Source organism: Microtus pennsylvanicus, chromosome 8 (genome assembly GCF_037038515.1).
Source record: "Microtus pennsylvanicus isolate mMicPen1 chromosome 8, mMicPen1.hap1, whole genome shotgun sequence".
Classification (NCBI taxonomy): Eukaryota; Metazoa; Chordata; class Mammalia; order Rodentia; family Cricetidae; genus Microtus; species Microtus pennsylvanicus.
The window spans coordinates 24157338-24223457 of record NC_134586.1 but is presented as its reverse complement, the minus strand read 5'-3'; the positions used below and the strand labels follow the sequence as shown (position 1 = coordinate 24223457).

At 48.6% G+C, this 66120-nt stretch overlaps 1 protein-coding gene across 1 annotated transcript; it reads right to left on the bottom strand.

The window, feature by feature from the left end:
• Positions 1-20589: 20589 nt before the first annotated feature.
• Positions 20590-54173, bottom strand: Clstn3 (calsyntenin 3). Its single transcript, XM_075982826.1, has 18 exons — positions 53476-54173; positions 51155-51277; positions 50564-50759; positions 49056-49264; positions 48673-48822; positions 48265-48450; positions 47568-47849; positions 46777-46889; positions 42314-42476; positions 41713-41766; positions 40813-40970; positions 40534-40682; positions 32619-32845; positions 31964-32134; positions 30879-31024; positions 30338-30473; positions 24177-24379; positions 20590-23842 (listed from the first exon to the last, which is right to left on the bottom strand). Exons 1-18 carry the CDS (start codon positions 53537-53539, stop codon positions 23702-23704), a joined length of 2871 nt encoding a protein of 956 aa, XP_075838941.1. The 5' UTR covers positions 53540-54173; the 3' UTR covers positions 20590-23701.
• Positions 54174-66120: the final 11947 nt, after the last annotated feature.

The following is a 66120-nucleotide window of genomic DNA, read 5'->3' as shown; positions in this document are numbered from 1 at the left end:
ATGCTGGAGGACCCTGTCATGACAGAATTAATAAAATCCTCATGCTTTTGCATTGGTTGTGGTGTATGAGATGGTCTCTGGGGGCGACTCCTTCTCGGTGTTTGGACGCCAGAGTCCAACAACTTATGTAATCCACTTAATAACCATTAATATTAAGCGGTCCCCATTTAACAGGTAAGGAAACTGAGACTCAGAAACCTTGAGACTTGCCCAGGGTTGTGATATGAGTTTTAAGAGCTGGGGTTTGAACCTAAGCCAGTGCCATCAAAGTTTATAAAGAGCCAAACAATGAGCACATCTGGATCCACCTCGTCTGTCCCAGCTCCTCTGCTGTGCTGTTGTTTCACAATAGAGCCGTGGGACCAGCATGGCCGAGTCCATTCAAAGTTCTTATGAGCTCTGAAGCCACAGTTTTGTATCATTTTCGTGGCATACAATTCTTTTGACTTTGAAGTAAAAGTGTTTTAAAATGTCAAAAAAAAAAATCTTAGCTTTTAGACTCTGCAAAAACAAGGAGCAGGCCAGGCCCTGCTTTGCTGACCTCTGACCTAGAAATTTCAGTTCCAGAGTTCATATTCTTTTTTCTTTTTCTTTTTTTTAAATTAGTGTTTTGCCTGTTTGTATGTCTGTGTGAGGGTGTTCAATCCTAGAGTTACAGACAGTTGTGAGCTGCCATAAGGGTACTGGGAATAGAACCCGGATCCTCTGGAAGAGCAATCAGTAATCTTAACCACCGAGCCATTTCTCCAGCCCCTTTTAAATGTGATCCCAGGCTGGCCTCAAACTCATGATCCTCCTGCCTCTGCCTCCTTTATTAAATCCTGCTGGCATGTACCACCACAACCTGCATCCATATTCTTACAGACTAGGCTATACACTTGCTTTGTGTTTGGCTTGTTTTCATTTTTGTGGCGGGGTCACACTGTGTAGCCCAGGCCAGCCTCACACTTACTGCAGTCCTCCTGCCTCAGCACCCTGTGTGCTAGGATCACGGGGCATGAGCTGCTATGTCTAGTTCTGGTGGGGAGGGGCATTATGATCATTCTCACAGGAAAACCAAGGTCCGGTCTTCACACAGGCACGTTTGGAAGGATCTGTCGGTTACAACTGCCAATCATTCCTTTCAGCCTTACTCATCCCTGACAGAGGCGATGAGGCAACAGAAGAAAGCTGTGTGTGTGGTAAGATGCAGCCGTTCCCAAAGCCAGGGCCCCCTGAACACACTCTGGGAACCGCAGTCTGCTTTAGTTGCTCAAAGTGGCAGTAAGAACAAAGTCCAGGGCATATCCAGTACCGCACACCATAGCACTGTTTTCCTGGGTCTGAGCTCTAGGGGAGAATTTGATTCACTGCCCTCCAGTTACAGTTGCATTAGCTGCAGTAACTGCTCTGGCTTTCATCGTGTTTTCTCATCTACAGCACAGGAGTGGAGCCTCTGCCTCCCAAGAGCTGGGATTAAAGGCGGCACCAGCACCGCCAGCCTTCAACTAATCTTAATAGGGTTCAGTATGTGTGCAAACAAGGAGGGTTTCTGGGGAGTAGCGTGGGACTCTGGGACTCTTTCCGTGTTGGCGGACAACAAGCTATCTTGAAGGGCAGGATAAGGACCCCAAACACACCTTCTCCCAGTGGGACAGGCCACTCCAGCATCCCAAAGCAACAAATTAGTTTTCACCTTTTCCTCAAGTGAAGAAAGTTATGCCTGATCTCAAAATATCCCCCAGATTCTCGAGGTGCTTCTTTTTTTTCCCCTACATATTGCTCTAACTATCAATACCTAAATAGCCTGTCCAGGATCCAAACCACAGGGTCACCATGCCTAACTATAAAAGTCAGAGCTAACCAGGCGGCGGTGGCGCACGCCTTTAATCCCAGCACTCGAGAGGCAGAGGCAGGCGGATCTCTGTGAGTTCAAGGCCAGCCTGGTCTACAAGAGCTAGTTCCAGGATAGGCTCCAAAACTATAGAGAAACTGTTTCTCACACACACACACAAAAAAAAAAAAGTCAGAGCTGTGGGAAGACTCTCTCTCTCTCTCTCTCTCTCTCTCTCTCACACACACACACACACACACACACACACACACGGATAATATAGTCAGTAAATATTTGCAGAATAGTAATACAAGAATGACTTTATTACTGTTGGGTTTTGAGCAATGATAATTATGTTCTGAGTGCAGAGAAAGAAAGCACAAAAGAAATGAGGTCAAGTTCAAATTTCAGTTTATTGTTGTTAAACCAAAGTCAGAGGATGTAGTTTTATTTCGTGGGACAAGCTTGCTGATACAATTCCAGCTTGGCACAGCTCCCCAGGGAACACTGAGGTCTCTGGAGCCAACACAGTTTTCCAGAACTTCAGACCTGTTGGAAGGAAAGGAAGTTCTCACACTTCTCCTAGATTATTTTCCCCCCGCTTTGAAAACCATGGCTTGCTGAATGTCAGCTCACCAGATAGCTGTCAGATAGCTCGCCCTCCTGTGGGAGACTTGGGCCAGTAGCACCGTGCCTCCTGACGGAAGGAGAACAACCAGTCCTTATCTGTTTCCCTTTATCTGCTGATCTTGGGCATCCGTAAAGCCTGTTGTCAACCAAGGGTGTGGCAAGTTCTCTAAAAACAGAGCTGTTCCCTATGATGCTACTCCCCAGTGATAGCCACTCCTCCTTAGGAATCGGCCTAGAGCAAGATGAACAACTTAGCTTTTCCTCCCAGAAGGTCCAAGACTGGGTGGAAACTTCAATTTGTTCAATTACTTCAAGGTTACTCTGTTCCTAAAGTGGACCTTCTGGTTCGTAGTTAATTCCTTATTACCCACTGTAATTCACAGGAAGTCATACAGAAAGATTGAATAAAGTGATAGAAACACCTCAGTAATATCTTGGTGTCATTTATAAAAAGGGCGGCTGGGCATGGTGGCTCACATGGGTAACCTCAGCATTTAGGAAACTGAAGCGGGAGGATTGCACAAGTTCTAGGCCAGCCAGACCTACAGAATGAAACCCTGGAGAGAAACAGGGGCATGGGGGAGGATGTAGTAGCATTTCGTTTGTATTTTAACAAATAAAGCTTCCCTGAAGATCAGAGAGTAAAACAGCCCCACTGGCCAGGTTTACAGACTAGGCAAGAATAACACACACCTTTAATCCCAGAAGCCACACTAGTTGCCATAGAAACCAGGTGGTGCGTGCCTTTGATCCCAGTGGTTCACGTCTTTAATCCCAGAATGAGAGAGGATTATAAAACACAGGAGACAGCTCTCAGTCACAGTCTCATTCTGAGATTCCTGGAGGCAGGATCTCCATTTTCGGATTGAGGTCGAGGTAAAAGCCAGTGGCTGACTGCTTTGCTTGTGGATCTTCAGGTTGAACCCCAATTTCTCTCTCTGAGTTTTTATTAATCGTGCTTCAGAGGGAGAGAATAAAATAAACAAATTTTTCCTATACATAGCTTTTAACATGTTTTTTTCATGTTTGTATTAAAACAGTGTGTGGAGCCATTGAGATGCCTCAGCAGTTAAAAACGCTTTCTACCAAGCCTCATGACCTCAGCTCAGTCCCTGGAACCCACATACAAAAGAAGAAAACCAACTCCTGGAAGCTGACCTCTGACCTCCACGCGAGTGCTGTGTAGTGCACATACACATGTATACATACAAAATCAACAATGCTTAAAAGTATAATAATATGTCACGGGTGATACCCAGCTTTATAGCTATCATATGGGCCACTCATCTGTTTTTTAATTTAGTGCATTAATTGTGCAAAGCAATGTACAGTTACATTGTTTTCCATGTGGACAATGTACCTTACATCCCCATACATGTACATAATATATTTTGATCATTCATTCTGATGTATGCTGTGATTGCCATTAGTGAATAAAGGAACTGCTTCGGACCTATAGCAGAGCTATAGGGGAACAGAGCTAGGTGGGGAAAATGCTGGGAGAAAGGAGGCAAAGTCAGGGAGGAGCCATGTAGTGCTGCTGGAGCCAGACGCAACTTTAGCCAGTAAGGCACAGTCACGTGGCCATACACAGATGAATAGAAATGTGTTAAATTAATATGTAAGCATCTTCCAATAAGAAGTTAGAGCTAATGGACCAAGCAGTAATTTAATTAATATGGTTTCTGTGTGATTGTTTCAGTTCTGGGCAGCCAGGACAAACAAGCAACGTCCTCCAACATCATTCCACTTGACTCTCCTGTCCACCATCTCCTCCCTCTGATCCCCTTCCTCTCCTCCAATAGTCCCCCTTCTCTCACATCTTTTTTATTTTTTTCACTCACGAATTAAAAGGGGCAACTTAGGTCAGAAAGCAAAATGATTCTTCATGCTGTGTACAAGATACACATTTAAAATAAACTCATTCCAAAATGGTTAAGATAATAGGAGTAGATAAAAGAAAGAACAACCAAACAAAAAGAAAGAATTACAAGATAAACATCAAAATAAATTCAGATATAAAAGCACTACATGAGGGAAAACACCTCATAATTCTAACATGTACAGCTCCCAGTGAAGACAATACTCTTTATAAACATCCAGACAGCAAAGGAGGGGCTGTATGTAACTCATGCACAGTTCTAGAGATCAGCTTCCATCACAATCTGAGATGGGCAGGTAGTGTGGGGCTAGGACTACTCACAATGGCTAAGCTGTAGAACAGCCTAGGTGTCCAACAGCAGAGGAATAGATAGAATGTGGCCAAGGACACCATCGAACAGTCTCAGCCATGAACTAGAATGAAGCTAGGCTGTTTGCAGGAAAATGGATGTGACCAAGACAGTCACGTTAAAGCAAATGAAGCCAGTCTCACAACAAAGACACAGATGTCTTATTTTATATAGTCAAATAAAATCATGTGTGTCTTTGTGAGTTTGTGTGTTTATATAAAAAGAAATTAGAAGTGAAAATGTCTAGAGACAAACAGGAGAGGAGAGGATCAGACAATGGAGGTGAAGGCACTATGGCAGAATTTGTTCAGCATATGTGAATTTTTATAGTTTATATTTTATTTATTTGGGTTTATGAGTCTATGTGATTCATCTACATGTATATCTGTGCATGCCTTGTGCCCACAGACACTAGAGGAGAGCATGAGGTCCCCTGGAACTGCAGTTACAGGTGGTTGTGAGGCACCGTGTGGGTATTAGGAATCAAACCTGGGTCCTCTAGAAGAGCTCCTAAGTCCTGAGCTGTCTCCCCAGCCCGGATTTTTTTAAATAAATAAATACTCATGTGTAATCAGTTTATAAAGTGTTTGCCACACAAGCGTGAGTACTTGACTTTAGATCACCAGCACCGTGCAGAAAGCTGGTCATGCCACTGCTCACCTGCAGACCCAGAACCGGGGAGGCAGAGACAGGAAGACCCTGGTGCTTGCTGGTCAGCCAGGAGCCAAACTGATGAGCTTGCCTCTAAACTCATATGTACACACATATACACACATGTTCATACACATATGTGTGCACCCAAATGCAAACGTACACATAAACATGAACATCTAGGCATACAACACATACTATAAATAATAGAAGATAGATAGATAGATAGATAGATAGATAGATAGATAGATAGATAGATAGATAGATAAAATAGAACCTCATTTACAGATGAAAAAAATAATAAAGGTTCACAGTGTGTGTCTGTAACCCTAGAACTCAGAAGGCTGAGATAGGAGGATTTTAAATCTCAAAACAGATTGGACTACAAAGTAAGACCTTGCCACACACACACACAAAAAGACCAAACCAACAACATTAAGTATACTTGGCTCTGAAATTGGTGTACAGTGAAAATAAATAGACATATCAAAAGTATGATCATTGAAGAAAATAATAAACCATTAAGAAAAAACTTAGTCATGCAGGGTAGTGATAGCATACTAATCCCAGCACTAACTAAAGAGGCAGAGGCAGGAAGATCTCTTGAGTTCGAGGCCAGTCTGACCTACAGAGTGAGTTCCAGGACAGTTAGGACTATCTCAAAAACAAAGCAAACAAACAACAAAGACCTGGCAAGAGAAAGGGGTTATAGCATGAAAAAGAGAAAATTATCACAGAAAAATTTTTAAAAAGCCTCTGTTTTTACATATGAGATGTCATACTTAGCTCAACTCTGTAGCCCAGGGTCGAGGAGCCTGGGAAAAGCACTCTGATGTCATCAGCAAGTGCTTCAGGACAAACATCTCCCAGGCAGACCAGAGAAGGTTGGACAAAGAGAATCTCCACTGCACGGAAATAGCTGCAAAGGCTGTGGGGACGGACAGCATTCAGATCACCTGTCTCCAGGCCACAGGTCACCACAGGGGTCACATGTAGAACACTGCAAGCAGAAACTAGGAAGGTTGAGCTGGGTGTCAGTCCTGAACAGGTACTGCCTGTCTCTACAGCAAGCAGACCAGAAGCGGTATTTGCTGACTAAAGGGATCGACTGTTAGCGGAACAGCCGGCTGATTGCTCAACACCTCCCCCCCCCCCCCATTCCTCACTATGGTCAAGAGACAGAACTACATTTCCCAGCCCTACTGTTAAAATGCCCATAGTATTAGGCTAGTGAGCCATAAGAAGAATGGTAAATGCTCTCCCAGGCCTTCCTTTTGCAATCCTCCCAAGTGCCGTCCTCCAACTCTAGTCCTTCCCAATTTGACGCAACCGTTCTTGTACAGCAACCTTTGGAAGCCTCAGATTGAGAGCAACAATGGGCTCTTTAATTCAAAATTGATCACCCCAAACACAATGGTGTCCCCAGAGGCTTGCCACAACCTAAACCACATTTTCTCATGTCTAAAGTCCCTTATCTGAAACTCTTGGACCAAGTGTAATTTAGTATTCAGGAATCGGGGAACTTCAATAAGGCAATACAGTGTATGTGTTATCTGAGTGTATATTAGTCATGCATCATCCCCAGGGAGGTTTGGAGCAGCGCCCTAAAACCAAAGATGCTAATGTTTCTTCAGCAACATGTGTGATCATTACTCTGAGGTTAGTCTCACCATGACAAACGGCCTCAAGAGCGGTTCAGGGAAGGCATTAACACACATGAATTTTGGCACCAAAATCGACAACATATTTAATAATTGTTTGCTTGAAACATATCTGGCTTTGGTTTCCAGAGCTCTGTGGACTTCCAAGTTGCAAATAAAAGGCCTCGTGTAGTATATAGAGTCAAAGCCCACAACCAACCTGGGAGAACGGAGGGAAATCTTGACAGGGTGTTGGGACATGCTGGTGACTATGAAACTAAACTCTACCAGGAGCATTCTCAGAGGTTGGTGTGGCTGGATGCTCACAAGCCCACCAGGAGCATTCTCAGAGGTTGGTGTGGCTGGATGCTCACAAGCCCACCAGGAGCATTCTCAGAGGTTGGTGTGGCCGGATGTTCACAAGCCCACCCGTTTATGAATGGCCGCGGGGTGAGGAGACGGAGCTCAGTTCCGTGCTAACATCACTGACAGTCTCTCCAACAGTCTGCCCTTCTGGTTTCTAGGATCAGGCCCCCCAGTGCTGCAGCCATTTCCTCTGAGTGGAAACATTCCCTTCTGACAGGAGGAGAGAAAAGGAGCCCACACATCTCACCAGGACCTGGAAGCTCAGACGTTAATTCACAGGCCGGGCCCCAGGTTAGATGAGGGGTACAACCGCTGAAGACAGACCCTTGCTGGTTGAAAGGCTGATAGGTTGTGCGGGGAGCTCCAGGGACACAGCCTTTATGAGCCTCATCCTGCTGGTGTGGGCTTTTTGGGGCTGCAGCTGCCTTGAGTCATCGTAAAGGAACTTCTAACAAACTCACTCCTGGAAGAAAGCCAGTAGACTCGCTGGATCACCCACCGTTGGAGACACCAGCAAAGTTGTTTCTTCTGTCTGTGGCCGGTGCTCTATTGGGGTGACTGGACATTTGTTTATGTCTCCCCACACAATAGACAGTGACCATAAAACCGAACTCCAATGAAAGGATTATCCCGCCAAGATCTCAGTGTGGCTTTTAGTCTTCCACTTTCCAGTTGCTGTGTCTGGGGAGACATAATAAATGCCTATTCACTTCCAAGAGGGAGAAAGCAAACGGATCAAAGAAAGATTCCACCCAGCCCTGCTTGGTGAATAATGAGTGTGAAGAGGCCACAGGAGCGTGAGGAACATGGCAGCTGCCCTGGGAGGAGACCCCTCCAGTCAGTCTTGAACATTTTACATAATTTAGATTATTCCGGCTGGTAGTGATGACAGGACTCTTATGGGAGATCTGCTGACTCTCTCTCCTTTCCAATTCAGAACCTTAACACCTCCATCAGTTAGAAACACGATGTGTGCCTGCAGTCCCAGAGTTCAGGAGGTGGAAGCAAGAGGACCAAGGGTTCAAGGTCATTCCCTATACACAGTGAATTAAAGCCCATACTACATGAGAAACTCTTAAGAAAAAAATACATTATTGTAGACCTGGCTATTTGTGTTTAACTTTATGTCATTGACAAGGTCACCTGTCGGTCACCACAGCCCTTGGCTTCATAATGGCAATGGTCATGTCCTGGTCAGAGGACACAGACATACACTAGCTCTGCCATGGACTCTACAGCAGCTCTGAGGGACCGTCTCAAAATGATGTGCTGGACTTCAGATGTATCTCTGAATCAGCTCTTCTCCGACTCTGAGATTTCCTTGGATCCCTTACATTTTCTCATGCAATAGCTGACACATGCTTTTACACACACACACACACACACATAATTATGAATATGTTAATGTGTATTATGTGTGGAAAAGACTTATTTCTGGTTAACTAGATTTTAAATGAATAATTAACTTACTGAAATTGTAAGTAGATAATCTGATTTCACTTAAGCCTCTAAATTCAACCTTGCTATTCTCTGTATAATTGTACTAAATATCATGCTTTCAAATCCCTTCTGCTTCTTCTTTTGTTGGGGACTGTGGACCCCCAAACCCTGAATTTCCTGTAAACAGCTTGTTTTTCTATGCTTGCAGCTGCTCTGAGCAAAACAACTTGTTTTCCTATGCTTCCAGCTCCTCTGAGCGTGAGACAGGGGAGTGGTTTCTGGTGGGCTTGCAGCTGAGAGTTGGGGCGTGGCCCTTGGTCAAGGAGACCCTATGTAAGCTGCCCTGGAACACAAAGTTGACATTCTTGACTCAAGGGGGCATTCTTGGCGGTCTTGTTTCAAGAATGACCCGTGTCCCTGTGTGTGCGTGTGCATGCTTGCACGCTTCAATCTCCAGCCCCTTGCCCAGCTCGTGAACCATCCAGTAGTGCAGGCAGTATGCTACAGGCGTAGAACTCTAGTACATGTAGTAGCACGGATGCTACATTCTTTGGTTGCGGTTTAGTTCACTTTGAACAGGTGTGATCCCTTTACCCACGAACCTCGTGTTTATTACCTCTCTCATTGCCATGACAACACTGACAGGGGCACTAAGGGAAAAGGATTTATTTGGGCTCATGGTTTTGAAGGGGACAGCTAAAATGGTGGAGAAAACATGACAGAGTTCATGCGGGCGGGGGATGCTGCCGGGACTTCGTCTTTGGTGGTCGGAGTTTGCAGTGCAGTTTATCACATCCAAGCGTGTTGGGGAGCAGAGGGCCCAGACCTGAGCAGAGACAGCCTATAATCCTCAACTCCACCCTTAAAGGTTCCAAAACAGCACCACCAGCTGGTGAGAGTTCGTGTGTAAATCCTAGCATTCCCACTTACAAGCTGGGCAAAACTTCCATAACTGCTTTAGACCATATTCACGAGTGTGATGCTTGCTGCCACAGCTGACAATCTGAGTTCAGCCACAGGGACCCACAAGTTGGACAGAAAGAATCAAGTCCTGTAAACTGTTCACTGGCCTCTACTCACACATCAGTTGTCGTGCATGTACACACACACACACACACACACACACACGTGCACACAGGTATGCATGCACACAACATAAATAGAAAAAATGTAGAAAATGTTTAAAGTTTTTTTTATTTCATTAAATGTCATTAGTCTTTGTTACTTTTCTATTTGCTGTAACAAAACATAGTCAAGGAAAGTTACAGTTTGGCTTCCAGTTGCAGAGGGTTAGGGTCCATGACGGCAGCAGCAACAGCTGAGAGCTCACATCCTGACCCATAAGCAGGAGGTACGCACACTGGGAATGGTGTCAGTCTGTTGAGGGCTGTGGACTCAGACCCTGAATTTCCTGTAAACAATTTGTCATGCTTGCTGCTGCTCTGAGAAAAACAACTTGTTTTCCTGTGTTTGCAGCTACTCTGAGCATGAGACCCTCAGGAGTTCCTGATGGCAGGGGAGTGGTTTCTGGTGGGTTTGGCTGGGGAGTGGCTATCAGTTAAGGAACCATATATAAGCAGCTCTGGTACACAATAAAGTAGGCATTCTTGTTTCAAGGATGGCCTGTGTCTCTGTCTGCATGTCTTTGTGTGTTTAAATCTCCAGGCCCTTGCCCGGCTTGAGAATGGCCCTGTAGTGCAGGCTCCGCACTACAGGCGTAGTACCATAGTACACATAGTAGTATGGATGGTACATAAGTCTTTTGAAACCTCAAAACCACCCCCTGTGACACACTTCTTTCAACAAGGCCACATCTCCACCAACTTGGGACTAACTACTCAAAAATATGAGCCTGTGGGGGCCGTTCTCATTCAAATAGCTAGAATACTATTTAGTACCTTGGACAGCATCAAATTGCTTTCAGCTAAAAATTAACCTAAAGCTAAAACATATTTCCAGTTAAAAATACAGAACTCAGTCAAGTGGTGCATGCTTGGGATCCCAGGACTCAAACAGAGGCAGAGGCAGGTGGATATCTGTGAGTTCAAAACCAACTACAGTAACATGGTGAGAACTTGTCTCAAAATGTAACATGAGGGGCCTGCTTGTTAGGGTTTCTGTCCCACCCGGTACCCCACAGCTGGCAAGTCCCAAAGAAAATCACACACAGGTCTACATAGGTTATAAACTGATTGGCCCTTAGCTCAGGCTTCGTATTAGCTCTTATAGCCTATATAGCACATTATTCTAGTCTATGTTAGCCACATGGCTTGGGTACCTTTCTCAGTGGGAAGCTCACATCCTGCTTCTTCAGTGGTCTGGGCAGGAATGGGGGGAATGGGCTTCCTCCTTCCCAGAATTCTGTTCTCATCGCCCACCTCTACTTCCTGTCTGGTTGACCAGCCTATACTTCCTGTCTGACCAATCAGCGTTTATTCAAAACATGATTGACAGGATACAGACAATTCTCCCACACCACTTCCCCCTCTTTTTTAAAAAAAAAAAAACAAAGGAAAATACCCATAGTCCATTTTTTTGGGAATGTGGGCATAGTATTCCAGGCTACTTCTGGCTGGTTGGGGGCACTGATAATCTTATCAGGACCTAAAGAAAATTTAGAATTATGATCAAGTCCTGACTGGAGTATTCTGTGAGTCTTGATCATCTCAGGCAGCATTTTGAGTCTGTTCTGGATATAGAACTCAGACATCTGGGCCATCTGTTCCGACCAGAGATTTCTCAGGTGGTCTTCCTTGAACAAACATGATCTTTCTTTCTTTCTTTCTTTCTTTTTGTTTTTTTTTTTTTTGAGAAAGGGTTTCTCTGTGGCTTTGGAGCCTATCCTGGAACTCACTTTGTAGACCAGGCTGGTCCTGAGTGCTGGGACTAAAGGCGTGCGCCACCATTGCCCGGCCAAACCTGATTTTTCTTAACTCAGAATCAATCCACAGCCTCTCGTTTCCTGTGGAAACAAAAGCAAAATCTCTTCTCCAAAGTAACATACCTTTTGACTTCAATTTTGAAGTCAAGTTATTTTCAAAATACCTATCTTGGATTAATTCAGCAACATTTATAATCAAGTATCTTTTAGCAGTTGTTGCTCCTTCCTCAGCACTAAAACAATTCAAAGAGAGCATAATAACATACAGTATCAAGATTCTCTGTATATTTTCCATCTTTATGTGACTTTCCTTTATCCTCTATTCCTTTTATTTTTACTTTTATTTTTTGAGACAAGTTCTCTGTATATCTTTGTCCTGGAATAACTCTGTAGAGCAGGCTGCCCTTGAACTCATAGAGATCTACCTGTCTCTGCCTCCCCAGTGCTGGGATTAAAGGTGTGTGAAACCATGCCTTGAACTCACAGAGATCTTTCTGTCTCTGCCTTTCAGGCATTGGGATTAAAGGTGTGTGTTACCACACCTGGAAGTCACAGAGGTTAATCTACTTCTGGCCCTTGAAGTCACAGAGGTCAATCTACCTCTGCCTCCCAAATGTTGGGATTAAAGGTGTGTGCCACCACACTCAACTACTCTCTCTTTTTTACTTTAAGATCTTTAAACTTTAGTCTGTATATATTGTTAACACACTGTAAACCATTTAGAGGTTTTCTTTGACTTTGAATCTTTCTTTTACTGTGTACCTCTCTTTTTGTGACCATGTGAGTCTTTATTTACCAAGCAATATAGGTAGGATTAAAGCCGTGGCTTTGACAGAATATATAGATCCAGCCCATTCCTTAGATTTCTGTGATTCTAGCCTCACTGTGGAGATACCGGCTGTAGCCACAACTCAATGGCATTCCAAGGTCCCTGCCAGCAAGCAAGCTGCCACATTCTGCTCACAGACCACATTCAAATGCTCCGTAATTAGATTGCCTGCCTGAAAGAGTCAGAGTTTGCCCTGGCAGGACAGCCCAGAAAGCCGGCATTTTAAAATGGCGCAGCTTTTTTCCTGCTATGGCTGAAAACTGAAAAGCATGCGGTCAGCTTTTTATCAACACTATTTAAGTGTTTGTTGGCAGGACCTCTTAAAAGAGCTGCAAGGGTTTGCAGCTAAAGCTAAGTCAGGAAGCCTCTCTTAGATAAGAGCACTTGCTTGCCTCTAGCAAGCAGAGAAGACCCGAGAAATTGTTGCTACCAAAAAAACATGCTTTACTCTATTCTTTCCCAAGCTTTCTCAAGCTTTCTGTGGGCGCCAAGTATTGGCGTATTTGGTCGGTATGATAAATAACCAGACCAGCTCAAGAACAACAGATATAATTTAATAATTGAAAAGGGAGGGAACTCACGCTACAAGAGTGGGAGGTCTGAAATTCAAAATGGTCCGGAGGGCACCATGTAGAGAGCACACACCTACCTACCCCAGCTTTTCCTACCTGGGCTCCAGGCGGCCACACCCTAACCAGATGTGATTGGTTGAGCTTCCCCATCATCAAAAAAGGAGCAATTTTCAGATTCAATAAAACCCTAATTAAAATACCCATAATACTCCCTACTGAAATAATTTTTAAAAAACCCTAAGTTCAGATGAAACTATAAAAAAAAAAATCCCAGATGGTCAAAGTAACCCTGAGCAAAGGGAACAATGGATGGATTACCATTCCATATTTCAAAATATATTATAGAGCTTGAGAAATAGAACCATAACACTGGCACAAGAAAAGTTATATGTAACAATGAGATGAAACAACAGACCCAAACGTGGGCACACATAACAACAGCCACCTGATAGTTGGCAAAGAAGCAAAAGCATGCTGAAGAAAAGACAGCAGCTACAACAAACGGTTCTTTCCTCCCCGCCACCGCCTCCCATTTCCCTCTCCTTCCCCCGATCAAGTCCCCCTCCCTCATCAGCCTGAAGAGCAATCAGGGTTCCCTGCCCTGTGGGAAGTCCAAGGACCACCCACCTCCATCCAGGTCTAGTAAGGTGAGCATCCAAACTGCCTAGGTTCCCACAAAGCCAGTACGTGCAGTAGGATCAAAAACCCATTGCCATTGTTCTTGAGTTCTCAGTAGTCCTCATTGTCCACTATGTTCAGCAAGTCCAGTTTTATCCCATGCTTTTTCAGACCCAGGCCAGCTGGTCTTGGTGAGTTCCCAATAGAACATCCCCATTGTCTCAGTGTGTGGGTGCACCCCTCGCGGTCCTGAGTTCCTTGCTCGTGCTCCCTCTCCTTCTGTCCTTGATTTGGACCTTGAGATTTCAGTCCGGTGCTCCAATGTGGGTCTCTGTCTCTGTCTCCTTTCATCGCCTGATGAAGGTTAATATTCAAGAGGATGCCTATATGTTTTTCTTTGGGTTCACCTTCTTATTTAGCTTCTCTAGGATCACGAATTATAGGCTCAATGTCCTTTATTTATGGCTAGAAACCAAATATGAGTGAGTACACCCTATGTTCCTCTTTTTGGGTCTGGCTTACCTCACTCAGGATAGTGCTTTCTATTTCCATCCATTTGTATGCAAAATTCCAGAAGTCCTTGTTTTTTACTGCTGAGTAGTACTCTAATATGTATATATTCCATACTTTCTTCATCCATTCTTCCATTGAAGGGCATCTAGGTTGTTTCCAGGTTCTGGCTATTACAAACAATGCTGCTATGAACATAGTTGAGCATATACTTTTGTTGTATGATAGGGCCTCTCCTGGGTATATTCCCAAGAGTGAACAAACGGAAACTGGATGTCCACACACAGAAGAATAAAACTACACGTGTGTCAATTTCCTGCATACACACACACAAAAATTAACCACAAGTGGATCAAAGGCCTCATAGCGAAACAAGAAACGCTAAAACTACTAGAACACATGAGTGTAGGAAATGCCTCTCTGAGCAGGACTCCATTTGCTCAGGAATTAAGGCCCAAAATTGTCAGGTGGGGCCTCATAAAACAAAAAAGCTCTGTACAGCTAAGAAGGCAGTGAGTTGAGTGAGGAGAAACCCACAGAGTGGAAGAGGATCATTGTCCGCTGTTGGGAGCTATTGGGGGCTCTGGACCCCCGAACCTGAATTCCCTGTGAGTGGCTTGTTTTTCCTATGCTCGCAGCTGCTCTGAGCAAAACAACTTGTTTTTCTCTGCTCTGAGCAGGCTGCAGCTGCTCTGAGCACGAGACCTTGACTGACAGGCTATGGATCTGCAGCTGAAAGATCCCGAGAGCTGGGACGTGGCCAGAGCCCTGTATAAGCTGCCCCTGAGCACAATAAACTTGGCATTTGTGTATCAGGGATGGCCTGTGTCCTCGTGTCTCTGTCTGTGTGTGCATGTGATTTTAAGTCTCCAGGCCAGTTCCCGGCTCGCCTAACTGGTCCTGTGGGGCAGGAGCTACAGGACCATGGGATTTTACAGTCAGCTCTACATCTGAGAGAGAATGAAAATGCAAAATATACGAAGAACTCAATACAAATAATCCAGAAACAAATGGCCCAACTGAAAACGGGGCTGTCGATCTGGACAGAGTTCTCAAAAGAAGAAAAACATAGCTAAAAATACTTCAAAAATATTCACAATCTTCAGCAAATTGAAACAACCTTGAGATTTCGTCTCACCCCAGTCGGAATGGGTAAGGTCATCAAAGCAACTGGCAGACAAGTGCTGGGGGAAGTATGGGGAAAAGGAACCCTAAGTCCTGTTGACAGAATGGCAAACCAGTGCAGCCACTGTGGAAAAGAGTATGGGGAATGCTCCAAAGCTAGAAATCTACCATTCAGCTTAAAAGTTAGCAGGGAAGTGACTAAGCTGTTGTTGACCTTTGATCTTTGCTTATCAGGTCAGCCATAAATATAGGCCAATGGGCTTAAATTTTTTAATCATTTGTCTTCAATAAAAATAATTAATTTACATTATGATTCAGCACAATAGCTTTCTCTAGGTGCTAGTACCATGTTCTTGGACTTCCCAGCCTCCAGAACTGTGAGTACAGTAAAATTCTATTGTTTATCCTCAGTCTGTGGTCTTCTGTTCCAACAGGTAATTGCCTCATATAAGCTTTAATAACAAATATAGTTCCATAAATTAAAGAAAAACACCTTTTTAAGGGAACCATTATATTTAGCTTACTAAAGAAGATGGAAATACCCTATAAGGATAATGTGGCAAGATTCTAAGGTGAGATCACTTCGATACATAGATTCGTGCTTGGAAAAGATACCACAGACACCCTTGCCATGAGTCAAGAGGCTTTCAGACAGAGGTGAAGGTTGGAGTCTCATGACAAACTCTACCTGCCAGAAAGTGGCTTAAACAGCAAGAATCTTTCTTTTTCTCACAATGCAATGGGTCCAGAAACACAATGATTTAGTAACAGTCCTTAGACCCCTAGGCCCTGCTACTTTACAATCCTCTGGCTTCTCCATCTTCCCAGCATTCCAAAATCATATCAATCCACATGAGAAAGGACAGCTCGGGCTGGAGAGTTACAGGACACTAGTCAGGTCTGGAATTTTCTTTGATACTATAGACCCTGAAAACCAAGTAATATTCAGATATTTGCTTCTGGCTAAGGGCTAGGTGTGGTGAATAAAAGAATTGATAGGTCCCAGGCTGAGATTCTGGAGCTGAAGGTGCAAACAAAGAACTATTATAGACAAAGAATAATGTGAGTTGTACAAGTCAGCAGCTCGGGTGGAGCGACCTGAAGGTCACCGTGGAGCAGGACGGTAGTGAAGAGCGAGATGAGGCCTTGAGTGAGAGCCTGATAAACCCTGAATAATGACAAGAATGACTTTCAAGAAGTAGGAGGGAGACAGGTGCCAAACCCTTGGAGAGAAATAGAAAAATAATGGGGGCGTGGCGGCAAACTGTGAGAAATAAGAATGAGAAAAGAATGTTCTAGTCAGGCAAGCCCAAGAATGACCTTGTTCAACTGGCAGGAGCAGAAAAAAGGACAACTCCTCAAAGCCCTCATACGTGTTCATACCAGTGTGGTATATGTATATGTTATATATGTATAATATATGGTTTTACATAGCTATATAATGGTCAGATGCTTATTTCCATTTCCAGCCTAAAATTATTGTTCATTTAAAAAAATAAATATATAAGAAAATAAACGTCAGCAGGGGAGGGAACTGGAAGGCCTGGAGCTCAGTGGCAGAGTACCACCCAGCACACACAGGCTCTGGGTTTTCTCTCTAACACCACAGATAGAAACACTGTCTATGCATTCATACACTGAAAATCCAGTCAGATAATATATATAAGTAACTGGAGACTTGGAGAAGTGATTAGATCATGGTATTGCGACTTCATGAATGGGATCGATGCCAATGATGGTCAGAGTTCATTGTCAGCGTAGAAAACCCCAGAATCACGTGGGAGGGAGGCCTCTAGGCTCATCTGTGGAGAATCGTCTTTATTACAACTGATGTGGGAAGACCCATCTCGGTGTGGACAAGACCATTTGGCTAGGGTTTTCTGGATTGCGTAAATGGACCAATGCAGCGGAGGATCAGCACTTGGGCGTTGGTTTACTGCCCTTTGCTCCTGCCTGTGAGAACAAGAAGTCTAGCCCCACAAGTTCCCGCTGCTGTAACCTGCCGTGATGGGATGTAACCGAAAATCGAGAGCCAAATAAACAATTTCTCTCTCAGTCGCCTTTGTCAGGGCATTTCCCCACAGCCATAAGGAAAAGGAACTGAAGCTATACACCTCTGGGAAATGATACAGCTGCTTGCCCTGACTCTTGCTGCTCCTTTCCATGTGAGAACAAAAGAATGAACTAGCTATAAACCAGGAAGAGAGCCCTCACCAGACACTGGATCTACCGGTGCCGGATCTTAGACAACCTAGCCTTCCAAACTGTGACCAATAAATGCTTACTTTATAAGTCTCTCAGACCGTGGTACTCTGTTATAACAGCCCAGCCCAAGTGTCTGCTTTCTGTTGACTTAGAATACCTGAGGTAATTATAAAGGAATTTTGCTTCCAGGGGCAGCGACCCACAGCCAAGCCCTGGGCTGAGCTCCTGGAGTTCAGCTGAACGGAGGGAGGCGGGATTGCATGAGCGAAGAGGGGGGCAGGGGTCAAGATCATCATAAGAAAAAACACAGAGACTGCTGACCTGAGCTGGTGGAAGCTTAGGGGCTCTGGACTGACAGCTGGGGAACCTGCATAGGACTGAATTAGACCCTCTGTGTGACAGCTATGCGGCTTGACACGTTGTGGAGTTGGGAGCCTGGCAATGGGACCAGGACTTATCCCGGGTGCATGAACTGACTTTTTGGAGCCCATTCCCTATGGTGGGATACCTTGCTCAGCTTTAATACAGGAAGCCAGGTCCTGCCTCAACTTGGCTTACCAGACTTTGTTGACTCTCCAAGGGAGGCCTAACCTTGGGTGGGAAGGGGCGAGTGGGGGGGTGCAGGAGAAGGGAAGGGAGGGGAAACTGGGGTTGGAATATAAAATGAAAAAATAAGTAAGTAAATAAAAGAGTCTTTGCTTCCAAAACATGACATGACAGAACCATAGTTTGTAGGCTAGGGGGCAATGACAGGGAGCACAAGGCAAAGCAAACTGCCCGCCTCATGTGGCAATGACAGGGAATGTAAGGCAAAGCAAACTGCCCACCTCACGGCCAGGAAACAAACAGGAAAAGGAAATGGACCAGACCCACAATCCCCCATGACCGTATGACCCTAGAGACCTATGAACCTCCCACATAGTCTCTCACTAATCAGGCTCCAGCTCCTTAAACTCCCATGACTTCTCACTCTGGAGGCAAAGCTTCTATCCAGAGGCCATAGAGACATTCAACATCCTAGCTCCAGCTCGGTGCTAGAAAACCCACTTGTCGCACTGGGCAGCAGCATAGCAAAGCTCAGGGCTACACACTGATGGGGCATTCTTATTTGGTGACTTCTTAGAACTTTCTTCTGGAGGAATTGTCGCTGATGTCCTCTGGATGAGTATGTCACGACTCACGCCAGCTGAGCGTCTTTTGCTTTCTCTGGTCTTGGGAGGGGGGCTGACACCACACTGCAGAACTCAGCAGACTTCCCTCCCATAATAGGCTTGCATGCCCTTGGCATTTTGCTCATCCACACCGGACTCTGTTGACTTATCAACAGACCTTAGCAAGTGCCTGAGATAATCTCTTGAAGGAGAAAGGGTGGGACCAAGGAAGCTTAGTCGGTAAGGACCATTGGGCCAGTAATTTAGGCAGAGCCAGCTCCACGGGGACAGGTGGCGTGAACAGCTCAGGTCCACCTTGGGCTTGGCACTCTGGAAGTACAGTCGCACTGTTGTCTAAAAGCTGTCGCCGCCGTGCCTTCTTTTGGACTGACTTTCCCTCTCCAGAGTGCAGCGGAAGGAGAGGAGATGCTTCACCGTGGCCTAGCAACAAATCGAGGTATTCTCCGATTGGCTATCAGACCTGTTAACAGCCTCTCCTCCAAGCCAGCCACATTGCAACCTACCACGGAAAAGGAAGGAAAATACCAACTGATGAAGGAAATAGGAGGAGCTGGAGGAATGGGGGTCATGTCTTAGAGCCTGAAAATTGAAAGAGAGGTTCCCTCATCCTTGTGGACTAGAAGGCACAGCCTGCAGACACAGGCTTCTTCCTATTTCTCTGACAGAGCCAGCTCCAGTATACCCCAGAGTCTCCATCCCCCTCCTTCTACCCACTGTCTCTAAATTTAGAGCTTTGTCGGTCCTCTTCTTGTAGCATGAGGGTATTTTAAGCACTCTCGGGATGATGTCGCAAGAGAGGCGATAACTCTAGCACCATGGAGGCAGATAAAACAGCTCCTCCTTGCTGCCTGCCAAGGGCTTACCCATCACCCTCACACCTACCTCCCTTCCCCATGCCTTCCTCTCTCTCAGGAGGCAGCTGGAGAGAGAGAGAGAGAGAGAGAGAGAGAGAGACAGAGAGAGAAAGAGAGAGAGAGAGAGAGAGAGAGAGAGAGAGAGAGAGAGAGAGAGAGAGAGAGAGATCTAAGGGATCCTCACACAACTCAGAGGAAATCCATATTGTGACTGGTTTGGAAGTTTTAATAAATCTACTTCAGAGAGTCCCTGAAAAACTGAAATCTGGAAGGAATCTGAGATCTTCCACAGCTCCTTGAAGAGGAGGAGCCAACTTATTCTTAACCCTTCCCAACAAAGCCCCCAAGGTGAGGGCTGATTGGCTGAGAAGCTCAAGGGTTCCGATAAGCCCCAAAGTGCAGTGTGAATCTAAGGCACGCCTCCACTGAACTTGCGTCCTCACGCCCTGATGACACCAAGGCAAGTTTCCAGGGCTCTGGTTTGGTAACGCTAAGAAAGACACACTTTGCTCTTGAACTAGTGGTTGACGCACCTGCCTCTACAGTGAGGCTTCCCAAGAACTCGGAGTTTCATCATGGAGTAAGCTAAGTAATTTTCACAGTCATGAGTGGACTTAGGAAGGAAAGAGCCTCCCACTGCAGGAGGAAAATTTGAGTGCAGCCAAGGAAAATGTGCTTGCTGTTTCTAATTAAATTGGAACTAGGTGAACTTGCCCAGCCAAACCTGAGATCCTGGGGCTTTGCCAGATTCTTTAAGGGAGGTTAGGGAGGTTAGGGAATATTACAGGAGAGCTTGAGCAAGAAATAAAGACCCACTTGGACTCTTGCCTGATGCCTTTTCCCTTTTTCCCTGAATCATTGAAGCTGGCATCTTGTCTAATTCTATTCTCTCTCTCTCTCTCTCTCTCTCTCTCTCTCTCTCTCTCTCTCTCTCACACACACACACACACACACACACACACACACACACACACACGAGAAGGGGAGAGCACATGAAAGAGAGAGGGGGTGGGGAGCCCTAGAGAAGTCAGGTAAGAAGGCAATCAAGAGATCAGGAACAAGAATCAGGATATGTAATGGTACAGAATTTACAAAGAATGACTGAAAGTGACAGCTCCAAGGCCCAAGTCACAGCATGAGGGACTCCAAAGCAAATAAAAATAATGGTAAGGCCTGGCTTCTGTCCTTCTGCCTGGGAAGCCTCAGTCTCTAAAATCCAGGGTGAGTGAGGACCAGGAAGTTGACGAGCAGAAAGTTGGGTGCACTAAGTCGGGACCATGGACTCAGACTCCTGTACTCTTTGGAGAGTTTAGATCTTTCAGTTCTCTCCAGCCTCTGGCCTTCACCTTGGCCTTCTGATGGGTGGCCGGAGCAGCTGGAAGTCTGTTTCCCACGGTGCTGTCACAGGTCCTAACAACACTTCAGGGCACCTTCTGGTCCACCTTCCAGCCCCTGGCTTCCCAGGCCAATGGGTCACAAGAGCAGCTCTCCTCCATTACCCCAGTAAGTCTTCTCTGAGTCTGAGGATCACCCACCATTTCGTGCATCATTTTCCGAGCCCCCGGTGTGCACCTGGCCCTACACGAGTTGTAGAGGATACAGGGAAAACACGTGCGACAGCCTCAGAGGACATGCTGTCATGGAGTTGTGACCACAGCGTATCCGAACACAGAAGAGTCTTAGAGGAGGCAACATTTGAATGGACTCTTTGATAATGAGAAGGGCTGTCAGGCAGGAAAGGGGGAAAGACATGACCGGCAGAAGGAGCAATTCATGCAAGAACACAGAGGCAAGAAAGAGCAGTGTAGCTCTAGGAAGTGCCAGTGCTTTGTGTGCCCAGCATTCAGGAGTGCAGGGGTGGTGGTGGCAAAGAAGCCAGAGAGGGAGAGGGGCTAAGAGGCTGCCAGGGCATCTGGGGTTGACTCAACCCATGACAGAAAGGAAGATTCCAAAGAAGGGAATGACATAGGCAGAACTGTGTGTTAGAAAGGCCACTAAGGCCCAGCATTAAAGGTGGACTGGAGTGGAGGAAGACGGAGGGGTTGGGCAGGAAGGAGGCTCCTGGGACCGACCGGGTCAGAGGTGAAGAGCACCAGTCAGCGTGGCAACAGCAGCAGCATGAAGAAGCAATGACAGGTTGTGTCACTCTGTGCACACGGGGATGGGTGAGAAAAAGGAATCTAGACTGTGTGCCAGCTTTCTGGATCAGGACACTGCCAGGGAAGGCTAGGGAGAGGTAACCATGACTGCGGTTTGCAGTTTGGGCAAAGGCAGAAGATGCCAGGCATTCATACCAATAGATAGATGGGAACACAAGAGAGGAAAAGGGCCTGGGTGAGAGACATACACATGGAGTCATCCACATACAGCTGAGGGCTGGAATTGTGAGCTAGGCCCAGGGCACCTGGTAGAAGCGGAACGGAGAATGGAGCATCAGTAGATGAGAAAACTTCAGCTCTACCCCATGATGCTACAAAGGACCATGTAGAACTAGGGAAAGGATAATGCTCTAGATTGCTCGCAGGCTCTTCAGAAAGGAACGACAGTGTGGTTCCCTAATATTGCCTGGGGCAGGAGTAGTACAGGAGGGACGGTGTCCGCAGCAGTGGGGATAGTACAGGGGGGACAGTACATGAGGGACAGTGTCCGCAGTGGCGGGGACAGTACAGGAGGAACAGTACAGGAGGGACGGTGTCCGCAGCAGTGGGACAGCAGTGTCCATAGCAGTGGGGACAGTACAGGAGGGACAGTATCTGCAGCGGCGGGGACAACAGTGTCTGCAGCAGCAGGGACAGTACAGGAGGGACGGTGTCCGCAGCAGTGGGACAGCAGTGACCATAGCAGTGGGGACAGTACAGGAGGGACAGTATCTGCAGCGGCGGGGACAGCAGTGTCTGCAGCAGCAGGGACAGAGAGAACCAGTGGCCCCAAAGATTGTGGACAAACCACAATCTGCCATCCTACCAGTTCTGTGTGAAGAGAGCTAAGGCCATTCAGCAGCCACCTCAGGGGATGAGGTCCCTGGGGCCTGAGTCACGGATTGGTCAGCAAAAATATCTGATCCTTTGTTGCAGACAGCAGAACTGCCGGGCCCTCCCTCAGACCTTCCAGCTGGGAGTCGTGTGCTTGGACTGGGATGTTGAACACGGAGGAGGGACTGGTGCACTGGGCATCTACCCACCCTTCTAGATCATTCTTTTCCAGGACACAGAGGGAAGAAGGCAGCGTGAGTCATGACCCCCCCCTTCCATCTTCCCTTCCCAGGGACCTGAAAACCTAGGGGTTCACACACCAAATGACAGCTAGAGCCAGCCCCACCCTATCACCTCAACCTGCTCAGAGACCGAAAATGACCCCTGAGATCAGAGAGTGCACAATCACACAGACTGGCCACATAGACAGCAGGCTAGGGCTTTTTTTTTTCTGGTTGTTTTATTTGAAAACCCTAGGGTGTGTCCCCACCTTTACCACACCCATCCCCTACCCTCACCCCTGGACATGACAATGCCACACACACACACACATACAAGGCTGTGAGCTGCACGCAGAAACACAGGAGTTGCGCTCACGACAACACTGAAAAAATATACACTATATATAATACACCCGGGGCCCCCACTCCTCCTCCTTCCCCACAACCTAGGCAGAAGCAGGCCATGGAGAAAGGGACAGGGACTGTAGGACCTTGGGACGGCTCAGGCAGGAGAGGAAAAGAGGACAAGAGGAGGAGACTGTGAAGAGGGAGGAGCAGGGATCCCCAGAGTGAAGTGGGAATAGAGGCGAGGGATCCTTAAAGGAAGCGGGAGGCCCAGTGTCAGGACAGAGTAGGGAAGGGCACAGCAGCTGGCTCCTAACCAATCCCACGCCCACCTCAACCATGGCTGCGATGTCCCCCTCCCCAGTGCAGGGTTTCCTCCATAGGTGGGTTACAGGACAGCCAAAGTCATCCAGCGGCTCTCTACTCTCCCAGTGCAGCCAGCTGGGGCAGGCTGGAGGAGGGCAACCCCTGTGGGGCCCGCTGGGGTTCTGAGATTCAGGGAGCACTCCGCGTGCATAAGAGCTCTTTCTCCTCTTGGTCTCTCTTCTCTCGGAATGCCTCTCTCCCTTTCTTTCCTGGGTGCCTGTCTCCCCAGGGCAGGCCTCTCTCTAGGCAGAGTTGCAGCCTCAGTAGCGGTGTGGGGGGCTCTCAATGATGCGTCTCTCGTCGCTGCTGGGGGAGTCAGCGGCCTCTGAGTCACTGCTGTCCTCTTCCTCTTGCTGGCCACCAGCAACCCCTGCCACACCGGCCTGCTGGTTCTGGTAGGACTGCACAGGACAAAAGCAGAGAGAACAAGAGCTCAATAGCCCACCCACAACCAGAGCCTCTTCTTGAAGACATGTGTGCATGCACACACACACACACACACACACACACCATCCCGAGCCTCTCCTTGAAGATGCGTATGCACACAGGCACCATCCAGAACCTCTCCTTGAAGATACATGCACACATCATCACGTACCCCTCCCCATCTCTTCCCCTGTCTCATCCTTCCTCCTCCATGCTCTCAGCAGCTAAACCAAGAGCTTTCTCCTGGGGCCTGGGCCTCACCAGGGGTATCTGCTGTAGCTGCATCCCTCATTTCTCCAAGGCACTCACCTCCATGGGGTTCACGATAATCGTGAGAGCAGAGTCATCCCAGAAGAGATCGGGGTCTTTCGGGTCAGTGGAAGCCCCTGAGGGTCCTCCAGTTCCCGAGACGCGGCGGTGAAGGGAGTGGATCCGCATGAGGCCCAGGATGACCATAAGCACCAGGAAGCCCACACAGACCACAATGATGAGAGTCGCAGCACTGGGGACCACTGTGGGGAGAACAAGGGGTCGGGTGAACACAGCACACCAGGGAGATTCAGGCACAGGAGCTGTAGGGAAGAGACTGCTCAGGGGAAGAGGCCTGGGAAGAGAAGACAGCCCTTGCGGAGGTCTCAAGGAAGTGACTAGCCGGAGAAACTGAAGAAAAACAGACCCCACCAGAAGAGTCAACAGGAAGGAAGGGGAAAAGGCTGCTGTCGAAGGTCAAAGACACAGCAGGGAAGAGAGATGAGCAAGGAGAGGAGGGTGGTGTGGAGAAGGCTCCCAGCCTAGTGCTGCCTTGAGCAGTCATGTTGTCTCTGGATGGAAGACAAAGACTGAAAACACGAGATCAACAGCCTATCCACCATCGGAGCCTCTCCTTGAAGACGTTGTCTTTCTGTCTGGACCTTCCCCACGGACCACCTATTTCTCAGAGGGAAAGAGGGGAGCAGTTACAGGGGATTGGCTGGGATGAGAAGAGAAAGAACTCTCAGCTTAGCCTGCTGACCAAAGCGGTTGCTGCCCCCAAGACTAGGGACAGATTCCTATCTCAAAGAATGGCCCCTTCACTTACCCACCTGGTCTGAGCTCACTTCTATTCCGTGACACCTCCCTTCTCCTTGGAGGGTTGAGGTTCCTGGTCCTGCGGGGCTTCTGCTCCTTCCCAGTCTCCCCCTGAGGTGTCCTGACTTCCACCTCTGCTCCCCCAGGCCTCCTGCCCTGTAGCCTCATTCTGATGCCCAGGTTCAGGGGTGCATGGACTCTCACAGGCAGTGAGAAACAGAAAGGTACATTCACTCTCACACGGACCTTGGAGCTGATGGTGGAAAAACAGATGTGCATACAGAGGCCCATGCCAATGAGGAGTGAGTGGGCACACAGCTGAACAAACAGTGCCATGCCCCAGATCCCAGCCAGGCCCCTAGTGGTCCACACGCCTGCCTGGACCAGCCACCTAGCAGCCTGCTCACTCAGTAGGAGTAACGGGAGGTGTGTCAGAGTCTCTAGCACAGCACCGAAGAGCCGTAGAGGCAGGCTCACCAAACTCCCGACCAGCTGGGCAAGCCAAGCAACCCCCTGAAGGAAGACAAAAGCACCACAGGCATGGGCCCTGAGAGCCACACGACAAGCAGCCATGAACACAACCTGGGCCCCCTTCTGCACACACACACACAGCACGCGGAGAAGCATGAGGAGCCACAGCAGGGGAGCTGCAAACCCCTGAGCCAGCAAGTGGAGGAAGAGAACCCACAGGTATTCTCCCAAGCCCAGAGCCCTCTTGGGCAGCTGGATCACTACTTGCCACATGGGTTCACACTTCTCTTCACACCTGAGGAAGTCCTGTGGCTGAAAGTGTGTGTGTGTGTGTGTGTGTGTGTGTGTGTGTGTGTGTGTGTTGTGTGTGTGTGTGTGTGTGTGTGGTGTGTGTGGTGTGTGTGTGTGTGTGTGTGTGTGTGTGTGGTGTGTGTGTGTGTGTGGTGTGTTTCACAGACACACAGCGACTAGCAGTCATACAAGCAAACCGTACATGAATGTCGTATTGCAACTCAGCCTCTAATTGACCCGCATCCTAAAACTCACACATTAAGAAACAGAACAGCATAGAGGAGACAGCGTAAGAGCCCCACACCCAGCTACAGACCCCTTTTGCCAGCAGCCAAGCATGTACACACAGCCACCACTCCAGGACCAACCAGGTTAAGTGGAAAAAGGCTGCTGGGGCTGTCCCAGCCACCACATACTTCCCTGCGGCCGCCCTGATGGCTCTCTGACAAGCTTGTTCACATCCTGACATGACCCACGGCCCATATGGGACCACTTGCCAAATAGAGCTAACTCTGCGGGGGCAGGGCCGGCAGACTCACTAGGCACTGGCTCCCAGGCAAAGATGGGCCTGGTTGGATCAGCATTTCTCAACTGCTTGGGCATGGAGGAGGAAGGGGAAAGGGGACAGAGCTTCTTTTTCTGTGCACGTGCCCCAAATAGCCCCCCACAGGTTTCCAGGTCAATGGACAAGCAGATGGCCCCTGTGGCCAAGCCTAGTCAATCCCACTTTCAGAATGCAAGCCACAGTAGGTGACTTTGCACTGATGGGGGCCATAAAATGAACCCAAATCAGATGCATTTGTACCGCTGAGGCCATGACGTAATGAAGGAAACGATATGCCATGAACACAAAGTGGCTTCAAGAAAGACAAAACGCAAACACTCCAGCTGTAGACCAACAGTTCTGACTCATTAGGATTCATTCAGTAGGCTGGGAGAATGTTTCAGTTAGCCACAGACTTCAGAAAGCCCATCAGATCTCGCGGCATTAGATCTACGTGGAGAATTCTGGCCTTGAGTGACCGCTGCAGCCAACATTAAGGGGTGTTTAGCAAATGGTTCATGAGACCTTAGTGACACAGTTGAAAGCCCTGTCCACAGCCGAACATAACGCCACCCCTTGATGAAGAAAGCAGCTCAGAAGAGATGACTTTCTGCTCCCAGTGCCTACGCTGGGACTGCACAGGTCCTTCAGGCTCCTTTTGGCTTTAGCTCCCAGCTCAGATTTCGACTCTGGCACAGCGCTGCAACCACACCACAGCTCACAGGAGACATTTGATATAAATGGACACCAGGTCCGGCTTCATTCATCTCCTTCTCCTCACACCACTGACCCTTCTTCCTTGCTTCCTAGTTATTTCTCTTTTAGGTACTTTGGCTTTGGTTTGTTTGGTTTGGTTTGGTTTCATGAGATGGCATATCGCTTTGTTGCCTGGAGTTGGCTTGGATTCCTGGGCTCGAGTAATCCTCCTGCCTCAGCTCTAGGAGACTGGAAATATAAGGACACAACACTGTGCCAATCTTATTTCTCCCCCTCCTTCTTTCCTTTCTTTCAGTCATGGACCCTGAAGAAATTATTCATCTTTTTAGAAGGAATTCTCTTTTTTCTTTTGTTTTTTTGTTCGTTATTTCATTATACAGGGTTACCTAAGGCTCTTTTCATGCAAGTGCATAATGTATGTTGAGAATAGTCACCCCAATATCCTTTCCATTCTACCCCATCACCCGAGTTAGTCCCTTTCTTCCCTCAGACAACTTCAACTCTTCTTCCGCATCATCACCGTGTTCTTTCTAATAAGATTCCTCTGCATAGCTTTCTGTGGTGCTTCAGGTACTCAGAAAAAGCAAAGTAGAGAAACGGCTCCCAAACGGCTGAGCAATAGGGTTACATGGCGATCTTTAAAGTTAAACACTGATAGAATGGACAAGATGGCCCCGCAGGGAAAGGCGTTTGTCTAGCAAGTCTGGTACCTGAGTTCACTCCCTGGACAGCATGTCAAGACAGAGGGTGACAACCGGCTCCACAAAGTCGTCCCCTGACCTCTGCCACATGTGCCCACATACACACTTCAAACACACACACAAATACACAACAATAATAATTTTAAAAATTAAGTAAAATAAAAACCATTGATACCTGTCTCTCATCAATCTGGGGTGTCAGCCACCAAGAGATTTCTGAGTTCCCCTTGTGACGCATGTGAAACAGTGTGGGAGGTGGTAGCGCAATGTCTTCAACATCTTGTCTCGCTCCTCAACTGCTCTCAAGTCCTCATTGTCTACCATGCTTCTCCGGCCTGCCTGGGCTTGTTACTCTCCAGAACACAAGTGCAAACTCCACGCATGTCACAGACTCCTCCTTGACCATTCTTATCCACCCCCCCCCCGGGATCTCTTTTGTCTGATGCATAAAAAAGCTGCAGGGAAATCAGCCTCTGTCCTTGGAGGAGATGATACAGCTATGTCTACTCTCATCTACATCCCCCTCTCCTCGGCGTCCCCTCCACCTGAGATGGTAGAGCTACTCCTACTGCAGCTTTAAAGCAGTTTAGCATCACGAAGCCCTAATCCTGCACAGCAGGGCTTGGACTTGGGAGGTGAAGGGGAGCGAACACCTTGGTGTCAGAAGCAGTGTATGGAACAGGTTTGGTAGGTGGGAATGAAGTGTGTCACCTGGTGAGCTCAAGCTAGCTTACTCACAAATGACCCAGGAAAATGGTGACCTCTGTGCCTACTAGGGCCAAAGTAAAGGAAGCGGCGAGGAAGGTAGGTGGCTGCTGTCCACTGAAATCCCAGCAGGACATAAGGCTGGATGTACGTCACAGAGGGACATGGCACACAGCATCAGAGCAGCCCTTCCAGAGCAGGGGGATGAGGGATGACACTGTCTGTGGAGCCAGCCAGGACAAGGCACTCTGGGCAGAAGCCCTGAGCAATTAGAACAAGGACACCCTGCCTGGGACCTCAAACCAAAGAGGAAGGGGGCTGAGATCACAGCGATGGCCCCCAGATCTAGTTTGAGCCTACTCCTGGGAGCAGAGCCTGGCATCCAGCCCAACAAAAAGTTTGTGAGGTGACCTAGTGGCCGTGAGCTCCTCAGGGAATTGCCTAAGGAGCCTGTGACCTCTGGCTGCTTTTCAGAAGTGACAGTCTGTGGCCTTTGGGGTAGAGTTAACACTTAAAACATTGACATGATCTCCAGAGCCAACCCTGACAGAAACGAATAGCGAAGTTGGCTAACTTCACTGGGCCAAAAGCAAGGTGTGTCCCAAAAGTGAGAATAAGTAAACACACCTCCAAACAGGCTCTGAAAACAATTCTAAGAGGGTCCCCAAAGTCACTTTCAGCAATGTACCACCGTCGTTCAGATTTTAATAACTTAGGACAAGACTTATTTTATATTATGAAGTGTAACATGTTATAAGATAGTGTGATGTCAACCTTATAGTAGATAGATAGATAGACAGATAGACAGATGATAGATAGATAGATAGATAGATAGATAGATAGATAGATAGATAGATAGATAGATGATAGATAGATAGATGATAGATAGATAGATAGATAGACAGATAGATGCATGAAATACAGTAGAAACATAACATGCCTCAAAAGGTGGGTAGCCTCAATCTGACAGAAGCAGAGCTGATTTTTTTCTTTATACTCAGGCTTTCTCCTCCCGTCTTTTATTTTTTCTTTTGTAGTTAGGCAACTCTTAGTATTAGAAAACAAATGCTGAGCCACTGATAAAGTGAACCATCACCAGTGGGCAAGACTCCCCCATCCAAAGAGAGCATTAGGCATGTGTTGGTTTAGAAATGTCCTTGGGATTTTACATAGAACATACAATTACATGTTTAATAGTGCCTACTCTTTCCGGGAGGGGGGTAGCTATCCTGTAATTCTTTCTTTGTATTGCATTTATTTATTTATTTGGTGTGTGTGTGTTAATGCATATCCCACAGTACATGTATAGCGGTCAGAACCCAACTTGCAGGAGTCAGTCTCTCTTTTTACTGTGCAGGTCCCAGTGCTTAAACTCAAACTCAGGTCATTAGACTTGATAGCCAAGTGTCTTTGCCTGATGAACCATTTTGCTACCCCCCTCATTGTTCTTCTTTTGTTCTCTCTCTCTCTCTCTCTCTCTCTCTCTCTCTCTCTCTTCTTTTTAATAGACAGATCTCACCAATGGCCTAGTCAGGCTTCCCTCCTGTCTGTGCCAGCCTCTTGAGTGCTGGCATCCTAAGGATGCACCACCACACATAACTCCTAAATGTCCTTTATACCCCTAGTAGCATCTTCAGGTAGTGCCAGTGTGCTACAGGCACCAAATAAGTAACTTCACTACAGAAGATCTCTAGATCCCAGCTAACTAGACTCTGGCAGCAGGAAGGGCAGCAAGAATAATAAAATGCCTACGCACCACACTGCCTTGTGATTCCAAGCTTGAGCGCCCTGCACTGACTCAGGATTCACCTTCACAGTGGGGTTAACCGTCCAGGGGGATGCAGAGGTGACCCCACAGCCATCACTAGGGCAGGTACCACAGAAAGCAGAATCTACTGCCTTGCCCTCCTTCGTTCCCAAGGATATAGGGATGGGGTCATGCCACACTCCTCGTCCCCACTCAGCTTACGTACTGGAGTTCCGGTGGGAGCTGGCCAGGCTGTGTCCAGCCATCTCAGGAGGAGGCTGGTGACCCCGGTGCAGGAACTGCTGTGAGCTGAGAACATGGCTGGGGTGGGCCACCCGGTTCATGCTATGCAGGACGTTGACCTAGGGAACGGGAAGGCTTTTGAGGTACAACCGCTTCTTCCCAGGGCCTGTTCCACCCCCTCCAAGCTCACTCGGTACTCCCATCTCTCTCTCATTTGGGGTGGGGCTCATACCACGTAATATGTGTGGGGATCAGAGGACAACTTGCAGGAGACAGTTCTCTCTGTCTGCCATGCGGGTTCTGAGGACCGACTTCAGACAGGCCACTGGGCTTAGCAGCGAGTCTTATCACCCTAACTATCACCTCACGTTCCCTCCTTCTCTTCCTCCTCCACCTGTCATGAGTCTAGGAATCTTCAACGCAACAAAGTCCCTGTCCATCAAGCATCTCTCTGAGTCCAGTGCATCCCGGCTCTTTGCCAAGAACAGCGGGTGACCTGGAAGGGAGAGGGATCCTCTGGGTACCTCCACGATGAACTCGTTGCTGGAGTAGCGGCCATTCATCTCCGAGCAGGAAAGCCTGAATTTCCTGGCATACAGGGCGGCTCCATGCCGAAGCTGATACCGAGCTTGCCTCAGGATCTCTTCATACACAGTGATGGTCTCCACCCCTGGGGAATAAGGAGACAAGCTCAGTGGAGAGGCCAGCGAAGGGAGGTTCAGGGCAGCACCCTGTCTCAGGCTCCAACCAGTTGACAATGCAGTGGGAAGGCTGGTTAGCCCCATCCCTCAACAGAGACATAAGCTGAAGTCTAGGACTTCCCACACACTCCAATCTACAGGGGTAGAGTAAGCAAAGCCACGTTTGCCTCTCTGCCCTTCTCACCAAGACTTGTGGCTTGAAAGAATCTAGATAGTTATAGAAGAGAAGGTAAAGGCGTCTCCAAGGGAAGGAAGGTAATAAGCAGAAGGGGCCCAGCTTTGGTGGGGCCAGGAATAGAAAGGGACCGGTGTCATCGTTTCCCATTCCCCTCCGGGATGCAGCTGCCTCCAGGAACCACCAAACCATCGCTCCCCACCGTCACTGAGTGAGCCCCTAAAGCTATGGTGGATGCAGGAAAGGACAGATAAACACACCAGAAAGCCACAAGAATCGAAAGCTGGTAGGGGAAGACCGAGGAAGGAGAGCGATGCAGAGATCTGAAGGGAAGGGACATGGAAGTATAACGAGGAGAGGAGGGGAGCCAGGCTCTGGAGAGCAAAGGGGAAGAGATGGCTTCAGAGCCTTTGTCCAGGCACGTGTCCCTCGATCTGGAAGCCAAAGGGCCTTCCAGCTAAGAAGGAACAAAATAGCATTTGACCAACATCCTGGGAAGGAGGAACCATGTGCTTAATCGGGGGAAGGCCACACACACACACACCACACACACACACACACACACACACCACACACGCACACACACACACCGCACACATGCACATCACACACACATGCGCGCACGCACATACGCACAGCACACACACGCACACACATACACAGACGCGCGCATGCACACAAACGTACATACCACACACACGCACACACACGACGCACCCCGGGCCTCACTGACCAGCAATGGTGAGGTAGGCAGATGTGTTGGTGAGCTCCAGGCCTCGCTGCTGCAGGGATGCCGTGTCCAAGAGCAGGCTTTCTCTCTCAGGGTCCAGGTCATCTCCCACCAGAGAAATTTCACAGCCATCCAGGTTGTGTACAATCTCGTCGGACATGCGTGTGTCTGTCACTGTGGGGGGAGTCGGGGTCAAGGTCAGAGCTGTACCCAATAAGGTTCTGAGACCCAGACATGGTCATTGCATGCTGGTCACTCCTCCCCGCTCCCAGGGCCATTCCTTAAGGAAGGTAAACATATCTCGAACCATGCAACATTTTGTTATACTCATGACTTCCCACGGGCTCTGGGTTTTTGTTTTTGTTTTTTTTAATTTTTAGAGACAGGGTTTCTCCGTAGCTTTTGGTTCCTGTCCTGGAACTAGTTCTTGTACACCAGGCTGGCCTCGAACTCACAGAGATCCGCCTGCCTCTGCCTCCCGAGTGCTGGGATTAAAGGCGTGCGCCACCACCACCCGGCTTGGGCTCTGGTTTTTAAGGGTGAGCTGTTGTCAGTCACACTGACACAAGAGAAAGCCTTTCCACTCCATCTCCACAGTCATTCCACTCACAGACATCACTGTTCTCTGGAACGTATCACTCCTTGGGGTTATCCCTACCTGTGCCCTGCCAACTCTCATCTGCTTTGGTCTCCACCTGGTGAGAAATGGAGCAGGTGATCTGAAGATCAGGGAACAAAGGAACCCCTTCGGGTCCCTCAAAGTCTACCGCTGGGCGGGCAAAATGAGCCGTGCCACTCAGAAGGATCTGGGGAGCATCAGGCTGAAGGACCACCACATAGCCTTCCACTTCAGGGATGGAGACACAGGACTCTTCACTGAAGCACCTGCATGAGAAGAGAGGCGACTTGTCACTCCCTGAGAGACCCAGAGACTGCCCAAGCATGACGGCACACACCGTTAATACCAGCACTTGGTGACAGAGGCCTGCGGATCTCTGTGAGTTCAAGGCCAACCTCATCTACATACAAGTTCCAGGCCAACCAGAGATACACAGTGAGACAGTGTCTCAAGAAACAGAAGTCCAGAGTCTGTTTCACACCTCTGAGCTCCCACCTCTGCACCAGAGAACCATTTCAGAGCGAGTGAGGAGAGAAGAGAAGGCAGCATCAACCTCCCTCTACCCATCCCCCACAGCAAAGTCCTTCCTTGTATGGCATTGCTGCAGAAAAAACAAGGGTAAGGTAGCCTCAGCCTACAGGGTGGTCACGTCACCAAGGCTGTAAACCATGGAATGTTTGTCATGTCCTATTTTAGCAAATGAAAAAAATAAAAGAAACTGAATTATCAAAAACATACATACATCGAGATAGTCTTACTATTTCGCATCCTCTTTCTGCTGTTCCACCAAGCATGGTAACACATGTCTGTAATCCCAGCGCTCAAGGGGCTGAGACAAGAGGATTGCAAGTTCAAGGCCAGCCTGGGCTAAGATTCTGTCTCAAGAAATAAACATAAAAAAATTAAATATATAGACATAGTTCTTTACCTAGTGAAAGTTACATGGGTTCAGTAAATTATCTGTCAAGATATGTACCCCTAAATATCCAACACTAAGAGTGGGTTAGAATGGCGTATCTATCAATAATGTCTGTTGATGGGGGGGGGGGAGATGTTCTATCTCCTCTACTGGACATCTGCCCGGACCTGCTCAGCCAACCCACCAGCTATGCTTCGAGACACTCTTCTAGCCCCACCCTGACCCCTCACAGTCTCAAGCTCTTGTTAGCTTATGAAGCATTCTGTCTGTTATTTCCTTAAGTAGCGTTTCTGGTAAGGATAGGATACCAAAGCTTGGAGTCCTGCATGGCACTGCATATCTCTATTGCAGCATTCAGGAGACTGAGGCTGGAGGATTACTGAGTTCAAGGCTACACATCAGAGCACCAAGACAGCCCTGGCTAGATAGCAAGACCTGCATCAAAAAAAGGTATATGATACATAGAGTTTAACAATCCTAGACACTAATTACCAAACAGAAGGATGCTACGGTGATGTAGTGTCGTACATGACACGTTTAGAACAGCATTATTCATGGTGAACTTACTAAAGATTCTTCAGTTCCTGCAATAGAAATATCTCTGTCTACTATATTAAGCTTTATTAAGTAGCTTAATATAGTAAATCAACAATCAATATTTTGGTATCTCTGTTACTAATGACTGTAATCACAGCATGATTATTATCTACTTCAAACATGATTCACTACACTAAAAAAAAATCCTTGGCTCTTCCAGGATACTATAGTTCAGTTCCCAGTATATCATGTTGGGTAACTCTCGCTCCAGGAACACTGATGCCCCCTTCTGGCCTCCAAGAGCACTTGCACACAGGAGCACATGACACGCATACACGTAAGTAAAATAGTTGAAAAGTAGAATTTGGGGAACGTGGTAGTAACTCAATAAAAGAATAACATTCTAACTTGGTGTGATGGTGCACACCTGTAATCCCAGCACTCAGGAGACAGAGGCAGGTGGGTCCCTGTGGTTTCTTGGCCAACTAGTCTACAAATCAAGATCCAAGCCAACCAGTGCTACCTGGGGAGGCTCTATATAAATGCCAGAATAAAATAAATAAACAAATATTGGGAAAGGGAAGGAAGGAAGGAAATACTGGGCCACACAAGCAGTATTTGTTGCAGTCGAGTCTTCAGCCAGAGTCTCACTGAGGACCATGTTTGAAGCCCTGATTTGTACCAGGTAAAATTTCCTTCCCCGTCTCTCACCATCTTCCTGCACCTTCTGCCATGGGACAATGAAACAAGACATCCTTCACCATACACTAGTGCCTCAGTCTCGGCATCCCTCCAGAAGTATTTTATAAATCCCCCAGTTTCGGCTATTCTATCATATAACAAAGTAAGTCAGGAAATTGGGACCAGAGAAGCAGGGTGTTGCAATAACAAATGTCAAAACTGTGAAAGCAGCTTTGGAGCCAGGAAATAGGTTAGAGGCTGAAGCAGTTTTGAAAAGGATGCTGGGGAGCAAGCAGGTTGTGTTTCCATAAATGGAGGATTAAGAAGATTCTGTTGAGGATTCAGTGAGAAGAAATTTTGTTTTATTTTGTGAGTTTTGTTTTGTTTTGACAAGTTTCTTCCCAAGCCCAGAGCTCACAAGTTGGTTATTCTGGACTGCCAGAGAGCTCTGAGGATCCACTGCCTCCATCACCGCAATTTCCCTAACCATCTCAGCGCCAGGGTTACAGATGCACGCCACTCCTGGCTTCTTCATGGGAGGGTTGGGGATCTGAAATCAGGTCTCATGCTTGAGTAGTGAGCTCTTTACCTATGGAGCCGTCTCCCCAGCATGGAACTTCTTACAGATGACTGAAGATATCATAATCAGGATTCTGCTAGAGATATGGTTCATAAAGGCCATTCTACTGAAGTCTCATGGGGAGATGAAAGGGCAGACTCTCTGGTGAAAAGCCAGAGTAATGGCCATCCTTGTATATACTGGGCAAGAACTGAGCTGTGTTTTGCCTGGTATATATTTTTGGAAGCAGAGCTTAAAGTCAATGAACAAGAACAGCTGGTAGGGGCTGGAAAAATTTGTTTAGCAGTGGAGAGAGCTTCCTGCTCTTCCAAAGGATCCTAATCCAGTTCCCGGCAGTTCGGCAGTTCGTAACTGCCTGGGACTCCAGCTCCAGGGGATTGGATGCTCTTCTGGATTTTATAGGCACTCACAAGCATATGCACAAACACACATGCATACGTGTAAAAAAAAAAGATACTCTCTTTAGAGAGTTAGTGCAAGAAACTCAAAGGCAAATCTGAAGAAGTTGCATGAGTACCTTTAGTCAGAGGATTACAATGAAAAGAAGACTAATTTAAAGATGGAATTCCATAACTCAAAAGCAAATAGCTTCTGGATTGGAAGGATTCACAGCCTCCCAAGTAAAGAATGAGCAAACAGGCAGACAAAAATGTAACTAGATGATCCTTTGATAAAGGGATCAGTGTGGACAAGAGGAAGGTGTTGATTATCAAGACGTTGGAAAAATAAAGGCGTTCAGAGATCTTCAAAGCAGTCCCAGGGCGTGGCAAGAAATCAACATTCCAGGCCTGGGTCACTTCAGGTCTCTGCTCCCCATAGTCCAGAACCCTCCTCCCTCCACCCACTCCCAGGTTCAGCCATCCCAGATGCAGCTGGATCACCTATAAGAGCACACACAGGCATTGGTAGCATCCATGTGAGAGAAAGGGGCATGGTTCATTTACACCTGATTTCAAACGATGTCACAGAGAGCCCCAAGAGTCAAGAGGGCAGAGACAATACAGACGATATTAGGGCCATACTGAAAGGAACAGTCAGTCTTCTAGGGCAAGGAAGGTGAAATCACCAGAGACCGCAGAGCTAAAGAGCTCCCAGCATGGGTCATTGGCCTGACAAAGCCACTGTAGAAACTGTTTCATAACTGATCCCAGCAAGTCACGGAAGGAGGGCTGTCTGGTGCCTCCTGGCTGACCCCATCCCAGAACGTCTAGGAGCTGCACAAGGAGTCAAGGGTTATTTGAAAGCTTCTGTTTTGTTTTACTTTCTTTTGTTTTGTGATGGGGACCTCATATAACCCAGGGTGACTTCCAACTCTCTGTATAGCCAAGGATGACCTTCAACTCCTGAGCCTCCTGTCTCTACCTCCTGAGTGCTGCGATTATAAATCACGCAGCATGGATTTGTGGTGTGCTGGGACTCAGATCCAGGAGAAGCAATACTACCAACTGAGCTATAGCTTTAACTCATTAGTCTGAAATCTTAAGATTCCAATTAGCGTGGCTAGGGAGACAGTTACACCAGCAAAGTACTCATGACACAAGCAGGAATACCTGAGTTCAGATCTCCAGCACCCACATAAAAGCTAGGCGTGGTGATGCATGCCTGTACCTGAAGTGCTGGAGTGGCAGAGGCAGGAGGATCTTTGAAATTACTAGCTAGCCAATCTAGGCAAATTGGCACACTCCAGTGAGAGGAGCTGTCCCAATGAAAAAGGTGGAAAGTGATTGAGAAGGACACGTGGTGTTGACCTCTGGCCTCCACTCATGTGCACACACATGTTCACATACAAACAAGTGCATGGATGCACACAAAAAAAGAAAGTAAGATATTAGATATGTATGGTGAGGCATACTTATAACTCCAGCACTCAGAAGGCTGAAGCTGGAGGGTCACAGGTTCAAGGACAGCTTGGACAGCTTAGTGAAATGCTTTCTGGGCAGGACAGGATGTTTTTTTAAAAGTAGCTTTGAAAGGGTGAAGGATTTTGCACAGGCAGAAGTTAGAGCAAGATGAAGAACACACTTTAAGGAGTCACAGGATGAAAGGCAATATAAAGCCAGTAGATAGCATGGCTTGAACCAAAAGCAGAGGCTGTGCATCAGTGACCACCGTTCAGCCTGCAGTTTTCTGACACAGACATCATGGTGTCTTTTTCATTAGAAAACAGTCTGGTTTGAATTAGACATGGTAGTGTACACCTATAATTCCAGTGTGTGAGAGGCTGAAACAGGAGGGTCTTAAGTTCAAAGTCAGCCAGCATCAAATGCCAAGACCATGTATTTAAAAGAAGAGGAGGAGGAGGAGAAAGAGGAGAAGGCAAAAGCAAAAACATAAAGACTTGTTTGATATCACTGGCCTAGTCTGGAGTAAGGGTGAAGCAGAATTAAATCAACTGGTTAGGAAGGTAAACAGGGTAGAGTAATGAGGGATTGAAATTAAATTTCAGATGCCCAAGGTCAGGGACTTGACAATAGATGGGGCATGAAGGACAAAGACAGAGAGGAGTCAAAGATAACCCAGCCTGAGTGACTTCAAGGTCAGAGATACCATTAGAAAAGAAATTAGAAGCCCTGGTCCCTTTGGGCATGGGTTATTTAAACTCAATTATTTCAGCATCGGTTTATCTAGGCTGAGGCTACAGCAAATAGAAATAAAGTCAAGAACCACAGAGAGGACAAAGTTAAGAAAAGATGGCAACCATCTATCCAGAGGCTAATGTCGAGTAGGCAGGCTCTCCAAAAAATACATTGTTCCGAGTTTAAATCATTTAATTCTGCCAATCCTGATGGTACAGGTCTACAATTGCAACTACTAGAGAGGTTGAGGCAGGAGAATTGCAAATTTAAGGCCTGCCTGAGCTACAGAACAAGTTCACAGGCATCCTTGTCAACTTAATAAAAACCTGTTTCTCCAAATATAATGTGAGAATAGAGCCAGGGATAGAGCTCAGTGATTGGGCGCTTGCCTGTTATGCACAAGGCCCTAGTACCAACAAATATTGGGGGTGGGGCAACTTGCATTTAAGCATTGACCAAATGATTGCATAAATCTGACTTAAATGATCAGAAATCCAGACATTGAAAACAGTTCTTTCCTCTGAAACACATCCTTCTCTGATTGGCATCTGTTTCTGCTGTGAGCTGGACACACACAACACACACACCTACCTACCCACCTCCAAATATCTCCCTATGACTTCAGGGTAGTGAGCTGGACCAGCCACATAGTAGCCTACAGGAAAGTAAGGGCTGCGGCATATTAGCTTGAGATGGAAAGATGCTTGCCTCGCATGTACTTGATCTCCTAATCTATATAAGCTGATATGGTGGCATGTGCCTACAACCATAGTGTTTGAGAAATAAAAGCTAGAGGACAGAAAGTCCAGTGCCATCCTTAGTTATATAGTGACTTTGAGGCCAGCATGAACTACATGAGACCCGAGAGAGAGAGAGAGAGAGAGAGAGAGAGAGAGAGAGAGAGAGAGAGAGAGAGAGAGAGAGAGAGAGAGAGAAAGGCGAGAAAGGAAGAAACTTCATTTAAAAAATGTCAAGACCTTTTCCCGCTTCAGAAAAGACCAAAATCAGTTTCCAAGTCCTTAATCAGCCTCTAGTCTAGGCCTGAATGAGGCAGCAAAGACATTGACATATGCCCTTCTGGGATGCCCCTGCCAGAGTTCCGCCCTTGGCCAAACACAGTTCTCTCCTCTATGTAGCTCCTAAGTACATGGAGGGAGTGAGGAGGCTTCTTGCTTGCTGAGGGATGAAATTCTGATTTAGAATTCTGATTAGAGGGGTGGAGAGATGGCTCGGTGGTTAAGAGCATTGGCTGCGCTTCCAGAGGCCCCAGGTTCAATTCACAGCAACCACATGGCACCTCTGTACAGGTTGTAACTCCAATCCTAGGGGATCTACCAGTGCCCTCATCTGGCCACTGCCAGCACTGCACAAACAGTACGTAGACATACATGCAGGCAAAACACACACACACACACACACACACACACACACACACACACACACACATATATATATATATATATATATATATATATAAATGATTCTTTACAAAAGATCCTCTGACTAGTACACAGTGGGGTTCATACAGCTCTGATCCATGTCCACAAGATGCTCAATACTCTGTGACCTTCAACTCCACCGTGTATCCTCATGACAGTTAAGACCCCAGCCCCTCCCACAGGTCTGACTGCAGCCTCGTGATTGTGCCCAGTTACTAGAGATCCTAGGGCCCCTTTCCCAAGATAGCTGAAGTCAGATGCTCCAGGAAATTTGTGGAGAAACTGAGGCAGAGAAGGGAAAACACATGGAATTTGAATCTGAAATTGTATAGTCCACCCACTAGATGGCGGTAGCTCCTAAAACTGCCCTAAGGACCATAACTAGGGTGAAACAGCCTTCAAGGAGGAACTGGTAACACCTACAGAACAGGCACTCTGGCGAGAATTTGCTCTGGGTTCTAGCATTTCGTTCATAACAATTCCACCAGTCAAGCTCTCTTATTCCTCGAGCTGTATTTTAAAATATCCGATAAATACTTAAACCTTGAAATCCACAGTTTTTCTGCTAAGGAGCTCAAAAATCATCCCATTAGAATGCAGAGTTCAGCAAACCTTTCCTGTGAAGGACCAGCATCTCTCTGTTTTGGAGATACACAATCCCAGTCCCAGCTACTCACCTGCCAGCACACTATACAAACAGCTATGAACAGTAGGCAAACAGGCGGGCTGTGTTCCACTAGAACTGCCCAGAATAGACAGCAGCCCAGATTTGGCCTGGGACCATTCATGGCTCAGGTTCATCACATTCATTTTGCAAGAACTTCGTGAAGTAAGATTAAAATAGGCAAAATCAAGTAGAGTTCACCATTTGCCCAAGGTCATCCAAACAAGTAGTATCAAGTCAGAATTAACGTCAGGTTCCTCAGCTTCCAATCTTCTCTGTCCCATTTTATATATCAGCATAGAGAAGATCAGAACCCCCAAACTCTGACAACACAGTTTTGCAGAGGAACAGATTGGAAAACAAGATTCTGATCCAAGCCCTTCTATCAATAGGTGAGCTGCCCTCTCCCTGTACTCAGGGACGTGAAATGAGGAAGGCAGGCTAGCTCTAGTGATGTCCTAAGACCAAAGAGGAAGGTAGGCTAGCTCTAGTGATGTCCTAAGACCAAAGAGTGACCCTGGCGCTACTCCAAAAGTTGACCTCCCACCCAACACTCACTTGACAGCAGTGGTGAGGCGCAAGGGCCTGACTCCGGGTGTGGCAAAGCGCAGAGTGTTCATGTAAGCCACATGCTGCAGGGCATGGTTGAAGGTCTCCACATCATCCCCCTCCAGGGTGAGCAGGGACTGCGAGGGGTTCACGTGGACCTGGGTCCCAGACACAGACATAGCTGAGAGCAACACCAGGTGGCAGGGAGAGGAAAGGTGCTGAAGTGTGGAGGGGTTAAGGGTAGGGCAGAGGCATGCTGGGAAAGAGAGGGAACGGAAGGGGCTATACCTTCATGCCTTTGCCCAGGCTCTCGAAATCCCTATAGTCCAGCCCCTCCCGACATGCATAGAGGCACTCGATGACCTCACGGCTCTCCAGGCGACCTGAACGCACGCTGAAACCAGCCAGGTAGCCATGGAAGTAGTGGTGGATCTGCAAGGGGTCTCCTAGGGCAGGAACACAGGGGCAGGCCAGGTGGTAAGAGGAGAAAAGAGGAGCAGAGGAAAGATGGGGCCAAGGGCAGGGCTGATAGAAAGGGGAAAGGAAGAACATACAGAATGCTTGAGAAAGAAAATGAAAATATGGAAATAAAGGAGATGAGAGGTGAGAAAGAAGTGGACCTGTGGAAAGGGACGGAGAAGACCCATAAGGCAAAAGGCAGGACAGAATTTTTGCCTAGCATATGTGAGGCTCTGGGTTCTACCCAGAAAAATGAAGAAAAATGAGTAGGGGAAGAGGAAAGACACAATGAGGAAGAAGGGGAGGAGGAGTGGACACGTAAACAGTTTCTGAGAGGAGAGAGAAGGGGAAAACCACAGTCAAGAGTAGGAACATTGGAAACCACAGGAATGAGGAGGCTGTGAGAGGGGCAGTCCTCCCAGGGACATGCAGGGAGACCAGGATGAATGTGTGTGATCTTCACAGATGCCTAGACTGTCCCCTCCTGCTACCTGCTTTCTGCCATGTGGAAAGTCAGCAAGAGAAACGTTATTACATTCTTAAGCAGGAAAAGAACACCCGGAATCCAGGCAAGCTATGCAACAGCCTTCCTGCTTCCAAAAAGGTGCCCCACTTGATACATGTTTAGAGACTCTACCATGGTGTCACATGTCCGGAAACTAGAAAGGCTGGGTTGGGGCAGATAATCAGGATTAGAACGCTGGTCTCCAGTCCTCATACACAGTGTACCTGGGGTTGTGTCTGTACTGTTGTCTCCTTTTTCCTTCTCTTTGTTCTTCTCTTCTGGGAACCAGGAAAAAAGTGGCAGTGAGTTGAGGGCTGTGACATGAAGTTCTATAATTCCCCTACATCCTCTCAGGCCTTGTAGGATTTGTAGGCTCTCCACAAAGTCCCAGTCCCTCTTATGCCGTGCCTGACTGCCCAATCGGGCAGGCCTCTGTTACAGGAGACAGGACAGTTCTGGTAAGATAAGAACACAAATGGAAGGCTAGCAGTCCTCTGAAAGATTCCTGTCCTCCTTCATGGAAGAGGCTGCTGAAATTGTCATCTCTTTGAGAGAACAAAGTAGGAACTGCTGCAATCTCACTGTAGATTTATGGATGGAAATTCCATCAGGTTTAAGGCTCTGACCCACACAATGGGAGGGGGTAGTATCAGAAGCAGAGGTCTCCTCCAGCAGAGCTCATTTAGAGTAGCTACCCTGCCCAGCTGTACAGAGATTCAGAAGGTAGCCTCTGCAGAGGGACAGGCCATCCTCACTCCTCACCTGGCCACCTCCCCTCATAGCCCTAAGCCGCTGAGTCTTTACTAAGAAGGTCAGAGGACTCACCAGTCCAGCAGGCCCCAATCATGAGCGCAGGTTCCCTCCTAGGTGGATGGATGAGACCATTGTCATGGATGAGAGCGGGGTCAAAGGAGATGCCATCGGTATAGAGTGTGACTGTAGGGAACTCAAGATTCAGGGCATAATGGTGCCACTCGTCGTCACAGACCTGGGGTGCAGCGTGAGAGCAGGAGCCCCTCAGTGACTTGTTCTCCAAGGAACTAGCCCCAGCCCTGCCCCGTGTCCTGGAAACAGGACACTCCCACGTGTCCCCAGTTCTATCAGCAGGGCTTCCCACCCAGCCCAAGGAATAGTATTCTTGTCCAAAATCTGCAAGGCAGGCAACCGCGTACAGAAAACTCCATGGGTTAGGAAAACCTTTAAAACGACAAACAGAGCTAGGCACAGGAGTATATGCCTAACGGCCAGTAACTCCAGAGGATGAGACAGTAGAATCACTTGAGTCCAGGAGTTTGAAGGGCCGTGGGGCAACACGACAAGCTCTTGTCTCAAAAAAATAAAATAATAACAACAAAAAACCCACAATGTTGTAAATGAACTTTTTCCCAAGATATTTATGAATGGATAGGCAGATGACACTGTGATTTCCAAGGTGGTTTCTAACCCAATAGGAACCTCTGGGACTTCACTCTGCTATTTGTCCTGGAGTCATCAAGATGGAGGAGGAATGGGCAGAGGAAGGGGTAGAGGTCTCTTCCTTACGGAATTCCCAGTGTTGGGATCCCTCAAGGTTCAGGCATAAGCGCTTTCCCTTCCTCGCTCTATATCCCCTTCCTAGGAGCACCCTAGTCTGTTCATAGGTACTCAGACTCCACATTCACACGTAATACCCCCATGCCCATCCCCAGCACAGTGCTCTCCCCAAATTCTGGCCTTTCCACTCAAACTTCTCATGGCCACCTCAAATTTAACATATATGAGATGGAAGCCAATATGCTTCCCAGCTCCCTCACATCCCATCTTCCACTCAAACCACCAGCAGGTGCTTCCATCTCAGGGCCAAACAAAACTGACAGTCGCATCACCATGGTCACATATCCATGTGTCCCCAGGTCCTTTTGTGTGGAGTCACAATAGTTCCACCTGTTGACTTGCCTCCTCTTTTCTTCTTTGTACTGAAGACAGAACCCAGGACTTGAGCATCCGAGACAAGCACTCTACTCTAAGCACATCCCTGGTCCATCTTTTTCTGACTTTTTATTTCTGATTTTGTTGGTTGGGTTGGGATTTGTTTGTTTGTTTGTTTGTTTGTTTGAGACAGAGTCTCTCCAGGTAGCCCTGACTGTCCTAGAACTTACTTTTTAGACCTGGATGTCCTCAAACTCACTGAGATCTACCTGCCTCTGCCTCTGCCTCTGGAGTGTTGGATTAAAGGTGTGAGCCATTTGGTTTGGGTTTTTTGAGTCAAAGTCTCTTGTTGCCTGAGCTATCCTCAGTCTCACCAGGACCTTGAACTTCTGATCCCCCTGCATGCACCATGGCACCTGGTTGTATGTGATACTGATCCCATCCTCCCATCCCATCCTCCACACCCAAACCAACAAATGCTTTCTCTTGGGGCCAAACAAAACTAACAGTTGTGGGTTTCTATGTAGTCTTCTCTGTCTCAGGACTGCCATCAGTAGCTAGACACTCACCCAACTTAGTTATATCCCCCGAGACAAATGATGGTGGTGGTGGTGGTGATGATGGTGATGATGACAATAGTAGTGATGATGATGGTGATGATGGTGGTGGTGATGGTGGTGATGATAGTGGTGGTGATGGTGATGATGGTGATGATGGTGGTGATGATGGTGGTGGTGATGGTGGTGATGATGGTGGTGGTGATGGTGATGATGGTGGTGATGGTGGTGATGATGGTGGTGGTGATGATGATGGTGATGATGATGGTGATGATGATGATAGTGATGATGATGATGATGATGATGATAGTGATGATGATGATGATGATAGTGATGGTGATGGTGATGATGGTGATGGTAATGGTGATGGTAATGGTGATGATGGTGGTGGTGAGGATGGTGATTAAAAAAAAGTCACACTAAACTACCAAGAAAGTCTTGAACTCTCAATCCTCCTATCTCAAGCTCTGAGGTAGCTGGGATCACTGGTCTGTGCCACTAGGCCTGGCTGACTTCCACTCCTCTGCCTCATCAGTATAGTCCTCCCGCAACTGCCCAAATGACCATTCTCAAATGTAACTCTGACCCAGTCATATTCCTGCTTTAAGGCCTTCAGACAAGGGCTTCCTAAAGCCCCTGCCCATCTCTCCAGGCACTCCTTCAGCCCTTCCTCATTGTCTGCTGTGCCCCAGCCCCACTCATCTCTTCCTTGCCTCAGAGTTTTCATCTATTGCTCCTATTTAGATCTTTTTTAAAACTCTACTTCCACTATAGGCTGCCTTAGGGGTCAAGGATTGACTTGGCACGCACTGGCTCCTGGGCTAGATCTCCATCTCTGCCAAGAAGAGAAGATAAGAAGATAAACAGAAGGCAGGGGGGGGGGGAGAAAAGGGACACAGCTTACCTAGCCAACTGAAATATAAGCTAACTGAACTTGAGTATTTTGATTCAAACTCCAGTGTACCCTAGAATTTATCTGTTGAAAAGGCAGGTATTTAATTGGTGTTTAATAAATGTTTTAAATAGATGAGAATAAAGTAAATTTTAAAGAGAAGGAATAAGGGATGTAGCTCAGTGATAGAGCATTGCCCTAGCATGTAAGGCCCTGTATTCAGTCCCCAAGTCCCCAGCAAATCAACTCTCTCTCTCTCTCTCTCTCTCTCTCTCTCTCTCTCTCCCTCCATCTGTGTGTGTCTCTCCTCCCTCTCTCTGTGTCTCTCTGTCTCTCTGTCTCTTTCTCTCTCTCATACACACACACACACACACACACACTCCTGGCATGGTGAACAGGTCTATAAACCCAGCTCCTAGGGAGGCTAGGACAAGAGGATCACAAGTTCAAAGTCAGAGTGAGTAAAAGGCCAACATGGGCAACTTTAGTGAAACCTTGTCTCAAAGTAAAAAGTAAAAAGTGGACTGGGGACATAGCAGAGCAATGTCCTAAATTCAATCTTCAGCATCCCAGGGAAAAGAGAGAAAGGAGGGGTTAAGGGGGAAGTAGCGGGAGCCAACATCATGAAGGAAACATCCAGAAGCAACAAACGGCAAATCTCTCTATAATTTGCTACACCAGCCAGAGCTTTTGTAAACAGACCTCGCTTATCTAGTTTATATGTTTTCCAGGCTCCTGCTTCTCTTCTATTTCCTGTGTTTTTTCCCACTTATCAATTACTCCAATACAGGGGGTATATAAGAAAGGTAGAAGATGGAAACTCAAATTGGCCCTCACTGGCCCTTGTAGTCGACTTGGAGATTGAATAGACAGAATATGACGGCACAAACCCACAGTCCCAGCTCCCAGAAGGGAGAAACAGGAGGGTTGAAAGTCCAAGGCCAGCCTGAACCATAGAGTAAAAACCATGTCAAACACTAGACTGCAACTCGGAAATGTTAACTTAAGAAAGGATCTTAGTTCCTTTGTCCATTTTTACTTATCCTTCATAGGCATGAGCAAAATAATAAAGATTAACATGTATAGAATCATTTTAAGTCTATAAAGGTCTACTGTATAATTTAATCATACAACAACCTCAGAATGTAGTATTCTTTTTATCCTTATGAAAAGGCTAAAGTTTAGCTTGGCATGGTGGCACACCCTTGTAATCCAGGTACTTGGGAAGTGGAGGTAGGAAGATCAGGAGTTCAAGGGCATCCTCTGCTACTCAGCAAATTCAATATCAACTTGGTCTACAAAGAGACCTTATCTCCAAAAATAATAATAATAAAATACCATAAGGTGAAAATTACAAATTTTAAAAATACTGGCCAGACAGTGGTGGAGCAGCCCTTTAATCCCAGCATTTGGGAGGCAGAGGCAGGCAGACTTCTGTGACTTTGAGGCCAATCTGGTCTACAGAACTAGTTCTAGGACAGCGAGGGCTATACAGAGAAATCCTGTCTTGAAAAAAAAAATCAAAAATAAATAAATAAATAAATAGTACTGAGAGCTAGTAGGCTTCCCATTCAATGCTGAACCATAAGCTCTGAACTTGACCCCAGCATCACTTGGTTTCCTGGTTACAACTAAGAATCAAGGACACACTGTTAAATGGGTTATATATAAGAAGGAAATGAAATAAAACAAGGGTTAAGATAGATGGCCGGGTTTAATAGAGCATTTCCCCTACTTCCCTTTAATCCAAAAATACTTCTCTAGGCAGCAAGACTTGAGAGGACCAGACAACCTGGGGTCGACTAATCAAGGACTAAGATTGGAGGAAGGCCAATCAAAACAGCAATTACAACAACCCCAGAAGCTCCAAAGTCCCCTCTCCCCCTTGGCTCCACCCACCCGGTCCTCTCAGAGGCGGGCCCCTGTCTCACCTGCTCCAGTTTCCAGAGAAACTTGACTGGACGTGCACTCTCAAGCAGCGGCCAGTAGAGGAAGGCGATTCTGCAGCCATGGACGGTCAGTGAGTAGTGAGAGAAGCCATCCTCTAAGGGGACAGGAAAGAGGACAGGAGTCAAACACAGGAGACAGCTGGAGGGGATGAGCCTCATTTTCTCAGTGCCGTTGAGAGGGGCATGTGAAGACAGAGCCAGTCAGCTCCTAGAGAAAGCATGGATGAACCAGGTGTACTGGGCGGGGGGCTTTATGGGTGTCGGACAGGGATGCAAAGAGATAAACTTGACAACGGCCAATGAGAAGGATGATGTCGTTTGGGAGTCAGTCTCAAAATTATCATCTCAACAAGTCACAGAATCACAGGGGTGCCAAATCCTGTCCACGAAATGTTCGTGGTGGTGTTTGCTATAGTCACAGCAACTAGGCAAAGTGAGCCCAGAAGTTTGGGGTCAGCCTACACAAGACTCCATCTCTTTTTCTTAAGGTGGCGTGGGGAGTATGATGGGACATTCCTGTAATCTCAGCGCTCAGAAGGCTGATGCAAGGGGACTGTTCAAGGTGAAAGCCAACCTGGGCTACACAGCAAAACTGTCTATTTAAAAAATAGACAAACTAACAGAAAACAACAACAACAACAAAAAACCCTAGCACTGGCAACTTACAAATTAAAAGAGGGAAAGAGACTGTCCACACTGGGTAGTGACAGGTGGCCACTGCAGGACAGGTAGCCAGTGTCCCGCCTCAGGTTAGGGTCCCAGGGAGGGCTCACCGTTCTGGACTGTGTTACACACGATGGTCTCCTCCTCCTTCTTCCCCTTGCTGGGAGTCACACCATGCTTCATCCAGAAGGACAGTGTAAAGTGGTCACTGAGGCCGTCCTGCGGCCCAGCGCCCAGCCCTGCCGGGCCACCCAGGGGAACCTGCACAGCTTGGGTGCCATTGAACCAGTAGATGAGGCTGCTGTCCTGGCTGTAGTGCACTGAGAGCCCCGCTGTCCAGTTGGCATTGGGACCGGGCATGGGCAACAGGTCTACCTCCCCAGTGGCAGCACCTGCAGAGGCCCCAAGAGACACAAGTGTCAGAGCTGAGAAGCAGCAGAGGAAGAAGTGGGAAGGAAGTAGGTGAGGTGACTGGCAACATTCAACACCTCTTACAGCCTTTCAAAGACAAGAGAAGGGTAGCTCTCTTTCTTCTAGAAATGTCTCTCATTAACTCAACCCATTCGCCATTTCTCCATTGCTCCCAATCTTGTCCTGTGCATCTAGTTCTGGGTCCAGCAATGTGCGTCTTCTCCATCTTCAACGCCATCTACCTGCCCTTTGGGCCACAAAAGCCACCCACACACCTCAGCTCCCACAGAAATATAAATACCTGCGATGGCCTGAGGAGTCAGCTTTCAGAGGAGGGACAGAGAAGATGAGGGATGGTTGGGAAGGAACGGTCCAGGGGGCGGGGTACACACGCACCGCAGAGTTTCCGCAGTGCCCTTTCTGAGTAGTTGTCTCGGTCGCAGCCCTTGGCCACATGGCTGGTCTGCAGCTCTATGGTGGCCTGAATGTTCCATAATGGTTCATCACAGGTCTCCAGGCGGATGCCAGGGAACAAAGCCAAGCTCCCAGCTCCCGGGGCATACTCAATCCTTTTGTTCCAGCCTGCACAGGTGAGACAGAAGGTGAGGAGACAGATGGTAAGGCAGGCCCTCCTGTCATGTGCACTGACCGTCTGCAGCTCCGAGGGAAGTGGCCTGCCTGGAAATGTGCTTCCAGCACCTAGCCTACCTTCCGTGGTCATCAGATGGGATAAGAGAAAATTTGGGGGAAATCAAAAAAAACATGACAGGTGATTTACAGGCAGGTCCCTGCCAAGAGCCTCACCTTGCCAGCTGGGCTTGCAGGTGGGCTTCACCTGGATCTCCACCTCCGCGTCATCTGCCGCCCGCTTCTTCCCACAGTCGTACGCTGTCACTGTGAACTTGTAGAGCTTCTCACCACTGTACTGTAGCTTCTCCGTGTTCTCGATGTTACCTGAGGTAGGAAACGGGAGGCCAGACAGACAGGTCAGGGTCACTAAAAGAAGCCCAGGGAGGCCTAGGGAGCAAGCATCAGCTGGTTCATTTTTCAGCAGATTGTGGGAAGGAGGTACCAGGGAAGAAAAGGGGGGGCTGTGGGGAGGGGCAGGAGTAAGGAGCAATGCCCTGGGTCAGTCATCCGGAAAGCAGAGAGGGTGCTGGGCAGCTGGGGTCAGGGAGAAGGCTCACCGTCATTGTCGATGAGGAAAGGGGTGTTGGGTGTCAGGATCTCATAGTAGCAGATCTGGCTGTACTGAGGGGAGCAGTCACCATCAATGGCTTCCACCCGTAAGATGCGGTCATACAGCTTCCCCTCTGTCACTGCAGCACGGTACAGACGCTCCACAAATACCGGGGCAAACTCATTCACATCGTTGACGCGGACGTGCACGGTTGCCCTGCGCTCATAGGAACAAAGTGGACACGGAAGCATTAAGCAGCTGCAAACACTGAATCCAGATGGGGCGAGAGACGGGAAGGGAGCCTGTCTGCCCTTAAGACAGCCCATGCCCACTCCACAGGGCACTGAGCTGTGCTAAAGTCCTAAGGGATACAAAACCATACAAGGGGGAGCACCCAAGGATAGGGCCAATGATGTGGAGAAGAAGGAACAAACATTAGACAACACCCGAAGCCATCTTGGTGATTTCTGTCCAGAAGGCTGTAGAGAAGGAGCAGGAAGAGAATAATAGGTTCTGCACACATCTCATCCCTCTCAGCTGCCCACTCCTGCCCAACCACACATTCCATAACACTCTCAGCCCTCATTAGGATGTCAAGGTGAGGGGAAGGGCAAAAAAACAATAAAAATAAAAAAGTAAATTCGCAGGTTCCTGACTGAACAAAAGTCAAATCTTACAGAAGAAATGAGAGAGATATAGATGAAAAAAAATCTTAAAGTTCCCAGTTCTCAGGGAAGTGGCATTTGACTGGAATAAGTTGTCTGATACATCTGAGTAGTTCACCTGCCTAAATTGTGCCTCAGCCATGGCTCTTCCCGACTCACACACCTTCCCAGACAGGCAGAGCTAGGTCTGAAGTCTTCATTCTGTTCCCTGCCTCTAGCCCAGAGCCAGGCTCCCAGGCTCAGAGGCAGAGGTCTTGTCTCTCAATGGGACACTAAGTCACAAAGACCCTTCGAACCTCTGATGCCTCTCAGTGGCCCAGGATTCCTTATTACTGATCCACCTCCCGTTGTCAAGTAAGAATTTAGCTGTCCATACGCTGTGCAGCAGGTGCGAAGGGACTTGCTTTTCGTACAAACCATCTCTGTCTCACAGACAAGAAGCAAGTCCAGAAAGTCTGAGTACATTGCCCAGGGTTGTAAGAAGCAAAGAGGAAGCCGGGAAGTGGTGGCGCATGCCTTTAATCCCAGCACTCAGGAGGCAGAGGCAGGCAGATCTCTGTGAGTTTGAGGCCAGCCTGGTCTACAAAGCAAGTTCCAGGACTGGCTCCATAGCTACAGAGAAACCCTGTCTCGAAAACCCAAAAAATAAATAAATAAAAATAAGGTCGTGGGTTCCATACCCAGGTTCCTGTTGGTCTATTCTCTGCTAATAAGAGGCTGAAGAGACTAAACTTGCCGGGCTAAGCCTCACAGTCTTGGCTTACAAAGGAGAGCCCCATCTTTGAGAGACCACTGTTGAAGGAGGGGAAAGGGTTTCATGACAGATAGGTATGGCATAGGCCTCCCTCACTTGTGAGACTTCTTGGTGTTGGTGCCATCGGGCCCCTCGCCACAGTCATAAGCCTGGATGGTAAAGGTGTGTTCCTTCTGGGCCTCACAGTCCACGGGCTCCTTGGCCCGGATCAGCCCTTCACCTGTTGCCTTGTCCAGGATCACAGCCTCAAAGGGCACCCCAGAGCCATGCAGCCGGAAGCCACAGATCTCACCTGGCAGAGCAGGAAGAGAAGAAGTGAGTCTCCACATGACCCCTCCTTCCTGCCCTCAGCCTCCTGCCTGGGCCACGCCCAGCTGTACGACTCCTCCCAGACTCCAGCCCTTCTCTTGATGACATGAAGAATCAGTGGATCCCCAGCTTCCCTGAGCAACACACTCAGAGCCAGCGGGTCCGCAAGATCTAATGTGCTTAACTCTGCTCAACTCTGCCATCCTTTGCTACATCTTCGTTCTTCGGGGCCACCCATTCCCCTTGTTGCACATCTGACACTCTCCCCAGGCCTGTGCCCCACTTTCTCATTGCTCTCACTAGGAGGACTTCCCATCCTTCTCTTGTCTTCTGTCTTCCCACCCACCTTTCTCAGTCCCACCGTTGTACCCCAGTTACCTGCGTAGCGCAGCGGGGCATCTTTGTCCAAGGCAAAGAGCGGTGGATTCAACAGGACAGTGTTGTCGTTCTCCATGACAATGCCCTGGTACTCTGCCTCGATCCATGGCTTGTGCTTGTTGGCTGCCCCCACCCCAGGGAGAAGAGAGAAAACACTTATGAGCTGAGCCTCCACTCCAGGGTGCAGCCCTTGGTAAGCCTATACCCTAGACCATGCCGGGCCATCTTGCAAGAGGGAGAAGGATGAGCTACAGAAGGGATCCAGAGGCTCTGTAGGAGGTCACAGCCTTCTCCTATAACTGGATAGGCAGTTTCCATGGCAACGACCTTCCTGTGGGGAAGGGGCCACTATCTCCCCCTGAGGATATTGGTTAGGGGTAGAAAATCTCCTATGAAGGTCTTTTTGTATTGGCAAATGGTGACTAGGGACTCAAAAAACAATAGTAGCCCTTAGAAGGTTCTGAGAAAGGGCAGGGATGGGTGAGGGGAGTATAAAGACGAGGGGAGAGTACCGACCAGTTTCCTAGGATCTCAGTGATTTATTCTTCTCCCTAGTGAATCCCAACCCTACTCCCTTCATTCTATAATTCCCCAAGTCCAGCCCAGATTTCAGGCCACCCTCTCAGCAAAGAAGAAAGGACAGGAGAGAAATATATAGGACAGTAGCAGGGGGACAGACGGGGCAGCGATAGGGTAGAGAAATCAATGCCAAATGGCTGGACCCAGCAGAGCTGACATCCTAGGGGATTATGGAGCTGGCCTAGAAACACAGCAAATCCCTGTCTTACTTCCCATCCCCATCCCCAGGAGAATGCAGTCATAACCAGTACATTTCCAGGTCCTTCAAGACCTGCACACCCCACACTTGCTGAACTCTTTCACAGACCTGTGACTGAATCCTAATTTTTTCTACCTCACATCACCATATTAGTCTCTGTCAAGTAGGGTCTCTTCCTCAGGACCAACTCCCCTCAAACTCTTGAGAGGCTACAGGGAAGACACACATGTCTCGTCTACCTCTTTCTAGACCCCATCTCCACCGCTTGATTTACCTAAACCCACTGGGCCCAGCCAAGCTCCCAAAGTCAGACAAGGAGAGGGGAGGATGTATCATCAGAGGGAAATGGAGGCACCAGAGGGCTCTCACCCCAGTATCTCATGACGAGCAAGAAATTCTGATTTCTGTTCACGGCCCAACACATGTTCTAGAAACTGCAGGCCTCACCATGTCATGATGGTGACCACCATAACCCCCTTCCTTAACAGCTGTAGAGAAAGCCTCAAGATGGTGTATGGGAGGCCAAGTAGTTAGTGTCCGAAGGCTCTAGAGCCAGGAGGACCATCCTGAAGTAGAAGCTCCAGCCAGACATAGAAAACAGACAGAATAGCCACCAAGGACAGAGCCAGGCACCCCGCAACCTTGTGACTCTCCTGGTCCCTGAGCCCTTCTCCCTGTCCCTTTCCAATGGTTGCCTGCTGCCCTGTATCCATTATTCCTCCCTTCTTGGCTCCCTGGCTCTTCCTTGGCTCCCTCCCCCACTTCTCACCTTTCCTGTTGATTTTCCTCCCTCCTTCTCTGTCTCAATCTTTCTCCTTTCCCAGCCCTTTCTTACTCCTTTTCCACTCCTGTCTCCCTTCTCACCTCTTCCCTAGAGCACCCCACACCCCTTTCTGCCCTTTCTATCCTTTCTCCCTCCCCTCTGCCTACCTGAACCTTCTGCCCCTGGCCCCACCCTCCCCCTCCCCCTGACAGGCTCACCCAGCTGAATTTATCTGCTGTCTGCCAGAGAGGGCAGCTGTGGTCACCCACCACACAGCGGATGCCGGGAGAAGGGTATGGATGCAGAGGGACACGAAAAAAAACATACGTGCTCGGAATTGCTGAGTTGTGGTACCCAGTTTCTCCCCAGGAAGGGATGAAGACAACCAGACGGATCTGCCGCACACCCTTAGCGCGCACACCCAGGGAAAACAAGCTGAGGGAATGTCACCCTCGGGAGCAAGTTCCTTAGAGACAGGAGGTATCTATCAGCATGGAGGAGTTGGGGGAGGGGGCAGAGAGACGCCAGGTGGGAATGGGGACCACATACAAGCAAGATGCTAGGCAAGCACATGTAGAGATGGGCCAGAGAGGAGGAGGTGGCCCTTGGAAGTGAGGAGGGTGAAGGAAACGGGTCTGAGGAAAGGGTGGAAAGAGGTGGTCAGAACGGAAAGGACACCTGTCATGTGCCAGAGAGTCTCAACATCTCCCTCCCTCATACCCCCACATTGCTCAGCCCGACGCCCCAGTTCAGAGTTCCCCCCATCCCCGTCTATCTCACCTTTGTTGCCAGAGCTGAGCTGGAGCAGAGAGGTCAGCAGGAGGGGCAGCAGCAGGCGGGTCATGGTGCGGTGTAAAGCACGCCAGGCCAGGCGTTCCTGTCCCCCGGGAGCCTCAAGCCTGCTAAAGCCACCTTGGGGAAGGGATGCGGAGATTCTGCAAGGAGGGGAGGGCAGTGGGACACGATGAGGAAGGAGCCGGCTGACCACGCTAGTCCATACAGCCGATGCGTGCAGACCGGCTGGGTGGCAGAGATGGGGGACTTGCAGTAGCTTCTCTTCGCTCTCCAGCCCAGCGTCCTCCACTCTCGCTCTCTTCTCTCGCTCGTTCTCTTTCACTCACTCCCACCCCATCCCCGCTACTGCAGGATGACGTCAGCACAGCCAGGCAAGGATTGATGGGGCTGCTGGCCAATTGGAAGACTGGGGGCACCAGGTGCTGCAAGGGGGGTAGGGAACCAATGCGACTGGGAAGCAGGGGCGGGAGAATGTGTTAAGGTTTTTTTCCCCTGGCTGCAGTTTGGGGGAGCAGAGAACTGCGGGGGCTAGCGAAGAAGCTGGAAAGCCGTTGGGGGGGGGGGCATCAGAAGACCTAGCTGAAAGCCCGGAGGTGGGGTGAGGACGAGAGACGTCAACAGACTTGAGGGTGGCCAAGAGAGGCAGTATCCACGTCACCCACCCCCAATTCTTCATTAACCTCTTTTCACAGCCCATTCCATCAGCTAGTCCCTGCTGTGTGCTTTGTGGGAACCCGGAGGCAAAACCTCCGGCATGAACATGAGAGATTCGAGCATTTCAGTTTCAACCCAGGGCCCCGTGGGAGCCAGAGGAGGGGCAGCAAAGCAATGACAAGGGCCCTGAGCTGAGGAAGAGGGATGACTTCCTGCACCCCTTTCTGCATAGTTCACCAGCATCTGGAATGTCAAGCTCTCTCTTTTCCTACTGCTTAACAGTCCCCGAATTCCCGATCTTAAACCATAATGGAACCGCCCTACAGCTTGTAAAGCCAAAGACAGGAGCACTGGCCAGTTTGGGAGACAAGTGGGTCGCAGGGGGCAGGGTGTACAGCGATTTCCATATTCCCCAAGCCATTATGATGATGTGTCTTGATAAGGATTGACAAGTGATGGTATCCAGGACTCAGACTTGAGAGGGAAACCCTAGGCCCCAAAGAGTATAAAATGTTCAGCCCTCCCTTGCCTTCTGAGCTTCAGTCCCTCTGCCTCCTTCCTATTTGTCCTTGGAGGCCAAGAACACCAGTTTAAGGACCACATTCAGCCAACTGTGTGGGAGTTGTGGAGGCCTGCGGGCTAGACCTCCCCCACCCTTTTTTTTTCTGAGGCAGGGTTTCTCTGTAACTTTGGAGTCTGTCTTGAAACTCACTTTGTAGACCAGGCTGGCCTCAAACTCACAGAGATCCGCCTTCTCTGCCTCCCAAGTGCTGGGATTAAAGGCCTGTGCCACCACCACCTGACTCAGATCTTTGTTAAATGGGGTTCTTGAGTAAGGGCTGTTCTCACCTCCTTCTCTCACACCTCTGAATATCCGGAATATTCCCTCACACCCTGACTCAAAGAATAAATCTGGAACTCACAGCAGCTCCGCACTGCCACACCCCGGAGATCCTCCAGAGGGAGCCCTCCCTCAGGGTTCCCAAACCCGCCAGAGAAGGCGTGAAGGCCAAAACTGACATTTGAAAGTTCAAGTTTGGAAGACTGACAGCTCCAAGGTCATTTCACAGAAAAAGCTGAGGCCAGAGCTCCTCACTGGGGTGGGGGTGGGGGTGTCGGGAAGCCTCTCACTGCAGCAAAGGCCCAGTCCTGTTAAAGCCCTGGTTAACTGAACCTTCCCACACTGCATGAAGGCTGACCTGGATCAGTGAGCCTCCCCTTCCAGATAGCACCCCAGCCTGACTCCTAACTCCAGGCTGTTTCTGTCCACACTGAAAACAATACCTCCAACCTGTTCCAGGAGAACCTGGATGACTACCTGGAAGGGATGACCTCACCCTTCCAGACCCTTTGTGCTCCCCTCCCTCCTCTAGGTTCTCATGCCCACCTGATGACCTAGGATCCCTTTCCCTCCAAGTCACTGCCCCTCACAGCCTTGTCAGAGCTATTGCAGGCAGCAAGGACCTGGCTAGCCAGTAGAGAACCTCAGACATCAGTGTGGCTCTGGGCAAGGGAGTACGCTGAGGCCGGACAAGATCAGCCACCAGCACAACCACCTACTGGTGAAGTCTCTTCGCTCCTTCTGGGCCGATATTATGGAATTCGAGGCAGAAATGGAGTTTGAGGAGGAGCTAAGGATTGTGGGTGGATGGGAATGCCAGGTACTTTCCCTAGGGGGAAAAGAGGACTGGGTAGGTGAACAGGTGCCTCCTAACAATATGAGTCAGAACAGGGGCCCCTCCAGCCCAAGCCAGGGACAATGACCACCAAAGCAGGCCATGGGCTCCCGAAATAACAGTCACTGACCAAGAAGCTCCTGCGTTCCCCAGTTCCCCAACTCCTTCCTACTTCTTCCTTACCTCTTGAATGTTTTTAATAGAAGAGTTCATCTAGCTCACTTTGTCTTCCGTTTTAAATTTCTTCTTTTGATTATGTTTTATGTGGATGGATGTTTCGCCTGCACGCATCTGTGCGGTAGTGCTGAGGAGGTCAGAAGAGGGTGTCGGGTCCCCTAGAACTGGAGTCACATGTGGGTGCAGGGAACTGAACTCATGTCCTCTGGATAAACAGAGCATGCTGTTAACCGCTGAGCCATCTCTCCAGTCTCCTCCTTGCCTCTTCTCAACATCAGTCACAAGAACAAAAAGGCCAATGAGCAAGCATCTGTTCATCCCAGAGCCTGTGACACGGGGTCTCTGAGTCTCTCTCTGCCTCCTTAGCCATACTTGACTGCCATCTTTCCTGCTTCTTGTATGGTCGCCTTTGCAGAGCTCCCTAACCATCCTGACACCAGAGCTCCAGCTGGAGTTTGTTCCTGACTGTCTCCCTCTTGCCTGTACACTCTGCGCTACGTCAACGGCACCCTGCTTCCCACTGCCGTCAGCGGCACCCTGCTTTCCACTGCCCTGGAAACTCCCCTGACATTTGCTCTCCAGCCGCGGCCGTCGCCTGAGCCCCAGAGCGATGTTCTCGATTGTCTGTAAATCGTTTCCGCTTATGTGCCCAAAGTCAAATTTGAATTCATTATCCCCAGGACCCAAAGCTCCTCCACTTTTATATTTACTGTGTCTGCGGGTAGCAATCACCAGTCAGACCTTTAGCCACACAGACGTCCCTCTGTTCCTTATTGCCATGCCCCCTGCTGGCACATACGCACGTGCGCGCACGTACACACACCACATTCAGAATAACTTTCTGCACTAGTCAACATTATAGATATTTGGTATGTAATTAGTCCAGATGGAAATGTGTTAAGGTGTATATATATATATATATATATATATCACATTGTAAAACAGTATCAAAAACATGTCCAATTTTCTAATTGATCACATGCCAAAATTATGGCATTTTGAATAGTTTATATTTAACAAAACATATTCCTAAAATTAAATGTATTTGTTTCTCTTCGGCCTTCTATTGGTCTTCCTAGGATATTTTATGAATGTGGCTTGCATTTATGAATTTTATTCCTATCTTATGGCAGTTTGCTAAGTGTCTGCTGCTGTTCCTTCCTGAGGCTCCTGTTTCTCACCTAGCCCAAACTGGTCTCCAGTCTTAATCCTCCCTTAACCAGGCTGCATAACCTGTAGCCCCAGGGCCCACCTAAAAAGTAAAAATGACCATGCCATTCCCTGCTCAAAGCACTCAGTGGGGATTTGTGACACTCCAGACAAAGACCACTTACTTAAGAGGGCATGCCAGCTCCCAGTGTATCCTGATGACCTCCCAGGGGTCTCTGCTTTCCTTCTGGCTTCTGTGCTTTTTCCTTGCTTGAAATCCCCCATTATGAGCCATGCCTAGTGACATGGGCTTGTAAGATCTGCAGGCTGAGGAAGGATGATTGCAAGTTCAAGGCCTGGCTAGGCTACAGAGTTCAGGACAAGTCTGAACAATTTAGACTATTTCACAATAACAAGAGGGCTGTGGAGGCTAGGAGATGCCTGCTGGGGCTAGGAGGTGATGCTGGGGCTTGGAGATGATGCTGGGGCTAGGAGATGCCTGCCGGGGCTAGGAGATGATGCTGGGGCTAGGAGATGTCTGCTGGAGCTAGGAGATGTCTGCTGGGGCTAGGAGATGATGCTGGAGCTAGGAGATGATGCTGGGGCTAAGAGATGCCTGCTGGGGCTAGGAGATGATGCTGGGGCTAAGAGATGCCTGCTGGGGCTAGGAGATGATGCTGGGACTAGAAATGCCTCAGTTAGTAAAACACTTACATCCCTAGCACAGGTTCTAAGTTGGAGTCCCAGAACCCAGAGAAAAACATCAACATGAGCGGGGTGGTGGTGATACATAGCCAGGCAGTGATGGCACACACCTTTAATCTCTGCATTTGAAGGGCAGAGGCAGACAGATCTCTGTGAGTTTGAGGCCAGTTTGGTCTACAGAATGAGTTCCAGGAGATCCAGATCTACATACAGAAAAACCCTGTCTCAAGAAAACAAACAAAAAATGTTGAGGCGGTGGTGTGTGCTTGCAGTCCCAACACAGAGACAGGTGAGACAGGAGGATCCTTAAGTATCATTGGCCAACCAGCCTATTTGCTATATAATTAGTGAACTCAAGTCCATTGTCTCAAAGAAGGTGAACAGCAACCATGCACACGCCTGCACACACATGAACATACATTTTAAAGAAGGGAAGGGAATGTGAGTGTAGCTCACTGGTAGAGCACTTGCCTAGAATGCACAATGTCCTAGGTTCAAACTCTTTTTTTTAAAAAAAAGGAAGAAAAGCAAGAAAAAGAAAAGAAGAAAGGAAGGGAGGGAGTGGCAGAGAGAGGGAGAGAGGAAAGGAGGGAGGGAGGAAGGGAGGGAAGGAAGGAGGGAAAGAAAGTATGTTCCCATCTTCTCATCTCTCTAACTGAACCCCTAACTCTTGACCCTGCTCCTGCCTCCCTACTTCCATTCCCAGCACCCTTGCCAGATATCAGATGCCTAAACACTGATCCTCCACCATTGCAAGACTGAGCAAGCCTGTTCTCTGGGAGGCATCCATTAAGGTCTACTAGAATCCCAGGCTGGGAGGTAAGGGGATTGCTTTTTCATTCCCAAGGGCTCCTCAACTAACATTGAAACTAAGAAGGAGGGGAGGAAAGACCAAGAACTTTGACCCCCAGCAACCTCTCTTCTTTTTACAAAAGTCCCTCCAAACCTCCAGTGGTGTCCAGAGGATGCTGTCCCCATTTCCATCACCTGTCTCCCCAGTTTCACCCTCCTGTTCCTCCTCTGCTCTTCCCATGGTCGTTGTAGATACCTCAGCTCCCGAGTCTCAGGTCTGGGGGAGGGGAGTCCTGCCTCTCTCAGAACAAAGGGGCTGCCCAAGTTAGACCGGGCTGGACATCCTTTCGGGTGTCCTACCTCCAGTTTCTCCTTCATTCTGCTTTCCTTGTAGACCGTAATAACCTGGGAGAAAGAACAACTGGTATGTGTGCAGAAATGGAAGAAACTGGGCTGGAGACACTAGCTACAGGGAGAAAGCTGGGGAAGGAGACACAAACATGAATGTCTGGGAATGATCCTGCCAGTGAGGTCACAACCCCTTGTCCACACCAGGGGAGTTCACTGCTCCACCCCACCCCACCTTGTCCAGAAAAGCAAAAGCACTTAGGATAAGTGTATAGAGGAAGAAACAGAGGGATCAAGGTGGGTCCTGGCTACACTCCAGATGAACATCCCTAAGTCACGGCTGAAGAACCAGAGGCAGCCTTTCGGTTTCCCTGACCCAACAACCTCTGTTGTGGGGTAACCTTTTTGTGCACTGTGAAGATGTGTCTTTGCCAAGATGTGCCTTTGATTGGTTTAATGAAGAGCCAAACAGCCAATAGCTAGGCAGGAGAGGATAAGCGGGATTTCTGGGGAGATGGAGGAAGAGGAGATGAATCTAGGAGCATGGAGATGCCAGGGAGACGCAAACCAAGTAGGACATACTCAATGGAGGAGAGATTAAAAAAACATGTGGTAGAATGTAGATCAACAGAAGCAGGTTAATTTAAGTTATAAGAGGTAATCAGGACAAGCCTAAGCTAAGACCAAGCTTTCTTAACTAATAATGTCTCCATGTCATTATTTTTGGGCTGGGGGTCCCACAAAGGAAAGTCCTCCTCAACCTTCATTTCCCAGGAAAGGGAAGCAGAGCGAAGCCTAGAGATGGTTCAGGACCAGCCTCAGCCTCCTCCGTCCCTCAGAGGCCTTAGTTCTTTCAGAATAAGAGTCTGTGGATCAAGTGTCAGACAGAAAGGGGCTCAGTGCAAGAGTAAGACAAATCAAGGGGGACAAGGAGAGGGTGTAGGAAAGTCCCAGGAAGCCAAGTATGGGGTACACAACTGTTGCCAGAATATTCTCCCTGCAGGTAGGGCGAAGACTAGGCAACTTCTACCCTTTCTTTCTGAAGTCTCAACAAATCAAAGTATGTTCCACCAAAGTTCCCTCAAGGGAACTGATGAGTTTATTAGGCTTTTTTACTGGGGCATGAAGGACCCCAAAGCACTCTGGAAAGTCTACACCCAACAAGAATAGTGGCTTTCCCAGAGCTGCATGGGCGGAGCTTTCTCCCAGGACTCCCTCCCAGCCTGTAGCCCCTAGCCGCTCCTGAGACCTAGAAGGTCACATGCCATTGGGGCAAAATTGTATCGCAGATGGTTGGGAGGAGTGGTTCAATGCTCGAGTGAGGGTCCAGTGACCCTCCCCACCCCTCCTACGATCATATGAAGATGACCGCTGTTTGGCTCATGGGGTAGTGCTACATGACAATACCCAAAATCTCAGCTTTGGGAAGACTAAGAAAAGAGGGGGACAAGGTTGAGGCCCATTTGGGCTGTATAATTATATAGTGATCCAGTCTTGGGGGGTCCCTGTTGCCACCAAGTGGACAATCCTGCTTTCTCTTCCTGCAATAGCTAGATGTCTTACCCATAAAAGACAGTTACTGGGGCTCTGGCCAAGAACAAGACTCGACCCTGCATTTATCCCAGAATGAATCTGGAAAGAACTCACAGTTGGGTTGAACTTCCTAAATGTACTCTTCTGAGGAAAAGCTCTGTGGACCACTGGATCCCACCATGCCCCGCCCCCCACTCACAGCCCAGGATGATGTTCCCTGTGTTGTCCAAGGAGCTGGAAGGTTCCATGGTGGCTGTTGGACCCAAACTCACCTCAAACTCACCATACCTCATGGGTCCAGACCACTCACCCTTCAAGTCCGCACCCTCCACTCAGTCATACCCCACCCCCGCCAAGATTACCCAAAGGAGCACAAACACCCAGAGGAGGACTGAGCAGCTCCAAAAGCAACTTCACAGAGTTAGGAACCTCAAACCACCCAGACTCTGAAGACAGAGTGTTGTTCCTGATGTGGGCAGCAGAGGGCTCTCCTCTGCAAGACTAGTCCACACACCTTGGCTAAACCACAGCCCACACGTACACAGGCTCCCCAGTTCCAAACTCACATGCAGCAGCACGAGACAATGTCCCTCATTCAGATCGACGACCCCCACTCATCCTCACAAGGAAGAGATGGTTGTCAAGGGGATCAACAAGTGGGTAAAGAAAAAGGCCAGAGAAGTGCCAAGGGCCACCCAGAGGGAGCGCCGCCCCTAACGCTTCCTGCAGAACGTGAAACTGTAGAGTTTACCGAGTCTAAGATCCAGGGGTATGATGGGGATTCCTGGATGTTTATTTCCACAGTCTGTGGAGTGGCTTTGCTCACAAGCTAGGCCTCTGTCCCCAAACCCTGAGGCCAGGTTGTCTGATCAGGAACTGAAGTAGGCAGTCACTTGCCCTCCCCACCCTTGGGTCACACCCACCAGGGATGGCCAGGACCAGCTATGTGGGCACCTGTGATCCTCAAGGGGGACAAAGAGGACTGGCTTTCCACGCCAACCCAACAAGGGGGGCCTTCAGCAGACGATTGGTGTGCCAGTCACCGGAGGACACACCCAGAAAGGAATAACTTCCTTCTCCTCGAATTCTGAGAGTTTTCCAAGTACCACCATTCGGCAGTGTACCGGGAACAGAATGAACACGGGCAAATGTTCGCCATTACTATTTGAATTCGTAATAGCTAGAGCTCTCCAGAGCGGAAGCAAAGCATTGTGTTCTGCAGACGTGGACAAGGCATCAATTGTCGATTCCACTGAGTTGTCACTAAGTCTGCGGTGTCACTAAGGGCATAATCACGGCAGGGAATAAATGACTAATAGCAAAGAAGTGGAGTTAGTCACCAGAACTCCGCTACCTGGGCTGCTCAGACAGGGAATTATCGAAGGTGGAACTGGATGAAGGACAATTGTTGCTCCCCAGCCTGAGCCCCAAAACCATAATCCCGGGACAGCTCACCCCCTCGTGCCCAAGAAAGACCCGATGGAGTGGGGTGTGCCTACTTCTGAGTGCTCTGGCCAGTCATTCTTGTCTTCCTGACAACTAACGGGACACTTAAAGTCAGGGTGAGGAGCTGTCCAGCTCACTCGCGGGCTGCCTGTACAGACTCACCAGGCTCCAGGCCAGACACCTGGGACATATTCACACCTACAGCCAAGGCCACAACTGCGCCCCAGGCTTCGGCAATTCCCAGGTGTAGACTCCACCTCCATCTGCCCACCCTCCCTGTTCCCTGCCTCTTACGTTGGGGTACAGAACCAGCACCGTCCTCCTGCCCTAAAGGTCTCACATTTCTCTTCACTGGGGGCTCCCTCCATATCTACAGAACCACCCCCCACTCCTGCCAATCATCTCTTCACTCGAGTCAGCTTGCAGCCCTCCCTCTGGTCTTTGATCTGAAGCGGCAGGCAGAGGGTCCACACGAGTGGGTGCTGAACACTTTTCTCTCACAAAAATTTACACAGGCTGCACCGTTCTCTTGGTCATACCTGCCATCTGTGTGTGCCCGGGTGTGTGGAAGCTGGAGTGAATGAATATGTGTTGTTTACATAGGCATGGCCATATCAAGGACCACAATGCCTTGGCCCACGGGGAACGGCAAGGCTTTCCTTCCTGGCCCCAGTACAAATGTTGACAGTGTGTACAGAAAACGCCCACCATAGCTTTATCCTTCTGGGTGATTCTGGCCTGAAGAGGGCTGCTGCACAGAAATGCTAAGCCTGCCTCCTCGATTAGGCTGTACACCATAGCCCCTATCCCCTGGATTCTCTGTACACAATAACCTCACCTCCCTGTTCAACTGTGCGAAATAAACACACTGAGCTTCCCTGATGCTGAGGCTTCTCCATGAGAGAGCCCAGTTCACCTGGTCCCAGATTTCCATTTGTCCGTGTGTCTTCATTCCCCGCTGCACCAGCCCAGTCAAGTTCCTGGAACTGTGCTAGGGTCAGAGAGCCCAGTTCACTCCGTCCCAGCTTTCCATTTGTCTGTGTGTCTGTTCATTTTCCCACCGCACCAGCCAGGTCAAATCCCTGGAGCTGTGCTAGGATGTGGCACTTCTGTTTGTGGCTTGTGTGGATATGACTGTGTCATAGTGTCCCAAAGGCTTCCTTTGCGTTTACTAAAGTAGCTATGTCCTCTTCGGTGTCCTAAGCGAGTGGCCTGAGGAAGAGCTAAAGGCACTCTTGAACGAGCCACTGCTGAGACCCCGCTCGATGGTCCTAGGTGGTATGGCACTTCCTGGTTTTGTGCTCTTCTGCTCTGCTGTCCGGGACTGACCTGCTCTCCCGCCTTCTGTTCCAGTCCCTCCCGTTGGGTTCCTCTCTCTCTTTCCGGCTATTTTAGGAAAATGCTTGCTCCATCCTCTTGACACAGCTGCGAGAAAACTGTCATCATCTTTAGCATAACAAAAACGTATCCCCTGGGTCTCCAGTGCAGAGAGAACACACAGGGGAGAAAGGGCGGCTACATGACAGGGCCCCCTCTCCGTGGGTTGCCCCCCACGGGTTGCCCTCCATCACCCCTCCACCTCAACTCTTTCCACTGTGCTTCAGAACAGCTCAGATGGGGCAGGGTGGACTGTCTGAAGAAGGGCTTACCAAAGCCGTGAAGAGGGGGAGGGGTGGGACAGAGACCTCTGCAGCTCAACAGCTAAGCCACAAACACAGCTTCACCGAGAGGAAGTGATGGCGCGGGTCTAACAAAACCCTCTCTAGCTGACAAGCTCAAGCTCCCCACACAGGCAGTGCGGAAGAAGCCTTCACTGGAGGCCTTTGCTCCAAGATGAAGGTCTACACAAAGCCCATAGGATGTGGGAGGTTCAGGGTTGGACTCTTTTTTTTTTTTTTTTTTTTTTTTTTGGTTTTTCGAGACAGGGTTTCTCTGTGGTTTTGGAGCCTGTCCTGGAACTAGCTCTTGTAGACCAGGCTGGTCTCAAACTCACAGAGATCCGCCTGCCTCTGCCTCCAGGGTTGGACTCTTCAACCACTCCTTTAGAAGATCATTTTGTGAAGCCTGGGGACACCGAACTGTGGTTAGCCTCCCCTAGGCTGGAAGGGCCTTCTGCCTGAGGCTCCTCTAACCTGTTCCGCCTCGAGCCTCTTCAGTGACTTTTAATCCCTTGCTGTGCTCTCCTGTGGGTCGTTTTGATCTGTCCAATCATACTACTACAGAAGGCGAGGAGGGGAGCCCCTCAAACGCTAGAAATGATTCCCGAAGCATTCTCTTTGAAGGTCCCTTTGCACGCATCTCTTCCCACAATCTGTCGGCCATGGCCCAAGTGAGAAATAAAATATAGAAATGAAAGTGTGTGACTTCCAAGGCTGCGTTACTCTGGGAGTTCCCCCACCAGCTCTTGTTTTGAGTGCTCCCCCACCCCCCACCCCACTCTGCCTGTGGCCTGTTTGGAAGGCTCTAGACCCTTTAGGAGGTGGTGCGTGACCTGTGGAAGCCTTGGAAAGTTATGGCCACTTCGGTATTCAGGCCTGCTTTTTCTAAGCCGTGTGAACTGCCTTGTGCTCCCACCAACGCAAGCTAGCACGCCGCTCTGTTCTTTCCCCACCGTAATGGACAGGATTCTTCTGAACCTAAGAGCCAAAGTCAAGGTTTCTTCTGCTATGTTGTTTCTGCCAAGCATTTTATCACCATGGTGATAAGAGTGAAAAGAACTCTGGCCTCTGGCCTTGCCTGTTTTCTATTTTGGGGCATGTATAATGACTCTCAAGTGCCCTATGGAGAGGGCTGTGTGGCAAGTAGCAGAGGCCTCATCGGGTCTTGGTCACAGACCTGCAGCCCAATCAAGCTTTCAAGTGCCCGATGCCCTGACCACAGCTGAAGCCTTGCTAGGTCACCCCCTAACTGCTCCTGATTCCCTTGCGAGAGACCCTGAGGCTAGGTCACCCCCTAACTGTTCCTGATTCCGGACTCCAGCAACTGTGTGAAATGATCATGTTGTTTGTTTTTAGCCAAGGGAAGGGACAATCTGTTGCACAACAGATAGCTAATATTTGAATTCCATCGCAAGCGACTCATTCCTAGCCTCAGTGTTTACCAAATCAGCAAAGGAACTGGGTGGGAATGACTTGGGCCGGTAAAAAGTGTCCAGACACAAAAGGCTACAGCCCTCTCTCTTCTCACAGCCCTGCCTCCCTCAATAGATGCCAGACACCAGCCTCTTTACAAGTCTAAGGAGACTGTATGTGCCCTCTCTAGGCTTCTGGGAAAGCTAGTTTCTCCCTTTCCTCCCTCTGCAAGCTCCAGTGATGTCAGAGAACCACCCCTACCCCACCCCACCACCAAGTAACTGGTAAAAGGAGTGTGGTAGTGTGAACATATGGGCCCCCATAAGATCATAGGGTGTGGCACTATTAGGAGGTGTGGCCTTGTTAGAGGAGACTGGATGGTACACACCTTTAATCCAGACCTTGAGGCTGGAGGGTACACTTTTAATCTGGGCCACACCTTCTACTGAAAGTGTAGAACTGTGGAGGCCGGCTTTGAGGTCTTTCTCTCAAGCTTCACTTGGTGTGACAGTCAGTCTACTTCCTGTTGCCTGTAAGATGTAGCGCTCTCAATTCCAGCACCACCATGTTCCCCATGAACGCCGCCATGTTCCCCCTTCCTGGTCATAATGGACTGAACCTCTGAAACTGTAAGCGAGCCACCCCAATTAGATGTTTTCTTTATAAGAGTTGTGGTGGTCGTGGTATCTCTTCACAGCAATAGAACCTCAACTAAGACAAGAAGTGTCCAACATTTCAGGGGGATCCCCAGCCCTCTCTGTGACTCAGTGAGCATCAGGGTCATCAGAGAGATGCTGAATCAGAGACAGACAAGGAGACTACCCCAGACAACGGCAGCAGCAGGGCTGGGGCTGGGGAGAAAGTCCACAAAGGGTGGAGCAGCTGAATAAAAGAGTGTAGCACCATAGCAAAGGTTTTTGAAGCCAGACGTAATGCCTGATGATGTTCCAGAGCTTGGTGTCATGGGACTTGCCCCAACCCCAGAGCAGTATCCCAACCTGGCAGCTGGCAACAGGAATCTTTTGCTGTCAACCAACAGGTTCATAGCACCCACCAGATTCACATCTGCTGCCTACCAG

Excerpts from the sequence above, each read along its gene's own strand:
- Clstn3 (XM_075982826.1), bottom strand. The coding sequence starts at position 53,539 with ATGACCCGCCTGCTGCTGCCCCTCCTGCTGACCTCTCTGCTCCAGCTC. Across the intron at positions 49,265-50,563 it reads AACACCAAGAAGTCTCACAA|GGCAACCGTGCACGTCCGCG; the intron begins GTGAGGGAGGCC and ends CTATGAGCGCAG. Across the intron at positions 41,767-42,313 it reads GATTGGGGCCTGCTGGACTG|AAGAGAAGAACAAAGAGAAG; the intron begins GTGAGTCCTCTG and ends CCTGGTTCCCAG.